This window comes from Daphnia pulex, chromosome 8 (assembly GCF_021134715.1).
Source record: "Daphnia pulex isolate KAP4 chromosome 8, ASM2113471v1".
NCBI classification, from domain to species: domain Eukaryota; kingdom Metazoa; phylum Arthropoda; class Branchiopoda; order Diplostraca; family Daphniidae; genus Daphnia; species Daphnia pulex.
Genome location: NC_060024.1, coordinates 1608777 through 1677168, shown reverse-complemented (window position 1 = coordinate 1677168; position 68392 = coordinate 1608777). Strand labels below are relative to the sequence as shown.

At 39.3% G+C, this 68392-nt stretch overlaps 7 protein-coding genes and 1 long non-coding RNA gene across 15 annotated transcripts in view; 5 read left to right on the top strand and 3 right to left on the bottom strand.

Moving 5' to 3' along the window:
• Positions 1-407, top strand: part of LOC124200731 — a 2167-nt gene extending 1760 nt beyond the window's left edge. Inside the window, exon 3 of the long non-coding RNA XR_006877356.1 lies at positions 1-407. This exon is cut by the window's left edge and continues 359 nt beyond it. This is a non-coding gene — a long non-coding RNA (uncharacterized LOC124200731).
• Positions 408-29567: 29160 nt separating this feature from the next.
• Positions 29568-32945, top strand: LOC124200726 (bifunctional 3'-phosphoadenosine 5'-phosphosulfate synthase 2-like). The gene is made up of 10 exons (XM_046597034.1): positions 29568-29844; positions 29944-30055; positions 30133-30368; positions 30426-30564; positions 30627-30745; positions 30812-31009; positions 31068-31499; positions 31574-31780; positions 31846-32122; positions 32232-32945. The coding sequence occupies exons 1-10, from the start codon at positions 29812-29814 to the stop codon at positions 32327-32329; spliced, it is 1851 nt and encodes a 616-aa protein (XP_046452990.1). The 5' UTR covers positions 29568-29811; the 3' UTR covers positions 32330-32945.
• A 484-nt stretch (positions 32946-33429) lies between these two features.
• On the top strand, positions 33430-36233 carry LOC124200728 (coiled-coil domain-containing protein 6-like). Its single transcript, XM_046597035.1, has 8 exons — positions 33430-34126; positions 34185-34334; positions 34404-34636; positions 34720-34895; positions 35011-35146; positions 35230-35369; positions 35449-35609; positions 35677-36233. Exons 1-8 carry the CDS (start codon positions 33887-33889, stop codon positions 35857-35859), a joined length of 1419 nt encoding a protein of 472 aa, XP_046452991.1. The 5' UTR covers positions 33430-33886; the 3' UTR covers positions 35860-36233.
• Positions 36234-38003: 1770 nt separating this feature from the next.
• On the bottom strand, positions 38004-39597 carry LOC124200730 (ras-related protein Rab-14). Of its 2 annotated transcripts, none has more exons than XM_046597038.1 (7): positions 39445-39597; positions 39178-39325; positions 39018-39105; positions 38890-38951; positions 38733-38827; positions 38427-38614; positions 38004-38335 (listed from the first exon to the last, which is right to left on the bottom strand). In XM_046597038.1, exons 2-7 carry the CDS (start codon positions 39281-39283, stop codon positions 38227-38229), a joined length of 648 nt encoding a protein of 215 aa, XP_046452994.1. In that variant the 5' UTR covers positions 39284-39325; positions 39445-39597; the 3' UTR covers positions 38004-38226. The 2 variants fall into 2 exon arrangements, with proteins under 2 accessions (XP_046452994.1, XP_046452993.1); XM_046597037.1 differs by having other exon boundaries at positions 39178-39321; positions 39443-39596.
• An 81-nt stretch (positions 39598-39678) lies between these two features.
• Positions 39679-40983, top strand: LOC124200729 (zinc finger HIT domain-containing protein 2-like). The gene is made up of 3 exons (XM_046597036.1): positions 39679-39869; positions 39933-40437; positions 40508-40983. The coding sequence occupies exons 1-3, from the start codon at positions 39793-39795 to the stop codon at positions 40946-40948; spliced, it is 1023 nt and encodes a 340-aa protein (XP_046452992.1). The 5' UTR covers positions 39679-39792; the 3' UTR covers positions 40949-40983.
• A 1361-nt stretch (positions 40984-42344) lies between these two features.
• Positions 42345-43854, bottom strand: LOC124200725 (protein archease-like). 3 transcript variants are annotated; one of them, XM_046597033.1, is made up of 6 exons: positions 43836-43854; positions 43080-43193; positions 42972-42996; positions 42858-42915; positions 42631-42777; positions 42345-42568 (listed from the first exon to the last, which is right to left on the bottom strand). In XM_046597033.1, the coding sequence occupies exons 2-6, from the start codon at positions 43129-43131 to the stop codon at positions 42389-42391; spliced, it is 462 nt and encodes a 153-aa protein (XP_046452989.1). In that variant the 5' UTR covers positions 43132-43193; positions 43836-43854; the 3' UTR covers positions 42345-42388. The 3 variants fall into 3 exon arrangements, with proteins under 3 accessions (XP_046452989.1, XP_046452988.1, XP_046452987.1); XM_046597032.1 differs by lacking the exon at positions 43836-43854 and adding an exon at positions 43287-43425; XM_046597031.1 differs by lacking the exon at positions 43836-43854 and adding an exon at positions 43262-43423.
• A 47-nt stretch (positions 43855-43901) lies between these two features.
• Positions 43902-47976, top strand: LOC124200724 (PRL-1 phosphatase-like). 3 transcript variants are annotated; one of them, XM_046597028.1, is made up of 7 exons: positions 43902-44074; positions 44144-44254; positions 45295-45450; positions 45561-46222; positions 46732-46898; positions 47002-47133; positions 47197-47976. In XM_046597028.1, exons 4-7 carry the CDS (start codon positions 45980-45982, stop codon positions 47309-47311), a joined length of 657 nt encoding a protein of 218 aa, XP_046452984.1. In that variant the 5' UTR covers positions 43902-44074; positions 44144-44254; positions 45295-45450; positions 45561-45979; the 3' UTR covers positions 47312-47976. The 3 variants fall into 3 exon arrangements, with proteins under 3 accessions (XP_046452984.1, XP_046452985.1, XP_046452986.1); XM_046597030.1 differs by lacking the exons at positions 43902-44074; positions 44144-44254 and adding an exon at positions 45099-45200; XM_046597029.1 differs by lacking the exons at positions 43902-44074; positions 44144-44254 and adding an exon at positions 44923-45058 and having other exon boundaries at positions 45295-46222.
• A 720-nt stretch (positions 47977-48696) lies between these two features.
• On the bottom strand, positions 48697-56453 carry LOC124200722 (protein mesh-like). 3 transcript variants are annotated; one of them, XM_046597026.1, is made up of 21 exons: positions 56142-56452; positions 54976-55241; positions 54696-54886; positions 54439-54613; positions 54218-54355; positions 53971-54139; positions 53638-53898; positions 53215-53551; positions 52855-53136; positions 52624-52756; positions 52413-52560; positions 52150-52338; positions 51924-52061; positions 51704-51840; positions 51498-51630; positions 51286-51421; positions 51102-51206; positions 50964-51013; positions 50708-50890; positions 49108-49255; positions 48697-49006 (listed from the first exon to the last, which is right to left on the bottom strand). In XM_046597026.1, exons 1-21 carry the CDS (start codon positions 56269-56271, stop codon positions 48913-48915), a joined length of 3543 nt encoding a protein of 1180 aa, XP_046452982.1. In that variant the 5' UTR covers positions 56272-56452; the 3' UTR covers positions 48697-48912. The 3 variants fall into 3 exon arrangements, with proteins under 3 accessions (XP_046452982.1, XP_046452983.1, XP_046452981.1); XM_046597027.1 differs by having other exon boundaries at positions 49111-49255; XM_046597025.1 differs by lacking the exons at positions 48697-49006; positions 49108-49255 and adding an exon at positions 49516-50476 and having other exon boundaries at positions 56142-56453.
• Between the last annotated feature and the right edge of the window lie 11939 nt (positions 56454-68392).

Below are 68392 nucleotides of genomic sequence, written 5' to 3'. Positions count from 1 at the left end.
CAAGTCGCTGCCAACTATTTGGCACCAGAAGAGCTGGCAGAAGCGAGAAAACCTAAGTTTTACGGTGATTTCCGCTAAAAAACTGGAGCTGAAGCCACTACTTCGACAGCAGCTCCAAGTCCAGGTTCAACATCAGGAAGAAAAGTGGTTTTCTCGGAGCCAGCTCCTTTAACAGCGTCTCCCGTGGCTGCCGACTCAAGTTCTGAAGAAGAAGAAGTGCTGCAGGTATTGACAAGTACTGAATCTGACGACGAAATAACGGGAGTGGCAACCGCGTTGGCCAGATCATCGTTACGTGTCAGCCAGTCCAAGCTAGTTGTAAGAACCCCAAGGAATCCCGACGGAATCGGTCACAGCGCCTCCAGTCCCACCGCGAAAGGCGGTAACTTTTCTTCGTATCCGTCAAATAAAACCCGATTTGTATTCTTGGGATGATGGCAGCTAGCCCGAGAATCGAAGGCTCGAGAGATTGTTGGGGTTGTGCGGGGGGTTGGGTGGGTGTTCCGGTCGGGTGTTGTGTTGTTCCTCCTGTGGGTGATGCTCCTCTTGTCGGCTGCGATGGCGCTCCTCCTGTTGGGGGTGGTAGGGTGGGTGTTCTGGTCGGCTGTGGTGTCGACTTGCCTGTTGCTGGTGTCTGCTTTGCTGGTGGTGAACCAGGTATCACACTTCCGTTGCTAGGCGTCGTTTTCAGGAAGCTTATGAGCAAGCCCACTGCTCCTTCTGTGCTGTCTGGATCTTCTTCTGACCCTAATGACAGAAATGTGTATCTGAGTTCGGTTTCTATTTGCTCTGGGTGGAGTCCGGCTGCTCGTTGCGTCCAAAGCCTTACTGGCGTGTAGAGCTCGTCCTCGTCGTCGTCGTTTGCTGTTAGGGATTCTGTGTTTCGTACTGGGGAGAATAGATCTTGGTCGTTGAAGACGTCGTCCTCACCCTCTCTCGTTGGGGTCTGCTGGTGTGGATTTCCTCGTGTGTGTCCTGCGAGGTCTGCCGTGTCCCAAGACAAGGATGGTCTGGATACTTGGCTCGAGCTGTCACCTTCTTCGTGTGTTGGTCTTTTATCGGGTCGTCTCGTCGGTCGTTGGCGACGCGATCACATTCCAGTCCACATTTGCATCAAAGGATTCATATCACGATCTCGTAAAACTAACTTAACGCTAACAGAATCCCTAAATGGCCGTTCTCGATCAAGATCTCGTCAATTGTTGATTATCGGCTCTGTTGCCAATCATTTCCAATCTCGTCAATCATCTAATGACTCTCCGTTTCCGGCTGTGCCAGTTCACGATTTTGTCAATCAAGGAATGACTTCGTTGCCATCGAGCAGGATGACGAGAGCGACGTATATCCTATGATCTCGGGGAACGCGAATCGTTGTTTGATCTACCGAACGTCATGAACCAAAGACACGGGGAAATTTTACACCAGGATGAGATGTTAGAAATTGGGCTTCCAACAAAAGTTATCAATGCTGCCATGAAACTTTTTCAACCAAAATTTCCAGTATTTGGTGGGCTATATAATTGCCAATGGGGATCATTTTTACAGTTTAACACACCTGATTCCGAAAAATGGAACAAAATTCTTCATTGTAATAGGGGTCATTGGGTAGTTGCCTTCGAGGGTTTTCATTTGGCTGGATCAAATCTTGTGTTGGATCAAGTCTTGTGTTGCTGTATCACAGCAATTGCAGCGGTGAATAACCCGACCAGCAATTCATTAATCGTATTGCTCAAATTGAGAAAACTGAAGAAAAAGAGCTCAAAATCTGTTTAATGGACTGCGACAAAAAAAAATGGAAGCTGTTGTTTGTAAAGCTGTTGGTGTAATAGTTCCGTTTCCTACTATTGCATTCGGAATTCGGTCAAATTGCAAACCGAAAAATAAAAAATTCCATTCCCATCTATTGTTCATGTCGAAATGCTGGACTTTGAAAATCACAATGTTCTCCCCTCAAAATATCATGTAATGGTGCAATGTACAACGTGCAAAAAAATTTCCATCCGGAATGTGAAAACGTTTCTCAGTTTGCCATCGAGTCCAACAAGATACCGTGGCATTGTTCTTTATGTGTAAAGGCCGAACCATTATTATGCTTTTCAATTCAGAATTTCAAACAGTAAAAAAGCGTTTGAATTCATACCGTAGGACTATAACTTTTCAGTGAATCAATGTATTAATAAAAACGAGCAAATAAATACCGAGAAATACAGATACAAATTTTCCTAAAATCATATTATTACATTTTGCTCAAATACCAAATGTAATACTTAAAAATCAAAAATAGTTTTTAAAATCATCCGTGTTTTCTGATAAAGTACAAAGTTTCTGCAGTACATATCTTAGGTATCAGCGTCCATGATTTAGGACCTAAGTCCATTTTTAAGCATTGGCAAAACCTCCTGGTAAAGTCAAAAGATTTCTGTGCAAAGTCAATATTTTAGGTACCCAAGTCCATAGTTTCGGAAAGACAACGCCATCTGGTGAACTCCATATTGTCACACGGTAAATTTTCGTCGTCCACCATACTGTACCGTAGAAGTTCTCCTTGTCCACCCTTGCTGAATGTAGAAGTTCTCCTTGTTCACCCCTGATCTTACTTAAAGAAGAAATACATCAACGTAATTCAACCTTTCAATAACCCTTACGCTTTTCGTCGTCAGTACGACACAATAACGTTTTGTAATAATGAAGAGAATAAAAGGATTAACAAGAGAAAGCATAAGGGATGACAGAAATTAGGAGCAAGAATGAACGAACGGATTGACCCCGAGTAATTTTATGTGATCTTGTTGAGAGTTTGTGTCGTGTCTCAAGGCTGTGGTTGTTGGTGCCAACAGTGAAGGTTAGGTTACCGATCCCAACGTGACAATATTTAAAAAATCCATTTTGAACTGTAAGTCTATTTTGGACTTGGCATAGTTTAGTCCATAGTTTAGTAACACACCAAAAATCATCAAGTTAGCAAAGGCAGTAACACTGAAAAGAGTACTGCACGCAGATAAAAAAGACCACAACCTCAAGAGAACTAAACCAAAAAATATGATGTCCAAAAGAAGAAAATCCGGCGCACCATCCGGCCTAGTGAGGTGAAAATGGTAATGTTATTTCCATAAGGAGCAGAAAGCCAATATGTTTGCCGACGTCTACGTGGAAGTAAACAGTGATTTAAACCTATCGAGGAAGTTCCTGAACGATAGAGAGACATTTGAAAAGCAGAATCAAAGCCAAATAGAAGAGGAAAGCCAAGTAAACTCCGATCTCGAAGACTTCTTCTCTCCACAAGAGCTAGCGGAGGCTTTTGAGGCCGCGAAAGATTCAAAACCAGGAGAAGATAAAATCGCAGTCCCAATGATTCGCCACCTATCCAAGACAGTAAAATAGACGCTAATGATAAACACACATTTTGGGTATGTGTCATCTCTCCCGTCTGAATGGAAGCACTTGCTGGTGGTCCGGATTGTCAAACCGGGGAAACCACCTATACAGAGCCGTCCTCTCACCGACTGATGTCCCTGACGTCCCGCGTATGCAAGCTATTGGAAAGAATTGTTTTACAAGTTCTAGTCCCTTTCTCTCCTCCCCCCCCCGTTTCCACCCACGTGGAGTTGTCGCATTCCCATAAGAGTAGGGGAGGAAGGGAGGGTGAAGAAGCGGAAGGGAGGAGGCGGGTGAAAACGGAGGGAAGAAAGGGACTAGAACGGATAAAAATAAAATCTGTTTTCAATTAAGAATTGACTACAATGAACCTGAAGCGAAAAATCTGGAAATCAATACTGATGTAGAGCTTGATAATCTCTTCATTTCGAAGTTGATCGCGCCGTTCTAGCTCAACCCGTTCTATAATTATAACCCTTTAAAGTACCCTAATTTACATAGTACTCTTCGGAGCGTTCCTAAACTTAGGGCTCTTTCAAAACCCTACCCTTCCCTTGAATTGAAAATAAAAAATGGCTAAATCTTACCTCTAATGGCTACATAAAAGAAATCGTTGCATTCCAACGAAAATTGTATGTTTGGGAACGCCGAGAAAAAACGCCTTTTTCCATATGGTTCTCTCGCGCGTTCCTAAATTTAGGTAGATAATATACTACGGTGTGATCGGCTAAAATTTGTGTACGATTCGGCCACCCCACCCCTTTTTTTTCACTGACGCAACAAGAAGACGCGACGGAAGCTGCGGAGTGGCATTCGTAATCCAACGGATGGCAATAAAAGAAGTTTGCCCACTCGGACAAATTGAGTCGACGGAGGAAGGAGAACTGACAGTCTATACTACATCTATATGGCGACAAAGTGGGTGGAGCAAAACGTCACCGAAAGGCCGTAATAATCAATAATGCACGAATCAAGGCCGGCCTTAATAAAAAATCTCGTCAACCACAGTGAGGCCGACCTCGACGTACCTCCACAACCGCAAGATGCATCCAGAGCATATGGAAGTGAACAACAGAAGCAGCCACCTAGCATTCGCATGGATCAAAGGTCACTTCAGCATTAGGAGTAACGAAGAGGCGGACAGGGCAGTCAAACTGCCAGCCAGGTTCCCAGAAATCATGAGCACCAGGCCATCGGTAGCTACACAAAAAAAGCTAGACGAGCACGGAAAGAAAATGTGGCAAAGGCAGTGGTCATCGCCAAAAACCACCACCAGTAAGTTCTATATAAAACACTTCTCAACCGCGCTTCTCTGCCCAGCTTTTTTCGGGGAATCGAGAACCGAGGAAGTGTCTCTCTCCAAAATTTGCCTTGACAAGCTTAACCTTTGCCACAAGTTATTCAATAATGAAACATGTACTGATGGAAAAAAAGAAAGAAAAGACACATACAAGAGTATATTTCAGAAAACGCTAGAAAAAATATCCCTGGCTACCCTCTAAATTTCCAAATCAAAGAAACCCGAAGAGCAGTCCTAGAATTTTTCAAGAAAACGAGCCTGTTGGTCCGGAGCAGCAAAGAATAAATAAAAACTCCCTGTCAAAACCCTGGCGAGAATAGGCTACATAGCCTGATGTTCGCCAGTTAACAAACCAACCCAACCAACCAACCAATCGCCCCTGTGCGAGAGGAAGGTAAGTGTTATGCCTTTTAAAAATTTATCGGAATTTTAAAAGATATTAATCGGAAAATTCCCTTAGGAACTCGAAGTATAGTGTACAATTTTGATTCCCCCCAGTCGCGAAGCCTACATTTGACAGTTAGTACTGTTTGTCTCTATCTAGATGTTAATTAACGATTCTTTTTTATATTTACAGGATAAAATACATGCTACATCAATAGATTTTTGAAGCCTCACCCATATTCCAGCACACTTTTAATCCTTGACCTCTTCCCGTTCCAAATTTTTTCAAGTTACCTTATCCTGGTCTATTTTTTATATCATTTATAAATATAGTTGACAAACAAGATTTTGAAATGGGTGCGTTTTCTATTAATATTGAAGAAGAAAAATTTGATGCTGCACTTTATCTGGATGTACAGGAGACCTCTGTGTCTTTACTCGATGTGTCATCATACATGAAAGAGACCTTCTTAAGAATATCAGTTGCAGGGCCTTCAAATTATTACTAACTGTTTGTATATTTTTATAATGAAACTATTCAACAGCTTTTCGATTTTTTTAAAAATAACGTTATGCCTTTTAAAGCTTTATCGGTCTTGTAATAGATATTAATCGAAATTTTCCTTTGGAACTCGAAGTGTGGTGGACAATTTTGATTCCCACCTGGTCGCTAAGACAGGGGGGCCATATGTTTGTCTCTTTATAAATGTTGATTAATAATACTATTTTATATATTAACAGGATAAAATACATGCCACAGCAATTGATTTTTGAACCCCCACCCAAATTCCAGCACCACTTTCCTCCCTCACCTCTTCCCGCTCCAAATTTTGTTGGGTTTCATAGTCTTCTAAATCGAGCGACAAGATGTAGAAATGCAGCATGTGCAAATATTGAGGTAGAATTACTCGATGCTGCGTTTGATTTGGATGTGTAGGAGACTACTCCTGTGCCTTTACTCGAGGCATCAGCATGCATGGAAGAGGACCTTCTTGAGGGCATCAGGTACAGGGCATTAAAATTATTTTAATATTTCAAAATTATTACTTACTGACTTACTGTGTGTATATTTTTATAGTGAAACTTTTCAACAGCTTATAATGAGTTTAACTCTAATCTCTATCCCTGACACTAAAATAGGTTCTTTGAATTCAGAAAAACTCAATTCTCTTAATCCCAACAATTTCAAGGTTAAAGTAAGTTTTTTTCTTATTCTTAATTCTTGTATAATTCTTTCTATTCACTATTACTGTTTTATAACACTTTTTTCTAATATCTATTTTATTTAGATTGAAGTTTTACCACTCAGCGCGGGTCCATTCTATGTCAGCCTGCCGATAGAGGATTATTGTGAAGTTGGGGAATATCACGTAAACCAACAGGTGTCGGGTATCACACTTGCCACACAATTTGTGTATGATGGTATCACTATTCATTCTGTTATGATAACCGTTGTTGGTTTCGGAATTTAGAGTTAAATATGTAAAAAAATACATGTGCTTTGTCCAGTTCAGGTTCAGTCATTCACTCATTTCAGGGGTTTTCATTTTCATGAGACCATGTTGACAACATGTTCATTTTCATGAGACCATGTTGACAACACAATGAATACAGAGCCAGATCTGTATACTTCTATGTATATGTATATATTTAGGCTAATAATCATTTTAAAAGGCAAATGAAAAAGACAGAGTGCTGCCACATTTTGTGAAAGGTTGTAATTCTTGGAAGAATATTTTTCGTACACTTGGCAGAGCATATATATGCAGACATATATATGCATTAGCCTGCCATTAGCTCATTCCCCATTGAGGTAATTTTTGTCGGTTAGTAGCTATAAGACTAAAGAGCTGCCGGAGAAATTATGCATAATAGAAATTAGAAAACAGAAAACATGTTATTTATTTTCAGTCATTCATTCTGAGCGGCATGCGCTGCTGAACCCAGATTCGCTTAGAACTTGCGTGCTAATAATGATAATTAAGATAATTGAAATTTATACAGAAGATACTAGTTGTGCTAGTGTATCCTAAGAGTGAAGTGCATAGCTCGTAATCATACATTTTGAATTAAACTGTATTATAAACGAAGACGAAAAGGGATGACATTTCTCGTGATAAATGATTTGGTTTATTATTAAGAACGAGTTTCCTGAAGTGCACCAACCCACAATTTTGGAAGAGTATGAAAAACAAATTCAATTTCGGGGTAGACAGGTACTCTTCATAATTTATTTTAATTGTTTGACCGGTGGCCAGTTTTGGTCGGTGGCCTTGTATTGTGCAAAAATTTGATTCTATTTCTTTTTTTAATTGTTTAGGTTGATTTCGAGTTATGGGAGCCTGCCGGCCAAATTGATTATAATCAACTCCGTCCTGTGTTGTACCATGATGTTGATGTGGTTTTCATTTGTTTTTCCATTGACAACCCACAATCACTCCTTAATATTTCTGAAAGATGGATAATGGAAGTTGAAAAGGAGTGTCCTAATGTTCCCATAGTCCTTGTTGGGAATAAAAAGGATATATGGAAGGATATAATAAAAGGATAAATTATACCCGCTGACAAAAGTCATTCCACGCCCAAAGATCGTTTCTGAACCCAAGGAGACTCCGGCTGAAGTCCCTCCGTCTAGCGAAAACGAACTTGAAACGGACGAGAAAAAGCCGGAACCGAAGAGTCTGACCAAAAATGAGCACCAGACGATTGACGACGGCAAAAATATGACAACAAAGATGCGGTGGGGGAAACGGAAGCTGAGGCATTTCAAAAAGTTGAGCAACAGCCAGCATCAGAAGAGGCTCAGTCGCTCCCGCAGCAGAGCACCGACGGCTACCGGCCAACCGAACGAAACTACCAGAATAATTTGTTCGTCAATCCATCCCCATCAGCCCCAAACCAGACGTTCCTTGTTATTCTGGATATGATGCAGACTGATGCAGAGCTCGTAATTTGTAATTTGTAATTTTACATTTCAAATGCTCATTCAATTTGTTTATAGTCTAAATACAGTTACGCCACCCCTCTCGGGTTAGGCCAGCTTATCGAGTGGACGATAACATCAAAAGGTTGGTAAAATGGCAAAAGCAATTGCCCTACTCCCCCCTGAGCGAGCTTGGGATGGCTTCGAGGTATTTTTATTAATTTATAAAAAAAAACGATGCAATGAATGTTTGATTGTTGTACATAGGCGCTGCGGAACTACAGCTTAGAAATCGAAAATGGAATTGACGCAGAAACAAGGGTGCGTGTCCGCCAATTTGTTGATTATACCCGATCCTTCTGGCTCGAGTGAATTGCCCCCCAACGATTCTGTCTATTCATGGACACGAATCGAATAAACATCGTGATGGAGGCGAGGCATGGGGCCTTTAACGACCTTATTGGAGCCGCACATCCTGGCTCGTGGTTCTTTATGGGTAAACATTTTCAAGAAATGCCGACCCACACAAAAAAACCAAGCAAATCTTCAAATTTTTTTAGGTCGGCGTGGCCCTAGCTCGTGTTGCGGATCAGCCGCCTAACCCGGATCGTGTTGTGGATCAGCCTATCCCAATGCCGCCTGGATTTCTGGATTCAGATGATTCTTCCAGCGACGGAGATGTCAGAAATAGATTTCAACGTTTTTTTCGTTGCTCAAGAAGCCAACTTAATGAATCGACGAGCTCGTATCATGGCGAGATTTCAACAAAACCGCCGACTACTCCTAGATGTCGATTCCGAATTTGAAGATTCCGAAGATGAAGAAAATTTGGTGGATGGAGAAGCAGTGGATAGAGACAAGGAAGTTACTATTCAACTATACCCCGAAGTAAATCACGAGGGCCACTGCCCAGTGTGTTGGTTCCAAGTGCCTAACACAATCATCACACCTTGCGGTCAAATTTTCTGCTTGATGTGCATGGAAACATTGGAGAGGTCTAGGGCAACTACATGCCCAGTCTGCCGCTCACGTTTCAATGGGCATAGACCCGTGCCAGAAAATCCCTTTACTAAAAGGTTGTAGTGGAAAGCGCCACGGCGGGTGTGTGGGGAAGTGGGGAATAGGAATTGAGGGAAAAGGGGAGGAGTGGGAAGGGTCGAGATCGATATCTTAGCTTTGATTTTCACTATCGATTCGTAAAGTTGGCTTCAGCCCCAGAGAAAATCCCCTCTTCTGCCATGGAACAGAACTATAGAATACTGGTACCGCCACTCATACGGCGAGCACTTCCATTGCTTTTTTTCTCTGGAAGTGAAGCCTGCTTGCCTGCACTGTCCCGTAGCTATAAGCGCCACGGCGGGTGTGTGGGGAAATACTGGAATAGGATAGGAATGAAGGGAAAAGTGGAGAAGTGGTAAGGGTCGAAATCGATATCTTAGCTACGATTTTCGCTATCGATTGCTAAAATTGGCTTCAATCCAGAGAAAATTTCCGAGTGAAGGAATTAACATGGCAGTGGCGCCACCAGTATTCTAAAGCTCTGCCTATAGAGCAAACTAATGACGCGTACCCCAGCCACGGCCATGGCAACCTCGCGTCGGAAAAATTCACTTTGGACGAAGTAGAGTTCTTATGGGTTTGGCAGGGTCCCTTAGATTTTAGTCTGTAGTTTTACTCTAGTTTATAATGGTAAAACTCTGAATGAAACTTGAATTCCCGTTTATTTTAAAAATGATTTTAAAGTGTTGTTTACGTTTTTTGGAGGGAAGAACGGGGAGAAGACTAGAAGAGGGAGAATGGGACAATACAACAAAGTGGAAGACCGCTTACGCCCTGAAGCGATGCGCGTGTCATGCCGTATGGTGGCGCTGAGTACCATAATAAAATAAGTTCGGGTTTTATTCCTATTCCCTACTGTTCCAATGCTTCCCACACCGTCATTTTCTCGTGTAATCTATCCACGCTATCATTTTCGGATACACATGTAAATTAAGCAAAAAAATTCCGCATATTGTGTGATTTTTTCATATTTTTAATGTTTTTTTAACCTTCCTTAATGAAACAGCTGATTTCCCCCCTATCCCTTTCCTTTTACCATCCTCGGAAAAGAGGGGAAATCAGCTGCCAGCAAATCAGAACCCAAACTTATTATATTTTATTATATTATAGCTTTATTTTCGGACGCCAACACCTACAGAAAGCCATGGATCGGACTCACTTGCCTAATTTAAAAAAATGAAATTTGTTATTGCCACAACCTGAAGAATTATCAGATTTGCGACTAAAAGATGTATTTACTAACCATTGCGAAGTCTCCATTACTTTTTGTAGCGATGTTTGGCATTCCTTTTTCTGAATGGAATGTTCTATTAGCAAAGTTTTTACTTTGTTCCACAAGTCGTCGCTGGGACATTTACTGTCTTCGTGATTTCCTTCCGCACAACGAACAGCTACATTACAACAACGAGGTATTTTACCTTGCGGGGCAACCAAGACATTTTCAACAACACGAGACATGGGAAATGGAGGGATGGACAATTTGGCTAAACAAAGAGATTTGGAAAAAAAGGACACAAACTGTTAAAAATAATAATACATTTGGACTTGTCTGATGGCAACTTACACTGCATGTGTGCGATACATTCAGCTACATCAGTTTCACGGAGAATATCTTGACAATCAATCATCACCGCGGAGACTTCAAATGCGTCGGGTTAACTGTCGTCCTCGTCCTGCGAAATGGAAATGGGCTTAGGGGAATGTAATTTTCATGTAGACATTTTTTAGCAATAACTTGCCTGATTATTTGGTTCACACACGCCCGTAAAGTTGAAGTAAGCATTCAATTTCAACGGAGAAGATTTCTTTGTGAAATTTACACCCAACATCCGAAAGTAGTCAATGTTAGCTACACGGGAATCCTTGCCTGACGGAACGTCGTTGACCAATACGATGGAGTTAGTTGAATTCTCGTTCACCATGTCGTCCAGTGATGGTATTATCCGGCCATTTTCTGCGCTGCGCTGCGCAACATCAGTTGTCTTCGTATCTTGCTCCCTTTTCTCTTCGTTTTTAGATTTAAATCATTTTTTGATAGCAGCATCAAACTGCCATAAAGCGAAATTGAATCGCTTTAGGATTTTGTCAATGCGAGGGAAACGTTTTGGATTACGTTCAAGTATACTTATGGCTTCTGGTCGACCTCGGGCATATTTGTTGCACCTAAAACAAAAATTTTTTGGCTTAGGTTAAAGAAAAGGGAGATAAAAAAACAGAAAAATTAATGAAACTTATGCACAGAAGCATGTATATCTTCTTTTTTCAACCTTCTTATACCCCAAACCCAGCTAGCACAAGTTGTGACCAAGTTGCTACCTGGTTAGGTTTTTTTCCCGGGTCATAACCAGTGGGAATGACTTGGGCGTGCCCTATTTATTCCATATTACCGCCCACAAGACTCCCTGGTCACGACCAGAATAATACTCCCATAAAACGGACGTTGGCCGCAAAATAGACTTTTTTTTTCTTTTATATAGCTTTATTAAATATTATCTACGGAATAAGAAATAAAATAAATGCCATCCATCTAAAATTAGATTGTTTAAAGCACTTTTTTAAATTTATTATTATCATAAGGCAGGGACACGGGTACACCAAACTAATGTGATGACATCATGTAAGAATCAAATGTTTAAGACAATGAAATCTTGATTAAAAAGAAGAAAATATGGTAGTGCACGAGACGTCTCAGAAATAGATTGCGATTCTTCGTTGTCGATTTGCTCTTCGTCGGAGCCAATCTGGTTGTTGTAGTCTTGTTTGCCGCCCATCTCTTTCTCGTAGTATGCTTGATTAATTAAGCACCGGGCTTTTGGCACCAGAATCTGGACGGGCAAAATCAATTAGCTGTTTGAGTATACAAAATGAAGAATGTCCAGCATTACCGTCGGATCCAATTTCAAACATATCGACCTGACTTTCAGGGACTGGTTTGTTTGACGATGCGGTAACAGCAATCGTCTCAAAGTTTCAATAGTAAGGTAAGGCGGGTCATCGGACTTGTTGGACCATGTCTTGCTCAATCTGCGCTGCAGTAAGTTACTTGCTGGCTTCTTCAGTGGTATACCGGAGGCTGGCGGAGAACTGTGCTGCTCTGGCACCTAGCTTTCTCTTTCCTTGATCAAGAGGAACCAGCAATCCAGCATCCGTATTCAGCTCTGAATCTTGGTTCTTTCCGAGCCGATCCTCGTAGCTTTTGGCCACAGCCCAATTTTCTGTGATAAAAAACAAAATAAGTTTAATCGAATTGAAAACTCATCGCAAGAGAGAAACTTGAAGCACTTGAAAAAAGAAAGTGGTATATTACCGCACATACGGATGAGCCTGAACGGATATCGTCTCCAAGTTGTTGGATCTGGCTGCATGTGAAGGTGGCAGCACTTTTGAAGCTTAGCTCCCTTTACTTCATGTAGCGGATAACAAATTTCATCATCGTCCACTGTCCATGTCTCCGATACAATGACCATATCGGTCTCCTCATCCATTAACAGATCCACCAACATCAGCTTGTGCTCCGCCAATTTATCTGTTTTCGTGTGAAAACAGATTAGCAATGAGAAAAGAATTCAGCAATTTAAAAAAGTGTCGAGGGAAAAAATCCAAACCTTGTATCATTAAAACATAACGTTTTAATCGGCCATAGCTTATCAAAATAAAACAGGGAGAATAAGAGCAATCATTTAAACAAAATCTTTCCCCAAAAAGGGAACGACAGGAAAACACAGCAGGCCCACCTGCAACATTATAACCACTGGGTGTAAAAATATAATAAAAATCCATAAATTCAAGAAAAAAATGCTCGTTTTAATAAGGTATGGCTTATCAAAATCACACAGGGGGATTAACGACAGAGGAAAACGGCGTCCGGACGATTCAGCACTGACTTGTAAAAAAAAACATTCGGCACTTTATTGTGACAATTCGGCACCGCCTATATTTAAAACTATCATTTTTTCGCGAGAAACTTTATTAAACTTCAATTATATTTGTTGGGTTTCTCAGACATTTTCTGCTGAAAGAGGATCTAATGTAACTATGTTGGCATTTGTAAATGCCGCTGGTGGCACCACTCCACCCGTATTTGTTTTAAAAGAAGCCTAACACACAGTTGATAAAAGACGGTGCCGATGGTTGCTTGCTTCACGAATCAGGCTGGATGACGGGTGACAATTTCTACGCTTCCATGGTTTTTTTCATGGGATTGTAAGATCAACCAAAGCAAACCCTATTCTGCTGATTATGGACAATCATCAAAATCATATAGACTACAAGGTGGTGAAATTTGCTAAAGACAACGGAATAGTCATCCTCCCTTTCCCGCCACACTGCTCCCACGCACTTCAACCTCTAGACGTTACCGTATTTGGCCCATTCAAGGCAGGGCTAAAGCATTGTTATAATTATTGGATCCAATCACATCCCGGTAGCCGAATATCTATCAAAGAAGTTGCTAGTCTTTGCAGAATCGAGAATACAGGGATATATCCAAATAGAAGTGTCATTCCTGAATCAAGTTACGCTCCAGCTAGTGTCACTGACAGACCAGGTAATGGCCAATTAAGTAGTATGAATTTGTAAAAACATTTTAAAGTAATTTTTATTTATGTTGCAGAATTCATTAACACAACGTTGAATCTACTCCAGTTGAAGCCACTATTATTTCCGCTATAGAAAACCATGTGGATGCACAGGCTTCTTTAATGAATAATGAAACGGACAATGAAGTTGAAGTTGATCAAAATGATGTTATCCAATGGACACCAGAAGAAGAAAATACTTGGCCTACTCCAGTAATTAGCGTCGCTGAAATAAGACCATTTCCCGCAGTCAGCCCGACAACCCCACAAGTTCGCCGTAGTCAAAAACGAAAGAACAGACTTGGTCGTACTCGTATCTTAACTAGTACTCGTCTTACATTAGAAGACCGTCAAAGACAATTGGAAAAGATTGCTAAAGTACGAAAGCGTTTACAGACTACATCGCAACCGAAGAAAACTTCAAAGACTGCTGCCAAGAAGAAAAAGGATTCTGGCAACTCTGATTCAGATAGTTCGTTTGTGGCGCCGTCTTCACGTCGTACGTCTAAAAAGAATGCAAAGAAAAAGAAAGAAGAAATTGAAAAAGAGTCAGAAGACATTGAACCCGAAGATGAAAATACCGAGAATACTGTTGTGATTAAGACAAGAACAGGAAGAATTGTAAATCGTTGAATTCAATAATGACTTCAACGGTATCACACTACCTAAATTTAATTTTACTGGATTGTGATGACATAGTTTTGAAAATTCGGTGCTTCATGTGGTGAAGTAGTCATGCTATTCTATTCATTGAAAATGTTACACAGTTATGAATGGAACGAAATGAATAAAATATCTACGCATCTCGTCTCAATCAGTCGTTTCGTTGAGACAATTGAAAGGAATCCGAATTCTTAGTCTTATATATGATTGATTTGTGTTTTAACGAGGAAAAGCCTTGGTAATTATTCGGTTTACCTTTTAATTATGCATTCGTCTGCTGATAAATTTATTTTGTTCAATTATAAAGTTGTTGGATGATTTTCCAAGACTATGCACTGTGGGCTTCATCTGTAGTGCATGTTGAGCACATTGAAAGCGTTGGTGAGGATTATAATTTGTATGATTCTGTCGTTTTGCTAATTTGAAATTGTTTTCTCACCTAGATATCCACCCTTTCTTGATTCTTTTGATTGAGACCTGCATGTGGCAGGATTGTAAGATTTTGCTCGCCACACTTGGTGAAAGATTGTATGATTTCGAACACAATTCTCTTGCATGGTATTAATCGTGTTTAGCTTTGTGTTTCGTATGGCTGCTAACTGTACATTTTGTTCAATTTGTATAGTTGTTGGATGATTGACCAAGATTGTGGGTTTCATCTGTAGTGCATATTGAGCACATTGAAAGCGTTATTGGTGTTGGTGAGTGAAGATTACAATTGGTATGATTCTGTCATTTTGCTTCTTTTATATTGCTTTCTCACCTAGATATATCCCCCCTTTCTTGATTCTTTTGATTGAGACCTGCATTTGGCAGGATTGTATGAATTTTCTCGGCCACACTTGGTTTAAAATTGTATGATTTCGCACACAAGACTCTTGCATCACAGGTGTGTTTCGTATTGTTGCTATTAAACTGCACATAATCACATTGGGCTATCAATCTCTTTTCTTTTAGAATGAACCCGTCCAAGCTTCTGTAATTTCGATTGAAAATATTATTGAAGATAAGTACGGTTCTGTCTTTATTGTCGGTCACTCATATCACAATGAAAGTGCGTTTTTTGTTCGCCCTTGTAATTCAGATGAAGTGTTGTCAATCAAGTTTTTAGTGTACCCTCTGTGTTTTCATCAAAATGGCCAATTCAAATGATTAAAACAAAAGCAATTGTTATCCCAACATTTCCTGATGATGATGCGTACGATGATACAGAGGCAAGTTATTCTGTGTTCCCCCTCCGTATGAAAAACAAACATGATTTAATGTGATGGCAAAAACTAAGCGTTTCATAAATTTTATCGTTTCATGGTTGTATATTTGTTTTGTAAAAATTAGCAACCTTTGGGATCCAATTGGTCACAATGGGCTAATGTTTTTAATCAAGTACCATTTAGCAACCATTGGGAGCTAATTGGCCACAGTAGCCTCATATCATTACAACCAAATAAATACCATACAGTTCCCAAAATAGCTGGGAGCGAATTCAATGCCAGGTCACGAATGAATTGGGGAATACGTGGCTAGCTGGGAAGCTTCCATGAACCCATACTTTTCCAGGCCGGCATTTGGTCTCCAGTTTACTAGATAAGGTTTAATTTAAACGACGTAGGTAGGTTACTTAAGTTTAGTATTTACCTAGTTTTGGTTGTTTACATATGGGTGGTATGTTCTTTGCCGGCATTTTTTCACGACACACGACGGCCAGAAGATGAAGATGGGGAGCAATGCCATGAAACGAAAATAAAGGGTTTAAGCCTTTTAATTGGCTATAGAAAGAAAAAAAAATCTGTTGTTATTGTTGCTGTAACCCATTGCGATAGCCACACCGTTTTTCTCTTCTCTCTCTCTCAAGAGGAAGAATGATTCGGGGTGGACGGACAGAGGAAGGAGACAAGCGGGCATTATAAATTATTAAGCGTATTAGTAAATAAAACAGACAAAAGGGGCAGCCGTTAGACACCCTGGCAAGTGAGAAAAGAATTCGAGAATAAGAAAAAAAAAGTAAAATCGATCTGCCGCTACACATTTATGGAAATGAACCGGTGTCGATGCGTTTTAATTCATTCGAAATTAGTAGGAGGAAAGATGATGATGAAAACGCTCGTGACGTTCACTCATTTCACACGGGCCTGTATAACACAGTATATTGTCGTGATGTATAGGCACTCAGGGCAATTAAAAAATCAGCGATTACTAATAGCCTCATCCGTCAACGTTTACATCGCCCACGCCATCCCCCATACTTTCATTTGAGACTTGTGTGTATGCGCACCCGGAGGGAAGGACACGGGACTGGAAATTTAATACACGTGTAGTATCCATCAGCGCGCCATTGTTTGTGTGAATGTTTCGGTGCACACGTGCGCCTTTTTGGTCAGTTTTAACCGAAAAGTAAAAAAAAAAAAAACACATGAGCCGACACAAGGCAAAACAAAAATGATCTGTTAAAGTTCGTGCGGTACAACTATTTAAGGGGGGATATCCGGGCGGCAAACAACAACAACAATCGAGAAGATGATGCGGAGATAATATTCATGTGGGCCCAGAATATTATTATACTATTTTCGGGTGAAAAAGTAAATGAGGTGGACAGATGTTTCCAGTTAAAAGGCGGCGTCCTGCGTGAAATAAAAAAAATGGCCGGACATTGGCATGTATGAGACTCATTGATGATCACCCAAGTGCGGGAAAGTCCGTTGATTTATAGGCAATTGACTCTCCGAAAAGCTTCGGGCACCAATCGCATCGGCAGCAGCGCAATCATAACAGCGGGATGATCGACATTGCAATGCAACAACATTTCTCACAGGGTTAGTCTCAGCTATTCTTATCAAGTTAGGGTCCCGCCTCGCAAAACCACACACAAGAAACTGAATGGAAAGAAAAGAAAAATTATATGCGCTATTATATATTATATATATATTATAGAAAAATTATATAACTATTATATGCACAATCAAAGCGTATCGTCCTCATCACACAGCGGCGGATTGACACTGAAAACTAAGTAGTTCAGTGGCCCACGCCACTTTTTTGTAAAAATCCACCTAACAAACCTGCAAAACACTTACTATTTTAAGTATTCACTTACTTGATTACTCCTTTTTATGAAACAAGTATGAAAAATTGCTCTAAGTATGTAATTTGCGTCAAGGAGTATAAGTGTAGCTGCACTTAAACAACCAGTAGTTGGGGTTATGGTATTTCCAATCCTTTCAACCGGATTGCGCGCTTTTGTATTGTCGGTGAAAACGTGGATTACATGTGCATAGTACGTACGCTTGATAACCACAGTAACGTAGAGAAATGAGCAACTGAAATGTAATGTAATGTACGTATTTATATGGCGCCTTTCCATTATATGCTCAAAGCGCATTCAGTTTAGATGTGATTGAACACACCACAGTATATTTAACGTCATATCCTTGAAAGCAATCAAGAATCCTGTCTCAAGGGCGCTACTTACAGTTTTATGACGGGTTCAGCTGGGGTTCAAAACCAGAGCCTCATTCCTTTTTCCAATGCGTTGACGCTCTCTGCGTCCACTACTTCCCCAAATATGGGTTTAAATACCGTTGAAATAGTTTTAAGGTAATGTCATGTTTATTAGTTCACTTCATTGAAAACATACACCTACAACATGTTGTAATAGTTAGGTGTAACGTGAATATTATTTTGCAATACAAAAGACTGCAGTCGACAATTGAATAACAAAGAAGAAAAATGAGAAATAGCAAAAAAAGTTTCACTTGGTTTTACAATAAATGAGTGGTCATCGGAAAAAAAGAGAGTCATCAAATTTTCGAAGATGAATACTTTATCGTTGTCTTGAATCAACACAGTTGATAATCTCCAAAAGACAGGCATGGAATTTTCTATTGCTTTAAGAAACACAAATCCTTTCTGACAGGGTATGCCAGATACTTTCAAGGTCTTTACAGAGGAAATAACAAATTTATTTCGACTAAGCAAGGCAGGGGGAAATAAAGCGAACCACCGACAACCTTGAACTGTTTGCTTTTTATATTTATAAAAAGCCAAAAATTGGAAATCTTTTCCGCCACAGAAAAATTCCGCCTCTCCCTCAGATTTTATTGCAAGGCCAAGGAGTTGTTGGTGGTTGAAGGCCAACAAAAAATCAACATTCTTATAATTACAAATCAGTCGTATAATTTTTTTTAGTGGAGAATTTTTGGATTCGTATCGATAACAAGACGAGTATTGCGGTGGCCCCTGCAATCTAATCTGGGAAATAAAATGGAGCAAATAATGAAGTTTTGGGATAATTGAATAGCCCGAAATCTTGGGGAACAGTACAACAAAAGCGGAATTTTGACTTTCTTTGTCTAACTGAGTGAGCTTAAGCTGATACTCGGTAAAGGTGTAATACTAAAAAGATGCACATATGCGCAATAGAAAGATATAGTTTGTATAATGTGGGCTTTCATCGCAGGTCACATATTGAGCAAGAGATAGGGGTATCATAATTGACAGTGAAAACATTTCAGAAGCGGAAAATGATAATTTTCCGTCGCCCATTACTTCATCATATTTGATTTTAGGGAGAGTAGTAAATTGCCTTCGCGATTTCAATAGAGATAAATCGCAGTTTACTTGGTTAAGATCTATCCTCTTTTCCGCAATCAAAACTCTCAGTAAGAATTTCAGTTCCAAGTTTAGGAATCCCTCGTCGGAAAGGTGCATGTAATCACTAGGAATAGCTTTGGTTGCATCGAAGATATCTAAAGACGACAGACACGATTGTTCGTTAATGCTATATACTTAGAAGAGCTCTTCTATGTCTTTTACGTTTTCAGCCACTTCGATTTCCTCCACTTTAGTTGTATAGCTTAGTATATCTCGCAATCTACAGTCATGTTCATGATGGACCAAGTCAATCTGTTCCCTTTTTATATGACACATTCGGCAAGGACTTTCAGCACCACTGACACTCTCTTTAAATCCGGCCATTTTATTACTTGCTGGCATATCTCCGGCGCAGTTTGTAAGAAACCCATGCCATTCCCGCTCTTCATTTCTAATTGACAGTTTAACGCCCATTTGCAAACCTGCGAGGTCTTTCAATACCGGTCTCAAAAATTCCATCATGCCAATTTTTTAAAGAAGAGAACTGTTTACTTTGCCGAGTAGTTGTATACTACGCAAGGTCGACCTAGAAGTAGGAGGAAGATTCATCAAACTCCAGTAAAAAATGACAACTTTGTGCTCCCCTTTCTTGCTTCCGACCAGATTGGCAGGTTCAACCTCGTCCCAATACAATTGAAAGCCCAATACTACCCCATTCAATCGTATAAAAAGTTTGTAGGTTTTTACGTATCTCCCATCCCATACATCAGAGTAGACTCCTGTGTCTCCAGTCACTTTAATACGTTCAAAGCTGTTGAGGGTGGCATCGTACACAGACTTAACGGACAACAATTGTTGGAGTAATTTAAAAAATGGAATGATGTAACCTTTATCTTTATTCTGTCCAATTTGTAATGTGCCATCTGCGATGCGCTTCCAGTGATACTCCGCGAAACAGGAACCGTGCGAAACAAAAAACTGAAGAGTTGTAGGAAAGTTTCGTGCCCAGCATCGCTCCATTTGGTTGCGTGTTTGGTAGATTGGAGCCTTGATTTCCGCCATGGCCTGTTTATATTCAGGTTTACTTCTCGTTGACGAAGGTATCAACAAAGCCTATTTATGCTGAATAAGTAGACAAAAAAAGTTTACAAATGCGTCGTCAGTAGTAAATGTGGCACAAAGGTAGTGCAAGACTATATAAGTTACTTCAAATTCTATTAACCACATCGCGAAAATCTCGTCAATATTTCTGGACGAAGGCAAGAGTTTCAAAGCTTAGGAAATGCTGATGTCTGAGGGCAAGAAGAAAACCAGCCGTGAAGATATCTTTTGAAATAGCCGGTCGAGTTATAGTTGCATCTGTCACGGAAACTTCATCATCTTCATTTGCTGGTTGTAGTGCAACAGCCTCATTCTCACCGGAATCAGTTTCACAGTTCAAATCTACGTCCAGCAGTTCTATAAGAAAAAAATATTCAAGTCATACGATGCATAATAATCACATAATCACCGTATTAAAGTGTCAGGCAATATAGCTTCGTAGTAGATGTATTAAACTAAATATACCATGATTTTGGACAGGTGGATTTCGTCCTCGATTATGATGACACAAATACCAATGACGAAGAAAGGTAGAATACACGGTGAATGCTCGATTGTTGCATGGAGCAACAGAACACAGAGTAAAAAAAGATTTTGTTTCACTATGATATTCTACAATGTGCCTGAAAAACAATTTTGGCATCTCAGTTTGATTATCGCATATGGAACACTAAATTGCCCTTTGAGACGTCATTGCACTGTACGGTGTGGGTGTTATACGACGACGCCTGCTACGAGTGCGAGGAAGAAAACTTTCCCCATTCACAACCATACATGTGCCTCACCAATATGAAATATTTTTTTCTTATCAACAAAACAATACAAAGTCTACTGCAAAATAAAATATTTTACAGCCATAACATAAATCGTGCAAGATAAAAATTAAGTAGTTAAGTACTTACAGAAACTGTGGCTAAAACTTGTCTGCTAGAAATATTCTGCGCGTTACAACCGTAAAATTTAGAGTGCTGCTAGGGATAAACAAAATTAACACTGAAATGATTGAGGTAATTTTTTTTGCCCTATGCTGTTGACAGAGAAACTTTACGCACATTAAACGAAGAGGCCAAATCAAGAGGGATGCGGGTCTCATCTACGTTCAGGTAAATAATGAAGGGATTAAATGTGTACTAAAAAATTTACTTACGTCTTTGACTAATAAGCAGTAAAAAAGTGGACATCGTCATCGTCGTTACCAAGGAACTCCATTTCAAATATGAAGTACTCTCATATTTGAAGAGAGAGTTAGGGCTGAAAGGATATTGGGGTGGAAAATGTCTAAACATGAGATGGTATTTGGACTCCTTCAGGTTGGTTCACTTATACTTAGTCATAAATTTTGGCATTTATACGTGTAACAATTTTTGATTTTAGCAATGGAGGATTACACTGGGTTTCGCCTTATCCCTACTTGCTATGCCACATACATCCGTCTTGTCTCTTGGGGTCCTGTCCACCAAGAGTTACTCTGCTGAAAGAGGGGGTTTGGCAAGAGACGCCGTACATAGCGGAAGAACACAAAAAATGAAACGCATAATTTGATCTACCTCACGATGTTATTCATTTGTAACCTAAACTGCCATTTGTTTCAATACACACACTGAAATACCTTACACGCACAACTATATTACAGTGACAAGAGAAGCCTTACAACTTTTTGGCAATTTTATTTCTAGAATTAAATACGCCACCTTTCTCCCCCCCCTGAAAACTTTTCAGAAAACTTTTTCCTTTAATAATAGTAATACTGTGAAGGACAAGTCTGGCAGGGTAAAGAAAATGTGCAAGAATTACGGCTTTTTTTACATTAGAAAAAAAATATAGAAAAATCTCGGGAAATGTAGATAGGGTGGAGGTAATGGTCACCTTTTTTTCGAACAAAGAATGCTTGCAAAAGCGACGGAGAGACATCTGGTAAGCTTCAAAGCTTTACATATTACATCGTTTTCCGCCTCATTCTCCCACAGTTGGTTTTTGTTCCGGATATTCTTGATTTCACTTTGGATTTTCATAGAAAAGTCAAAGTAAGTTATAGCGAGGGAAATAGGAGAAATAAAGGTATTCAACTACCTCTTATTTCAACGCAATCGTATTCAGATATTCCATATCTGAGAAAGAAATTACTGCATAAAATGCTGAAAGACAAGTCAATTGAGGATTTGGGAGGAGATAGTAATACCAAAGTTTCAGATATTCTCACTTATTACAATGATTTTTAGTTTGGAAGTGATGTGGAATACGGGTCGGACGTGATTTTGAAGAACAAGGAAAAAAACATAATCGCTTAGCTGAAGAAAAACTCTACACCTAGAGGCAAGTACAATATATTCGGAAAAATTATTTCTATTGTGTTACAAGGTATTAGATACATTTGCTTAATGGTCTTCCCAAAATATTTTTAGAGGCCGCTCGTCATCGTACTCTCGAGACGACAATTCCCACAAAGGCACTCCAACGGTCGGAGACAGTTTGTCCGTGATGTTTGCGTCATGTCCAGCGCACGAAGAAAAAACTCGGAAGACGAAGACGCTTCGAATAACGTCACACCAGACATCGTTATCATCGACCCTCTGTTGGCCCCCGAATGTCTTCTGTTAACTGAACTGTTGGCCACCGTAGAAGCGCCTCTCTTGCCTTACGAAAAAGCCACTGTCTTGCCTTCCGAGGAATCTACTGTGTTGCCCTCCAATAAAGATGTTCCACTGCTGCGTTTGACTCTGCCTAAACTCGATGTGACTCCAGGACGCTAAAGAACAAAAACGCTTAGTCTCGAAGATGGTGCGCCTGGTGAACTATTTCGGCAGACATATGTATGAAATATGTCCCAATCCGACCCCTACAATGTTCGAAGAATATTGCCGCATGATAGTTGAGGATCATCCAGAGGTAGCTGACCGCAGCTATGACGTGAAGATTCCATCAAAAAATGGGTAAGCTACAATTCGGTTAATATATAGAGAGGATCTTTCTTGGAAAATAAAGATTTTGTATGTTTTGATTTATAGTATGGCATCAAGCAGAAGATTATGCAAAATCTTCAAAATAAGCGCAACTACAGTAAGAATTCTTCCTCTTTAGCTCAACGCCGCCGCGCGTCTAACGCTATAGGGCTACAAGGTCATTTAAATGGAGATGGGCAAAATTCTTTATGAACAATGAGAAGAAATCCGACAAATGTAACAACTTTTAAGTGCCTTTCGAAAACCGAGCTCTTAAGTAAATGATTAAGTGAAACGCTGAACAGGAGTTCTACCTTTTAGAGGAGGTAGGTGAAATTTATGGAATTTTTTAAAGTTTTTACAAAAAATGGTTTGACCCGATTTTTACCCGGGCCGTGGCCCGGACGGTATTTTTTTTATGACCCATGGTGACCCTAAATTTCTTAATTATCTTCTTCTTCTAACAGTGACACGTTAATGATGTTTTTTGAACACCCCTGAACGCCATTTTCTACCACTTATACTACTTTTTATGCTACGAAATTCTCGTAGAGCATTTGGCGGCAATATTTCTAGGTCTTTCTTGAGGTCGCAGGCATTTGAATAACGAGCTTCTCTATGTCACTACTAGATGGCGCCACCGTTCGGGTTGGCCCGCCTACCCGGAGGTTCAACCCGTCGCCCGCCCCGTAAAAAAATGCCTCGATGGGTTGATATTTTATGGGATTTTTTTCTTTAGCCCAGGCCACAGCCCTATTCCAGCGACTACTTTTACCGATTACATTCCCGTACACGAGTTGCTAATAATCGGCACCATCTAATAGCATTCGACATTTAACCGTTTGACGTAATTTCAAAGTTTTGCCGTTGGACAAAATGTGACTCACTTTGAGTTTGACTTTTGATTTTCACGATAATTTTTTCATTTTCCTAATTAAAAATAAATTTAATTTCTTTTGAAATATACATGCGAATAAATCTAATGCACTAGAAAACACTATAAAGATGCTATCATAAAATAAAAAAATACAGTTTCTAGTTTTAACAAGAATGAGTGGATCGGCCCTTGCAACAGACTTGTAAGCTATCGGTGGACCAATAAGTTAGTATGTAAGCAGAATCATTTTCCAAAAGAGAAGTGCTACGTAGATGAACTTTGTTTGCTACTCAATTTTTCCGAAGTGAAGAAAAGTTATCCAATTTTTTCTTACCATTTACTTACGTGTTTCACCGAGTTTGTTCAATAAACTGATTAGCCTACCATGGGATTTGGTAAGATACCCGGGTAAGACTTTTATTTTTTTTTTTAATTTTAAGGAAGTTTTATGAAATTGGAAAATATTATATACATGATTTTGTAAATTTAATAAAAAAATTTCTGTTCTAAACGCATTTTATTTCTGTGCGAGTTTTAACAGATCCATTTAAGTGATTTAACTATTGTTTGTTTTCCTCGTTATTTATTAAGATGAACAGTTGGCCGAGTGGCTGGAGCCTTATGCCTTGTGCCTTGTGCTTCGGTGCCGTAAGCCAGCTGTTCAATACCCGGGTAAGATTTTTTTTTTTTTAAGGCAGTTTTATGAAGTTGTAAAATACTATATACATGATTTTGTAAATTTAATAAAAAAATTTCTTTTCTAAACGCAATTTTTTTTTCTGTGCGAGTTTTAACAGATCCATTTAAGTGATTTAACTATTATTTGTTTTCCTCATTATTCAGCGGATTACTTGCTGTAATTCGCACATACAGTCATTCAAGACAGGGCAAGTCCATCTTGATTGACTTTGCATAGGGAGATTTCCTGGGAAAGGAAGAAGAGAGAAAAGTGCGTAGTAAGAGTAACGATATATTTTTCATTATGGACTAAACTGATAAAATACGCATACATAATAACCAAAAATTCGCTTATCTAAGAGGAACAGTTGCGCCAGTGGTTGGAGCCTTGTGCTACGGTACCGTGTGCCAGCTGTTCAATACCCGGGGAAAGACTTGTTCTTTCAAATGTTCTTCCTAACCTTCTTTTAACAACCGAGATCAAACCGAGATCAATATTCGCTGAAAAGTCATTTTTCAGATTGGGAAATTAACAAAAAATCACTGTCAAATGATTGGGAAATTTAAAAAAGTCACTTTTTGATAGGGAAATTTAAAAAAGTCACCTTTTGATTGGAAAATCCTCGAAAATCACAAAAAGGCACATTGTGACTGGATAATCACTTGTGATTTTTGCATCCCGTACACTTTGCCAGGAGTGTTCAACCCCTCGGGGTTATGAGCGTGGCTTGGGGTGATTGAAGGAGATGTAGACAGATTTGCCGTTTTTTCTTCGGGGTGGTTTGGTGGTTTCTAAAGATTCGTGGTGGGGGTTGAAATTTCTACCTAGCAGGAAGTGGTTGTCCCGGTCGATCAGCGTGCTGATTTCGTCCTTCGATCAGTCTCCTTTGTCCTTTGGATGCGGAGATAATGTCGATGGTGCCGAGGTCTGGGGTTTGGTGTCCAGACGTTTCGGCACTAAAATGTCTATTTATTACAAAACGAGTGATTCGGCACTAAATTAAACAAATTCGGCACCAAGTAGTTTGACAGATTCGGCACCGTTGCATTGGGTGTTGCACTTTTAGGCTCTGTCAAAACGGTAGTTTGGGATACTGGGGCTCAACTAAAATTACTAACAACAACGAAGAAGTGGTATCTTGATGGTACCTTTAGTATTTTTAGGCGAATTGTTCTTGCAGTTGTGGACCATTCATGAGATGATGCGAAGTGGTACACAACACAAGCAAGTCCCATTAGCTTACGTTCTGTTGTCGCGAAAAAACGCAAAGAATACGAAAAGGTCCTCCAATTGCTATTTAAAGATATTCTAAAAAAGCAAACACGAGAAGTTGAATTCATTTGAGATTTCGTTAAGGCCGTTTGGCAGAGTGTTCTTATAGTTTTCGGTGAATGCAAAGTTTTTTTAATTGTGGAATGACCACAGCAGAAAAGAAAATATCGTCTAAGTCTCTAAAACCAAAAATGCCAAAAATTTAAAGCCCTACTAGATCTCTGTTGTAAACTTGATGATTTATTAATACATTTATTTTTCAAATAAAATTCTTCTTCTTTTGATAAAAAAATTTATTCTCTGATTCGTTAAGTGCCGAATGTGCATACCCAGTACATTACGGTATGTCCTTCAAAACTGTTGACAGTGTCGAATTGGTTTTACATAGTGCCGAATGTGAAAAAAATCAACCCTAGTGTTGAAAGTGTAGGCAATCGGGGTTTTGATGGAGACTTCGACGGCTTCAATTGTTTCCGTGATGATGAAGTTAAGCTGGGCGTATGGCATGGATAATTTTTTTATACTCCGCCTCCATGTCCTAAATTTGATAGCTTAATTGTTATTCCAGAAGTTTTTGTTGATTAGTACTATTGAGGGTTGGTTGATTAGAGGAAGTCGACGAAATTATTCTAAGCGGGCCTTGGTTGGATCTTGAAACAGATCCAGAAGTTTTATCTTCAGTAGAGCTAAAATTTTTTAAAGCGATAGAAAAAAATTCGGATTCTAATTCACATAAGATGTTCAAATGTCATTATCCACACCTAGCGAAAAATATGATCTTACTCTTAGTCTACCCCCATCCCTTTCTCTCGCCGTCTCAGATTATATTAATGTTTTAGAAGAGGCTACAAAAATATGTTGCTGAAATACTCGTTATCAGACATTAAAATTGTAAAAGATCCCGTGTTGTTAGCAATGGCAGAAGGAATGTGATTTATGTTAAGTCAGAAATGATTGTTCGGAACAGTAGGTCGTGTCTACTTACGTTCCGAGATTATGAGTAGTTGAGATGAGTTGAATGACACGCAAAGATAAATGTGTGCCCTAATCTATTGTATTAAGACTGAGCGTGAAGTATTCTACATCATTACAATGGCTAATGTTGAAAAATTTAGTTGAACGACATTTAAGAAAAAGCAAGCATTACGTGAACAGTTAACTTTTTCTAAAACCAAGTCTAAAACTTAGATTACACTACCCTCGTCTATCAATTTATCAAAATAAACGTATTCCACAAATTTTACATTCACTATAAATCTTAAATTTACTACATAGTAAAATCACAGGAGCGGCATTAAACCCTTACCTTTATTGTCGTCGGAAAGGCAAACCTCATCTTAGAAATAAATTATGTCTTGAACACAGTCGCTGTTAATAATAACGATTTTTACTCTGGTTGTGATTATGTTACTCTCTAGATACTCTATGCGAACGCTTTTGAAACAAAAGCAGAAAGGAGATTTCAGTTTTGGAATTAATTGGATGTTATGCACTTTTTATCTTAGGGCTTCGAATCGGACAAATCAGAATCGGTGTTGCCGAATTATCAATTCGGTTCGGCAACTTTTGCCGAATCGACAAATACCGATTTCCCGAATTGGTTTTGCCGAATCGACATGGATTCTGATTCTTTGAAACTTTTACTAACATACTGCTAGAGTTTCTAACACACACACACACTGCCGCCCCAATGCCTCTCGATACATGAAGTAGGGTAAGAGAGGGGGGAAGCACAAAGGGTTTTGGGGTTAAAGGCGGTTGTGCAATGGGGCCACCTGTCGGGCCCTTAAAATATATACATTTTGTATCGCGAAAAAAATTACGTCGGTATCAAACGGCCATCTATACATAGTATATAGAACCGTAAATTGTATGTGTTTCCCTCATTCGCACGGTGTTGGCTCTGTGATCGGATGCTCGGTTATATAAAGCCACCCGCTTATGGAGCCACTGCACCAAGTGGGCCCGATGAGTGGACCGCCACTACTGCAAAGCTGAGGGCGATTATGATTATCACTCTGGTGGGTAGTGGCCTGTCAAACGTGATGAAAACTGTTCCGGTTGGTTCTTTTGATCCGTCGGTCAACCTGTGGAAGCGTTCGACTTTTATTGCACCTCGGAGGAGGAGTGTGTCGAGAAGATCTTCGTCTGTTCCTTAGAGGAGCACGCCGTATATGATTCCTTTTTTATCGATGGAGGATTTTTGGAGGCTTGCGTTCAGAGGTCTATTGGCTGCACTCGTTATTTGTAGGAAAGCACTTTGTTGTGGGTAATCGATTGGAAAGATGAAGAGGTCTCCGCCACGGGGAGTTTCGGAGTGTTTTGGGGCACCAGCTTTATTAGTAATATCTTGAACTATGGCTTTTAGCTCTGCCATGTCCATTTATCTGAAGTTAACTTTGCCACTTTTAGGATGCTGGAGGGGGCAAGATTACTGGTGGGTGGTGATGATGGTTTCTGTCCAGTGTTGGTGGCCATTCTTCGGCTCTGCTATTCCTCTGGGTTCTGGTGGTCGGTCCGGTGGGATGTTGGTGATATTCGGTATTTCTTGAGTGAGCACTGTTGGGCAAGCGTGGTGTGTGGTTGCCGAACCCGCTTGGGTCGGTTTTCACGGGAAGGGGTTTACGCCAGTTCGTCACTGTGGGCGGGAATGGGAGTCCGGAGTGGCGAGGGGCGTATTTTATGGATTTTTAATTTGTAGAGTTTCGTTAGGACACGTCTGTATCGTACGGTAGTTGAAAGATTAATCCAGGCAATTGAATTTACTTCTGTCATTTTCAAGTTTTAATCGCATTTTGGCGCTAAAAATTCAGCTGAAGTGTCTGATTGAAGTGTCTGATTGAAGTGTCTGATTGAAGTGTGATGAATTGAAAGTGAAAGTGACCATTTATTGGGAATTTTAATTCACTTCAGCTCAATTTTGTAATTCATCTTTTCCTAGTACTTTTTTTTACTTCAGCTAATTGGAGGTCGAGATCTCCATTGAGCCATTCAGCTCCCTTAATTCACTATTTAGTATTTATACCTTTAGTTTTTTACACCTCCCCTTTTTATTTGGCAACGTTGTATGCAAAAAGCAGACAGAAAAAACAGACAAATTAAAATTTAATTTAAGCTGAATTTGAGGTGAATTGTCTACTTGGTCTCCGATGAACCAGAGCTATAGAATACTGGTAGCGCCACTGCCATGTTAACTCCTCCTCTCGGAAATTTTCTCTGGAGCTGAAGCCAACTTTAGCAATCGATAGTGAAAATCGGAGCTAACATATCGATCTCGCTCCTTGCCACTCCTCCACTTTTCCCTCCATTCCTATTACCATGCCTATACCCTACTTCCCCACACACCCGCCGTGGCGCTTATGGCTAAGGAGCAGGGCAGGAAAGCATGCTTCACTTCCAGAGAAAAAAAGCAATGGAAGAGCTCACCATATGAGTGGCGGTACCAGTATTCTATGGCTCTGCTATAGGACTATAGCAAGCTTGACGTTGGAGCTTGGAGGAGTCCAGATAATAGATATGATAATAGACCTCCAATAGAATTTTCCATATTTTTAATTTCTCTCACTCCAGCCTGCCACAACTGCCCACAAGCCACAAAGGCACAAGCCCACTGGCTGGAAGTTCAAATTGTATGAACTTATTCGACGCAATGCAAAATTACTCGGGAAAAATGTTTTTGGTCACAATTTGGCTATTCTTACCGACTTCCGGTCTTAAAAACCACTAATTTCCCAGAGAATCAGCAGATCCGTTCTTTTATTGCTTGATGATTCCGCGCGTTTGTATGACTCAGCTTGTTGAGTTTCAAGAATTTAAAAAAAGTGCCAGTCTCAGCAGTCAAGCCTGAGGCAAGAGCTGCCACTTAGTAGAGCAGACGAATTTCATACAATTGTTTTCTTCCTGTTTCTTCCACGTCATCTCAATTCCGAAGTTTTACAGTTTGACTTCTTGTGAGGCTACACTCTACAGTCCATGTTGAGCTGTTGGGCTTGAACTCTGAAAATTCGTGTAGCTGGTGTGTCAGTAACAATAAGAGTACAATTATATTCCTCTAGACAACAAACTCCTAACAGAAATGGCCGAGAATAGCGGGAAAAAATTAAGTATTGTAAGTTGACAATCTATATTGTGAAACTATTTCCAGTTTCGTCGGTTATTAATTATATACACCTTTTCTGTTAAGAGTTAATAAATCACTTTTTTTAAGTCTCTTCAAAAGGCAACCAATGTTACATACCATCGGCATTTGGTTGATAGAAATACACGAGGTCAAGTAATGGGCCAAGGCAGGTTTCGTGGATGCACAGTGTGGTTTACAGGTATGTTATTAATATGATTTATTACTAGTATCAGTATTAATGTAAAGTAATTTATGAAATAACTATTGAAAATGCAGGATTTTCTGGTTCTGGAAAGACCACTCTGTCGTTTGCTCTGGAAGATTACTTGGTGATGAGGGGTATTCCTGCCTTCAGCTTAGATGGTGACAACATGAGATTTGGTTTGAATTCAGATCTCGGTTTTTCCGACGAAGACCGCCAAGAAAATATTAGACGGGTCGCTGAAGTAGCCAAATTATTTGCTGAATCAGGAGTGGTAACTCTCTGCTCTTTCGTGTCACCGTTTCGTGAGGTAATAGCTATAATGCTTTGAAATCCATTTATCACCAAATTTCACAATGTCATGTAGGACAGAGATCGTGCTAGGAAAATACATGCTGATGCCGGACTCCCATTTTTTGAAATTTTTGTGGACGCTCCGCTCAATGTTTGTGAAGAACGTGATGTCAAGGGCCTTTACAAAAAAGCACGTCAAGGGACCATCAAGAGTAATTTATTGCAGTTTCATTAATTAAATCTTCTTCTTGATTTGAACCCAATTTACTTTTAGATTTCACCGGAATTGATTCACCGTATGAGCCGCCTTTAAATCCCCATGAAACTATGCAAACAAGCGAGAAATCTGTAATTGAATGTACGCAACAACTTGTTGATTTGCTTGTTAGCCAAGTAGGTTTCCAAAAATGAAATTTTTGTTCAAGTTTGATTGATTGTTACTGATAATTTATCAAAAAGAATGTTCTGCCAAAAGCCGCCCAGGCAACAGTTGTGGAATTGTTTGTATCTGATGAACGAAGACCCGATGCCACGGCCGAATCAGCTACTCTTCCGTCAATAACTATCAGTGACATTGACCTTCAATGGGTGCAGATTCTCTCTGAAGGGTGGGCCTCGCCCCTCACTGGGTTTATGAGAGAAAGAGAATATCTGCAGGTATGAATACCAATTTCCATTAGTAATTAAAATGGTTGATATCCTGTTATGTCAACAGGTTCTTCATTTCAATTGCATCTACGACGGCGGAGTTTCGAATCAAAGTGTGCCGATTGTATTAGCTATAAGCACAGAAGATAAAGAAAAACTGGACGGCTGCCTAGCCATCACTTTACTCCACAACAACGAGCCAGTAGCCATACTCCGAGCCCCCGAATTCTTTGAGCATCGCAAAGAAGAACGATGTGCCAGGCAGTTTGGAACAACTCACCCTTCCCATCCTTACATCCAAATGATAATGGCGAGCGGTGACTGGTTGGTTGGTGGTGAACTGGAAGTGCTGAATCGGATTCGTTGGAATGACGGTTTGGATGAATATCGCCTTACGCCTACCGAATTGAAGAAAACCTTCCATGACATGGGTGCTGATGCGGTGTTTGCATTCCAATTGAGAAACCCTGTCCACAATGGGCATGCGCTTCTGATGCAGGTGAGATTTATCTAAAACACTTTGCTTTTACGGCTGTTAAACAAATTTTTATTTTCTATTTCGGTTGAAATTAGTTTACTCGACAAACCTTGCTGGAACGGGGCTACAAAAAACCGGTGTTGCTGCTTCATCCACTAGGAGGTTGGACAAAGGATGATGACGTTCCGCTAGCCGTGCGGATGGAACAACACAAAGCGATTCTTGAAGAAAGGGTTCTAGATCCGGAGCACACTATTCTAGCTATTTTCCCATCTCCGATGCTCTATGCTGGTCCTACGGAGGTATTACCTTTCATGCGTTTTTTCTTGTTGAATTATGACTACTGTATTAATGATATTATTTGTAGGTTCAATGGCATGCGCGATCGCGTTTAATGGCTGGTGCCAAGTTCTACATCGTTGGTAGAGACCCGGCTGGAATGGCCCATCCTAATCCAGCACTGAAACAAGATCTTTACGAACCCACTCATGGTGGAAAAGTTCTCTCTATGGCGCCGGGGCTTGTTGGAATGGAAATTATTCCCTTTCGAGTTGCAGCTTATGACAAACGAGCCAAATGTATGAGTTTCTTCGATCCGGAACGGAAACAGGATTTTGAATTTATTTCTGGAACGCGAATGAGAGGTGGCCCTTCATTTCATTATTATTTTAGTTTGTTATTGGAGAGCAATAGCAATGCATCATTTTGAATCGCTGAAGAAGTAATTAAGTTGTGTTTTTACCAATTTTGTAGGTCTTGCACGAGCGGGAGAATCACCACCTCCTGGTTTCATGGCTGAAAAAGCCTGGGATGTTCTTGCCCGCTATTATCGTGCTCTAAACAACAATTAAGTGGTTTTCAACCATTTTCGAGCTAACATATCGCAATTACAATGTGCAACTATTGAGCTGAACTTAAGTTAACTTTTGTCAGCGTGTTATTTTGCATTTAGTTCCCCGATTCTATTTAAACACAACTTTATTGTTGCCTTGTTAGTGCTATAGGCCTACTGCCAGTCTATTTCAGCGGATTGTGTTTTTGCTGAGCTGTGTACCCACTGCAAGCATCGTTTCTGCCCACCAAAAACCTTCTTTATTATTTCTGGAAATCAGTATAGTTTACTTTGTTAAGTTTCTCTTTGTTTACTGTTAATCGTTCTATTCTAAAGTTATTAACCGTTTTCTTTTTCTCATTTAACGCACATCACTGAATTGTAAAAAGAAGTGGTTTTTGGCACTCTTTGCTGGTGGTTATTCATTCCCTGAGTAAAACTTTTAAAGTTGGCTTAATCGTTATGCATATCTAATATTATTACATCAAATTAACCCAAATTTCTAAGATTTCGTGTTGAACGGGAAATGCGTTGCGTACGTGTTCATATTTACCTCCCAATGGTCCAATCTTGAAGTTTTTTAAAGTTATCATTGTAGGCTAGTCTTGAAAGTTTCAATACATTTAATACATTTACTTCCTAGATGTTATGTGAATTCCTTCAACAAAATGATTGTCTTTGTTATTTCATTTAGAATTTTTAATGAGTGACAAATGAAAATAATTTTTTAAGGATTAAAAAAATATTACGATTATTTTATATAAAAAATTTCGAAAATTACTGTTCATCATTTTCAAGGGGTGTAAAGGGACTATCAAATTGGATTTGCCGTATTTGTTATTAAACACTCTAAAATACGCTAGCGCTATTTCTACGTTTGAATTTCAACTAATTGGCACTGCGAAAGATTGTCCAGTAATGAAATTACCAAATAAGTCGTCATCATGCACTAAGTCCGAGCTGCTCAAGTCATTTTGTTAACAAATCTTAAAAAAGATACAACAGAAAGCTTACCGATTCATCTGGGTTTTGGCTATTTATAATATGGACCCCTCTTTCTTTATTGTCTAAAGAGCGTAATCAATCGAGTTTGAGTCAGATCAATAATTTGTATTTCCGCAAACCAGAGATTTCAAAAGGCAATTTTGTTTTGCATGGTGTGTAAATTGTATATGCAGTTTTCTTGATCTGGTATTTTTCTTTTTGTTGTGAAAAATAGGGAAAAAAAATTCTTTTCCCAAATTCTAAGTCTCTGATCTAAAAATAGTCATTAAAAGTCGAAATTAGAAATTTTGATTAATATTATTTGGCAAAATGTATTTCCGAGTTCTTTGGCAACTCTGTTTGATTAAGAAAAGTTGAACTCATCCTCTCATCTCTTGGCTAGACTGAACGTGAAACTAGCTGGATAGAAAGTTAAATGTCTAACCGATTGTAGATGTTTGACTGCAAACGTCTTTGTTTCTCCAGAAACTGAATCAAGGTTTTAGAGAAATTCGATTTAGTTAAGGCTGTTTCTCTGAATCTTTGAATGGAGAAATTGGTTACTGTATAACATTTTTTTACCCAACGTATAATGGAAAGCGGCCGGAACAGCGTTAATATGGCTGATAGTGCTAGTGAAAGTGATTGCAGCGTGGATGGCGGACCTCATATGATGCCTCCATCGCCAGTTTCGAGAGAACAACTCCACAAACGTATTGAAAGTTTACAACAGCAGAATAAAGTTCTCAAAGTTGAGTTGGATACGTATAAACTAAGAGTCAAACAGTTACAAGAAGAGAATCGGTCACTAAGACAAGCTTCAGTCAACATTGTATTGAAATTAATATTTTAATTATTGTTCTTTTAATTGACATGTATTTATTTTTTAGCAAGCCAGAGCAGAACAAGAAGAAGAATTTATCAGTAACACACTATTGAAGAAAATACAGGCACTCAAAAAGGAAAAGGAAACTTTGGCATTGAATTATGAACAGGAAGAAGAGTGCCTTACAAATGATTTGTCACGGAAACTTAACCAGGTTCATTTAACTTTCAAATGGCATTTCCTAATGAAGTTTATTCTATAATATGAAATTCTATTTATCTAGCTGAGACAGGAGAAGGTTCAACTTGAACAAACACTTGAACAAGAACAGGAATGTTTAGTTAATAAGTTGATGCGAAAGATTGAGAAATTAGAAGCTGAAACTCATACAAAGCAAAATAATTTGGAGCAGTTAAGAAGAGAAAAAGTTGAACTTGAAAACACTCTTGAGCAGGAGCAAGAAGCACTTGTAAATAAATTGTGGAAACGAATGGATAAACTAGAAACCGAAAAAAGGTATTGAAAAACAGTATGTTAGATGCCTCCTTGTTTGACAAGTCAACACAATTTTTTTTTTTCAATTCTGGTAAATTTTCTAGGAATCTACAAATCAAGCTTGATCAACCGGTATCTGCTCCTGCTTCCCCTCGGGATGCGAACAACGGTGAAGGTGCCCCGGCAAATTCAACACCTGAGCAGCTAACTTCCCACATACAGTGGTTGCGTAATGAAGTTGCCCGTTTGAAACATCAGCTTACCTTGTCACTTCAAGAGCGTAAGCTTTTTTGTTTTTTCCTCATTTTATTTTTTTTTTTTAAATTTAATTTAAATTTAAGCTTGAAATGTGTTTCTGTATTTGGAATTAAAGCTTATTTTAATTCGTGTTATAGAAGAGGAAAAAATGGCTCATTATGTCCAGGAAGAAAAACATATACGAGACGAAAATCTACGTCTTCAACGTCGGCTTCAGATGGAAATGGAGCGACGTGAAGCTCTTTGTCGACATTTGTCGGAATCAGAGTCTAGGTAACCTTAGCAATCCCACTTAGCAAACTTTAAATTATATCAAATTTTATTCTATTGCTTTAATGTATTGTTTCTTACGACAGTTTGGAAATGGAAGAAGAACGTCATTATAATGAACTAACCGGATACGGACACGTGGGTTCTTTAGGGGTTTCGGTAACACCTGTTAACCGTTCACGTACAACTTCAAGTCCAGTTCCAACCAATCGACCCCTAAGCCCTAGTACATCAAATTAAACCATCATTAATTCATTTATTCAAATAGAATATCAACGATTTTTCTATATTTTTCAACCGTGCAGGTTTGTTGACCTACAACAGGGACGGTTTGGTGGGTGTGCCGACTGCACCGTCATCGATAATGAACACTGGGCGAGATCCGTTTAGTCCGCCCAGCCCAATGGGCAGATGCCCAACTTGCGCTCATGCAATCAGTGCTCCGTCGTCATCTCCACCCCATGCGGTTGGTTTGAAATTTGCTTTTCTCTTTTGGTCTTTTCGTGCGAATAACAATGCTTTTCTGATTGCAGGGTTTGTCCACTGGTATCCCACGCTCGCTTATCCGGATATCACAAGAGAGATTTGTCAAGCCAGCCGTTCCACCACAGACCGTATCTTCACAAAATCCTACTTCGCCAGCTGCTTCAGTCTCTCATCCTCGTAGTAGCTCTGGCACGTCTTCTCCTATGGATACATCATCTGGGCGCATATAATAACTCAGTACGTTTTGGATACTTCCGATCCATTTACCAGTTTACATCATCAAATTGGCACATTGTGCGAAGAATTAAAACTTACTCTTCAATTCCAAAACTATCCCTTCAGTCATACACCTTTTTGGTGAAGCAGTTAAGGTTTTTCTACGTTTTTTTTCCTCGGTCTTTCTGTATTTCTGTTTATTTCCAAGTGTGGCTTTCGAGTTTCTATTCTGGAGTTATTTTGGATTTTGCAGATTTACTAAGTGCAACCTTTTGAGCATCTTGAAGTTCGGGTGTTTCAATTTCTCTCAATATTCTTGGAATTATGCTTATGCTTATTACGTCTTTTCTCGTGAATCAATACGAAAATATTGTAACGGGTCGATTAAGACTGAATTCGCGTTGATTTCATCTTTGGTTACTTTTCTCTAGCCAGCCAGCTTGTTTGATTTTTTAATTTTCCAAATGGCCATTCAAGAAAGGTTACCGAGTTCGTTCAGAACTTGATGCTCGTGCGATTTCGTAGGCTATCAAAAGAAAAGTGTTCGTACCGTTGCGTGCGATTTTCCCTCTACGGTGTGGTCGTGTGGTTTTCAAAACATTTTAGATTTTCTCGGGGTTAGTGTGCGAGAAATGTACGCAGATCAATCTATACACACAACTAAACAAGGCTTATTATTGATTTAATATTGTCATGGTATCAATAAAAGAATTGTTCGTGTGGTTTCCGACACGTTAAAATATTTATTGGCGTTCCAATTCTCGTGGCTTCCGCTAGTAATGGCCTAATGGGTAGTTAATATGGTCTTTGTTTTGAAATCGTTTTGTTAACGTCACTTTACAAATAATACTATAATAGTAGTGTAAACGCTATAATAACGATGACGTGTCGTTAATTTTGCGTCAACGTCAATTTGTATTTCAAGAAAGATGTTTAAATTTAAATAACCATGTTTTTTGGATATGGCAAGCACCCTAATCATACGAATTTTCTTAGTAGATTTATATTGGCCCTGAAGATAATGTGCTTATTTTTCAACGGTTTGATCATTTACATTTCTTTCTTTAATAACGGATTTGAATGATTTTACTGAATTTTTATCTAATGAGCAATTAGTTCAAAGTTAACTGTTCTATGATTTCGAATTTTTCTTTAAAAAAAATTAATTCGATTTAAACTCGAAAGTATTTAAACAGATAGTTTCTAGAGCTCATGAGATTCAAAGTAGTTACATAAACCGTGCTAGAGTTGCCGATGTAGCGATTTCAATATTCGTTCCGTTCTGGCATTTTCACATAATCGTAGTCTTACCTCTCACTTAATATTCTTATAATTGATTTCTGTAGCTCGACAGAGGACCGGTTGCCTATTTCCTAGAGAAAAAAAATTGTGTAATAACGAAAGGATTTTTAAATGATTTCGTTATCCGCTAATTTAACGGGCTCAAAAAGACTAGCAGTGTACGTCAACGAACTTTCCCGTTATTTTGTCAAGTCAACGGGCATAACGGCCCATCATTAGCTTATAACCTGAGATGACGGAATTGTAAAATTCAGAAGATTCATTTATTAAAAGTTGAGTTTGGTTATGTAGTAGCTGTACGGAAAAAAAAATCAATAGCGTAGGCTTTTGTATGACGTCACATCTGAAAAAACTTTTCTCTTCCAAGGATGGAAAGGATCCATTTTTTTAATTGAATCAATTTACAGTTTGCGATGTCATGGGACGACCTTATGAAAATATGGTACTTGTATGAAATTGTGATCAAATGGTGTTCAAAATAAATAAAATAATCAATCAACCTAATCAGCTCATAGAAGATTAGAAGAGCAGATTAAATCCCTTAGGTTTTCTTTGAAAATTTCCAACGTTGAATTCTGCAATTTAAAAAGTTGAACTAAAGATCTTCAACAAATTCCACGAGAAAGACCATCGTAGTCAGATTTTCATGGATTTACCTCCAGTTCGTGTTTGAACGAAAGGTTAAAACTTAGGAGCTTGTATTCGCATGACAAAATCAATACACATCGGATCTACGAATATGCTCAAAGTATTCCTAAATTTTTCCATTGCAAGCTTCATAAAAAATTACACAGTTGTGATGAAACTAATTACTTATTTAGCTGATGAAACTTCGAATAGCCGTAGGAATGTCAAAAACGATTCTAATTTTTATTCATCTTTTCATTTTAATCCCAAAAAAAACATCCAAGTTTAGTATATTTCAATTTAGATATACACTAACACTTTTCCTTGATTGAACCAACCATATTTATCTTATCCTTCTGTCTCTCAGGTATTGAAAGATTTGTAATACATAGGATTTAGTAACTTCTCTTGCTGATTGGGGCAACCGTATAAGCAGAAATTCTCTCGATGCTCTAGCACGCACAACCTTCTTTGGTTGGGTTCGGTGTATTTTGAGGTTGACTTCTCCCAGGTTGAAGTGGTTTATGCTGGACACCAGATTCGGCTGCATTCAAATCCAAACTATTTTTCATAGAAAAACAAACATGTAATCAGTTATGGTAAGGCAGAGCATAGAAGGCTAGCGTGCGAAAACGCCAAGAAGAACTCTAACCTGCCATCCTGAATGTTTTGGTAAATCTTTTTCGCGGTTTCAAGAAAGGCGTCTTCAACGTTATCACCAGTTTTTGCGCTAGCTTCGATAAAAAGAAGTTCATTTTCCTCAGCAAACTGTTTCGCCTCTTCGTAGGTTACATCTCGTTGGGCTTCAAGGTCAGATTTGTTGCCAATCAAAAAAATAACCTATGAATAAAAGAATTTGTTAAAAGTATGTACATAATCAAATTGGAAAATGTTATTTCAAAACCAGCTATTTACAACACAATCTATCCTTTTCTAAAGAATGTAAAATAAAACTTACTGTATTGGGATTTGTTAAATTTCTGGCATCTGATAGCCAACTGCTGAGATGATTGTATGTAGATCGTCTTGTTATATCATAGACCAACAAAGCACCTAAAATATTTATATAAATTAGGGAACCAACTTCTTTTCAAGTTATATTACTCTAATAATACCTGCTGCTCCTCTGTAGTAGGAACGTGTGACAGCACGAAAACGTTCTTGGCCTGCTGTGTCCCTACAAATTTAAAATCCATTAAATACTTATGGCTGAAATATACTTACAAAATAAACAAAGGCTTACCAAATTTGAAGTTTGATTTTCTGGCCAGCCACTTCAATTATTCTGGTACCAAATTCAACACCAATAGTATGAGGACAATCAGCCATGACTAGCAGAAAGAGAAAACAAAAAAAGAAGCATTAGGCAATCTTATCATCAACATGAGTCAAATGTCTTATACATTTCTTTTCAGTGAACTGATGAAGTAAACAGGATTTTCCAACTCCCATGTCACCAATAATGATGTATTTGAAGATGTAAGAATAATTGTATGGACCAGCTGACATTTTTGTTTTCTTTGTGGCTTTCCCTTTCAGGTATCTTACTGTATAATCAAATTAGATGGTAAGACACTATATACGCAACGATACGAAATGTAGGACAACAGATTTTATAAGTGAAAACCAAGTCATTCACAAGACTTATAACATAAAATAATAATTTGCCTGTTTGTTTGTTTGTTTTTATGAAATACGGAAACTGGGCGTGAGCAAAAAAGCAAAGTTGACTGTAAACTGTAACTCGATCACTACTTGTGAAAACTCCCTGTTAAAGAACTGTCATTATTTCCAGTCAGTCCAGCCAGACGACACAACGGCATGTACTGTTGCCAGTTTTTGCTAAAATTTATTTACATTGATCTTAATTTTTCCAGGCAGAATTTTTAAATGTTGCAAGTCAGCATTGTATTGTGTGTCCCAAGCAGACGAGGGTAAACAAATGTTATGATCTGTCTGTGTTCCGTGAGACCGTGACCCGTGTGAGCTAGAGCTACACATTTGAAAAATACTGGAAAATGAACACAAATTCAGAAAGCTTTGAACGTGAGATGAAAACACTATTTCTTACAGATACTGTAAAGAAATGTGGATTGTAAGTCAAAATTGTAAATTTTCAACAAAAAATTCAGCAAATTTATTTCAATTTATCATTTAGGTGTAATGAACAAAAATCAAAGTACACTTGTCCAAAATGTAGTGTTCTTTACTGTTCACTGACGTGTTACAGGTCTTATGGACATGCACAATGTTCAGAGAATTTCTTCAAGGAGCTTGTCCTTAAAGAGCTAGAAAATCAAAATCAATCACAATCTCTTCAGGAAATGAAAGAAAATATGGAATCTTTGTTAAGGAAAAACAGAGAGATGCATGAAAATGATCTTGATTCAGATGATTCTGAACATGACAACCAGGAAGATTTATTGGATCGAATGGAAAATGTTGACTTGAATGACTCAGATATAGTCTGGGACCGTCTAAATGAGGAAGAAAAAACAGATTTTAAAAATAAAATATCCACTGGAGAAATTATTGAATATTTACCGAATTGGGATCCTTGGTGGATAAAAACAACAAAAAACCTGATAGAAGACCTTGACATTCCACAATCATCAGATATTCCACCTATCAAAAATGGAATTTCACTACTCTCTACAATGATGGTACTAGTTTTCTTATCTTCTAGTCTCTTTATAACTAGCATTCATTTATAGCAATTTTTATATTTTTTAGAAGAAAAAACCTAATGAAGCAGTAGTCAATGGATTGGCGAATATTCTGTATGGTTATGCATGCATTTCCCGTCTGTTCATGCAAGATTGGACAGGCAACGTAAACTCCATCATAGAAATTCTCTTGACAGTATCTGAAATTCTTTGTACCAATTTGTTTTTTAATTCAGCTCAAGAAGCTGTAGACCACGCATACTCTTCGGCTTTTAAGCTGGATGGGATATCACACGAATTAAGCTTATTAGTCAAAAATGATATTGTGCAGATTCTTAAGCAAAAAAAATTCGTTCTAGCTTCCCTGTCTGATATTACTGAATTACTTCGTAGTGGGATCGAGACCAATTTTGTTCCTAAAAAACGGTTGCTTCTTGCTATGAAGAAGGTCGAATTCTTTTTGAGTTTTGTCAACGAGTATGGAGTTCACACATTAAGATTTCGTTGAATATTACTTTGAAATAAATTCATGTACCCATTGTACCAATTATTGTATTGTATTATTTTATTGTACCAAACCAATTATTCATTCTCGATTCGTCCTATCATCTATCTTTCAGTCTTTCACCATGCTGCCTGACCGACTTCCCGTCGGCCGTCACTCAGTATGAGCATCCTTGAAGTTGAAACACATGACTACACGATTGAAAATAAATATTAACTGCCGAGTACTGTGCGTGTGTGGATTTCGAAATGTGATTGGGTTTTTTTATATGATAAGGGGGTTTACCCCAACTATTAATAGATTTTTTCATGAGCTTTTTTCACATTTCTAATTTTTTAAGATAGCGTTTTTTTTAACCCCTTCCGCAAAAATAACCACATCATAAAATAAACCTTAGTTAACAATTTCATTTTGCTACAAATGGTTCTTCTATTTTTAACTTTCATGTAACACACACACGATTTAAAAAATACATACAGTCTTTTATTTAACAATTATACACAACAATTTTTCGTGTGAATTATTTAGTATTTAAAAAAATTCAACTGATTTACTGATGTGCAAAATCGTAGTTCGCGGCTTCGCGCGATCATTTTTAGCAAACTTTACCATGGCAACCCCCGAAATCTTATAATCACTCCCATTCAAACACCTTAACGCCCCAAAACGGCAAAATCACCCCTCTTAAAAGCTAGTTATGACTATTTTATGAAACAATAATTATTGTTCAATAGGGAATTAATTTCTACATGTTAATGACGTTTTCCTAGACCTAGACCTCACAAAAATCAAATTTTATAGTTATAAACGCGCCCGCTTGGTGCGTTCATCCACCAAAGTCCACAACACGTCAACACCACAACCCCGAGATTTGAGAATGTTGTCTGCTTTGAACTTTGTTTTAAGTTCTGAAAACTGTGATTTTCACTATTAATTGAATTACGTATAATCTAAAAACGTTCTGAATTTGTGTTATTACAAATTATAGTGACTATAGCAGGGTAAAATATTGTAACATAAAACAATGTTTCAATGGAAGCCAACTTTTTTACAAAGGCCCAGTCCTCCAACTGCAGAGCAACAGGAAAAAGACATGATGAATTGTGTTAACAACTCAGATGTAGTCCAGGCTCTGGATATGCAAGGTAAACTTTGAAGTTCTGTTTTTGAATTTCATCATGAATTCTTAAATAACATATTTTAATGCAGATAATGTATGTTCAGTAAATGCAGGAACAAATGAATGGACCCAAAAATTAAATGACCTACTTATGTATAAGAAAAATTTAGACACCAGCATTCAAGATCTGAATACCAGATTCCCAGAACTTACAAAGATATCAAATGAATTGCAAAATATGTCTGATAATGTAAAATTAAAGGCTTACCAATCAATAAATTAAGATAAGGCAACTGATCCAGATGTATTTCACATTTTCCCACTTAAATATCAATGATAACATAGACTTGATGCAAATTTGGTTCATCATGAACTTGCATGTTAGAGTAAGTGATAGCCTTAACTTCTGTTCCCTGAGGGTGCTTCTTCAAATCAAAAGTTTCTCCATAGCCAGTTGCCACAATTTTGAAGTTGACGCGATCAAATTCTGTGATTTTCACTTTCTACACAGAAAATTTTGAATAGAATAAATCAATAGTTTAATCATGTGGAAGGTTGACTTTACCCTAGCAATAAAGAATGGCTCTGCACTAAAAAGGAAAAGGAACTCATCAAGTAGATGAAACAACAATGATTGAATATCCTCTCCTTGAGCTTCAATTTCATGCTTCTCCAAGATTTCCACTTTATCAATTTCAGTCATGTACCCAAACTAAAAATAAAATCAGTGAAAAGGAGCAAATATACAATAATGGTAGTAGGTAATATGGATATGTGGCAATCTAGTATTACCATGGCCTGAGTACATTGTTCAAAGGCTTCTTCCAAGGAATCCCCCCAAGCATGAAGCCTATTAAAAGTAAAACATTTAGCCAACAGAAAAAAAGAATAATTGAACAATCTTACTGAACATCAGCGGTATGATCCAAATCTGAGGCAAATAAAGATTACAATTCAATTTTTTTTTTAAATCACTGTTCAAAATTAATCACTTTAAATCATGATTTTACTTACATTCATATTTCTCAACAGGAATCTTTTTTTCCTCTTCAGTTAGATCTGTCATTTCCAAAGGGAAGGGAGCAATCTTTTCAAATGTTTATCAAGTATAACTGCAAAAGTTGATGCCTGGATATTTTAGAAATTGAACAGAATATATTTAAGGAATCTAAATCATTTATCAAATTTCAACCAACTTCTTTAATCCTTTTACTTATATACATTAGTTTTGTAGTTAGGAAAGTGATTGTACTCTTTCATAAACACGTTTTTTTTTTTAAATTGAATGAACGTTAGCAGAAAGCAGACGTGATCAAAGTAGGTAAATAAAGCCACGGCCCACGAGTCAGTAAAAACTCGATTATAACGACATCTTCCTTCTGTCTGTGACAATAATGAAGGTTTTCTCTTATGCAACATTGACAGCCTTGTAGTGGAAATCTACTAGCACAACCATTCAAAAATGGTCATTTAAAATTTAAATTAGGTCACTGTTTAGTTAGGTCGGTTAAGGAGTTTAAACGTTTTTAAGGGAATGTCGTGGCAATACTGATATTTGAATTCAATCCACGATAGATGCCGCTGTAAAAGAAAGTTTTTTCACCGTCTTGCTAAGGTAGTTTAACCAAGAATGTACGTTTACTTTATGGTTTAACATCAGAAATACGTACAACGTAAAAAAAATGATTTCGCTTTATATTTAATTTAACATGAACTTCCGCTGACCATCGCTACTTCGCTAGTTCCGGCCTTCCGGGTACAGAATCTTACTTGCTTTACCGCTAGATGTCTTCCTGTCAGTGAGTCCACTGGCACAGAGCTCGAACTTTTCCCAGTATTATATCTTCTCGACTCGTTCACTATCGGTGAACTACGGTAGCGACAGTCACCTACTAGTATAGTTGACTAGTTGGACTTGTGAATTAACGTCAGAGATAAAGGCGAATCTATTTGGTTGTCATTTCCACATATAACCAACGGTTGGTGGTCGTCATTGATGCATATTTTAGGTATGAGTGCTACAGTTAATAATCGTTAGTTAAAATGTTACAAGTTTTTCTGTTTTTCTCCTAATCAAGTCTTAACGGAGAGGACGTATTTTCGTCTTATTTCTCTTTACATCCGCCATTGACTGTTTGTATCCATTCGCCGTTGGTTTTTCTACTTCAATGTGCTCAGGCATCATTCAGGTAACAAATTTGATTGGGGATGTATTTTATTTTACCAGTTATTTATAAGTACTTTTTTTTACCAACCTAAATTATGTTCAAGTTCAAGAAGCCTTTGTAGTTCTAGTTGTTAGGTAACGTTTTGTGTGTCTTTGAAACGTATGAAATGGTGAACTCCACCCTTGCTTTAAACTTGCATTTGTCTTCAACATCAGAATAGCGTGAACTACTTGGGGAAATAGATTTTAGAAATTTGACACTTAGACATCTTCTACTTTTATCAATGAGAATCACATATTTCTCATGGTCCATATTCAACTAGGTTTCCTTTGTATTTGTGTTTCGGTCTATAACTATGCACTTTGGTTAATTCTAAAAGTGTGTAGTCTAAAAAGTAGACTACTTCATTTTTCATTACATGCAGAATAAGATTAAAGCTCCAATGCAAAACTTTTCTAGTTTGACCCAAGTAAAATATTATTTATAATTGGCTCTTGGGAAATTTGCCAAAACGTTCCAATCGTTTCCAGGCGAGCCGCAGTATTGCGCGTTGGCCAGCAAGTGGCCAAAATAAGTACGCACTTCATTCTCGTGACTTTTCGCCTGCGAAAGACGAGTTATTTTTAGTTGACGTGTCTTTCAACTGAAAAATAAGCTTCACGAAAAATTTGCTTCCCCGATTCTGGGCCAGCCTTTGACTGTTTACAAAACACTTGTGTGTACGTTACGGCAATCGGCAAACAAGGAAATCCAGTTTTCTTTTTTAGTTAAACTTGAAACGGTGAATAGGTGACATTGAAGCTAATACGTGTAGAATTATTCGAGGTTAGTAGGTCAAGCTCTATACCCCAGTTTGAAGCACTGAAGGTTTCCCTTCATTTAGTTCGAAGATGCGAGCTCTAGTGGAAAGGGCGATTGAACAGACTTAGTTATTTTCCCTAGTAATTATTTTGCCGTTTTCGTAGAGGTTGGTTGTTCACTTGTTATCATATAGATTTCGTGTGATCTAATAAGAAGTTTCGTTACCAACATTTCTAAATCATTTTTGTCTCTCCATTTAGCGTTGCCAGGAGTGGCGGCACCGATACCTGGTAGCTCATTTGGGCAGCGAAGATTATTGCCAAGCTCAGCATGAAATGCAACTCGTCATGAACCGATAAATAGTTTCAACCAATTGCAATCGCCATCAGAACATTGTGTGAATCAATCAGGAGACGGTAGTGTGTGGAATTATAATTGTGAGGTTGTTGTCAGCGACAAGACTCACCGAGGAGAGAGTCTTGAGTGCATTCGAGTACACTTCTTTTTCCTTTCCCCACCACTACAGCAATCTGGCGTCACTGGGCCGATTCGAAAGATTCTTCCGGTCCGGTTTCCGGTTCCTCCGACGACGACCATCAGCAGCCTTGAGGGCTGAAGGCTGGTGCACCAAGGGGCAACCACCATAACAACCATCATAATCGTTTGGATCCTGTCGACACATCATCCACACTTGTCCGGAGGAATCTCTAGTGACAGCAGCCCTCCCACAAGTTAGCACCGCATTAGCAGTTTCCATTTTTTTTTTTTTTTGGGCCGACTTGATTGATCGACCTTAGTGCCATCAACCAATTGTGAAACGTTGAGCAATTCTTTTTGCATATTAAAGAAAGAAAAGAAACAGATTTATCTATTTTTCTACGAAAATATTTTTGTCGAATAAGTGTCCGTGTAATATCAGCTATTCAGTGGTTTTTGTGCGACGGAATGCATCCAGAGCCCTGTTCTGTCGATTCAGTGTACCCAATCCAATCTGGCTCGCGTTCTCACTATCCCAACAAAAGGAGGGTGAATGAAATTTTGACCGACAAAGAAGGCGATTGCAAGCCAGCGATGAACACCATGAGGCAGAAGATTATCCGACCAGCTCCTTCTGAAATCTCCTACAAGGAAATGCGCTTCCTCATCACCGACCGTCCCACCGACCAGACTATAACGAATTTTATTGAAGTATGTCCGACTTACGTTTCTTTTTACACGCGACTAATGCGACTTTTAGTTATTATGAGAAAAAGGAGCTTAAAATTCCACAAAAATTATTTAATCAATGTGTATGAAGTCATCTTTTGATGTGAGTCAGTAATGGGATTTCACAATCAATAGGTGATATCGAGATATTTAAGTCGATAGGAAAAGTTTGTCAATAACTGACTTATCAATAACGACTAAGGAATGTAGGAATTCAGCATGACGCAAAATTATGGCTTCCACAATGTTAGATTTCATCATTCTATTGCAACTCAAATTTCATCATTTGCAAGTGATGTGCTGATCAAGTAATCAGCGGATAAGGAACCATTAAAATTTATTTGCATCGTAAAAATGACGTAAAACGCAATTAGCGCTTATAATTAATTACTCTTTGTCGAAGGGGAATCTTTGCTAGTTTCGAATGTATTTTAGATTGCTAGGATAGCTGCAATTTTAATAAAGTGTTTATTTTATTGCACATTTCCAAGGAATTAAAAAAGCACAATGTCATGGATGTAGTGCGAGTATGCGAACCGACATACAAAATCGAAGAACTGCGTAAGGAAGGCATCGAGGTAACGGATTTGGTTTTCGATGACGGCACTTTTCCTCCGTCAGAAATTGTTGACCACTGGTTCGACCTTCTCCGGAGAAGGTGAGTAGAACAAATATTTTTCATTAGCCTACTATTGTTTTGTTTTGTTTTTGCCTTTTTTTAATCCAATGGCCAATTCGGTTGTCGTTTTGTTCTCTCAAAGATTTGGTAGTGATCCATCATCGTGTGTGGCCGTCCATTGCGTGGCCGGTTTAGGAAGAGCGCCCGTTTTGGTGGCTTTAGCCCTAATCGAACTTGGGATGAAGTACGAGGATGCCGTCGAACTAATCCGAGAGTACGTCTTTTCTTAAATTACCAGCAAGACAAAATGTAATCTGAACTTGTAAAACAAAAATAGGAAACGTCGCGGTGCCATCAATTCTAAGCAACTAGCCTACCTAGAAAAGTATCGTCCCAAATCGCGTCTGAAATTTCGCAATGGACACGCAAAGAACGGTTGCTGCATACAGTGATCTGCCAATGAACATGAGTGACGTTAACGCTGGAAATCGGTTTCTATATTTTATGGCAAAGCCCAGTCAATATATCGATAATCTTACTCGACACCATGAAATAATGAATGCGGTGTATGCTATACCCCCTTGCTTCTCTCCCCTCCCTCCCCCCTTAAATTTATGAACACTTACCTTTGCTTACTGTACGACAATTAGTTAATCTTCAGAGATTCCCGGTTGTATTTGTTTCAAAATTCACGTTCGTGGATTAGCACCTTTCAGTTTTGAAAATGCACGAAAGGCTCTGCACGGGGTCTTTTGTCCTTATTTTTGGGTGTAATTCAACTTGATTTTCTCTGTTTCTTCTAATCGGGCTTTTTTTTTCTCTCTTTTCGTCTACACTCCCCCCAAAACGGTTGGCTCCGGCTGGCTCTTTTTTGGTCTGACTCTTCTTGTAATGCTATCTCTTTATTCTTGCTCGACTTTTCTCCCTCCCCGATGTAATTTTTACATTAGATTTGTGGATCTCTCGTCTCCATTTTACGTTATTTTCACACACTATCATTTCTTCTTCACACAATGCTTACCATCTTGAGTGATCTAATTGTTTTGCTTAGTATCACTCTGTTTGGATGTTCCCATGAAATATAATGAGTTGGAAGGCGCACGCCAGGCCGCGAAAATTCTTTGGTCATCGGTTTCTCATCATGTCTTCGTGGAAACCTTTACTCGAAATGAGTACAGCGGCGTGTGCCGTGTGTGCTGCGCTGTCCAATGTGGGATGGCAAAATACACTCGCTTCAAGCGTCAGAAAAAAAAAATCTCTCTCTCGTTACATTCATTTGAATTCGAGCAAACTCGAGTTTCCGCAATGGTTATTCAGATTTCATAGCAGAATTTTGAGTTGTTGACGACCAGAAACCACGTGAAATGTGAGCTAACACTAGGCTAGTACTTTGACATTCGTAATCTTGCATTCTAAACCAAGTCATTCAAGTACAATGTAACTTTTTTGGGTGTACTCTTAAAATTGTTCGATTATACTAGCACAGAACAGACGATTTGGCGTAATATTATACAAGTTCCAAAGCTTTTATTAGGATGGAGCATATGGACTTTATTGGCTTCGAAGCTTCATTCTAATTTCTAAGGGTTAGTAGTCTATATAATACGTCTGACTGGAATTATTTAAGATAGTCAATCGTTTGGCATGGTGTTTATGGTTTATTTATTCGCTTAGTATTTGGTTATCTCTCTTTGTCGCTGTGTCAGTAAGGCTTACACTTAAACTTTAGGTTTATAACTCGCTCTTCTTATAAACTTTTTTTTTAAACGTAACTCAATTTGCATCCGCTTAAGCACCCGGTAGAGCATTTTTTTTTCTAAATAATGACAAGATTCTATTAAGATTAGTTGTTTATTTTTGGATCATGGATTTTTAGTTGAGGTTCACAATGTCAAACTATTGAAAACTGGAATTACTAGGGGATGAAGGAAAGGTATTTCCGCTTCATGAATAAGTATTGGCCTCGATGAAGTGATTAAGGGTTGTGCGAACAAATAAGTGGATAACATTTTCATATTCAGTTCCGTCGACACGCTCCCCCCCCCCCTACGACTTACGCTTGGGTCTCTATCGGCGAATTGGAAGGTGATGAACGCGGGGAAATCCTTGCCTCCTGTGTCGTGGCTATCGGGACACTACGCGGTTTTCTAAAAAAATGTGTCAGGCAAAGATTTCCAATTTTGTAGTAGGTGTATGTGGAAGACTTTCGAAATGAACCGAACTAGAGAGAGAGAGAGAGTTTATTTACTTGTTGTCGTATCCGAAGTCATGACGACGAGCCCGCCTTTCTCGCAAACACTGGCACACATAATACAGGATGATGGCCACCGGAACGGCCACGGCCAAAATAGATCCGATGATGATGCCCGCTTGGAGAGCCTTGTACTCCGCTTCCGCTATTGACGGATTTTCAAAATGTGTCAAATTTCCGACTTATTCAGAAATGAAAATTTTAACTGAACTAGCATATTAAATATTCACTAAAATTGTCTTAAAATATTTGTTAGATGATCTAATTTCTAGAGGCGGGTGAATTTATGATTTACTAAACTTTCAATTTTTTTACTCATTTCGAGAGTAATTCACTTAACATAGCAAAGTTCTAATGCAACTTAAGCGCCAAGGTTAAGCTTTGGGTTTAAATTATTTCACTTGCTTTCTTAAATGATCAATGTATTTTGCCATTCGGTAAGATGAAGATGAGGAATTATTAATACATACTGAAAAGGGAGGGCTATTGCAAATAAACGACTGTCAATCAATATGCATGGGCGATCCGTATTTTAAGTAATAAGTACTTTTAAACGTGATGGGTCAGGTATACTTATCCATAATCTGTTTTTTTTTCTTCACTAGCTATCATTTTTGTTTTTTAATTGATTTTTAGAAAAATACGCATCTGTATTTCTTTGGTTTAGAAGTGTGGCATTATAAGGGGAGTGATTGCTGCGGCTGAGTTTGATTCGTGGTTTTTTTTTACACCTCGGTATTTCGGTGGTTAATTTCGACATCGGTGTCGTCGTCTATGAAATCTATGACCGGGGCGCCTCTGATGGGCTCGTGCGTGTAATAAATGCCGTCGTAGCGCTGACGGTTCTTTGACCCGTTGCTGGCGATGCTGGCCGGAGCGTGTACTGATGCTGCCCGGTCCCGGCTTCCGTGGCTGCTGTTGGACGTGCTTTCGGTGGGGCTGGCCTTACTGCCGCTCAGATTGCTACTCACGGGACTGTGGGTGCTGGCCCGGTCGAACGTCGAAGACCCCGTCGAATCGGATTTGATTCCCTGATCGGGCGGCGAAGATCGAACCAAATCCATGTGAGTCACAGAGCCGATTCCCGAGCTGAACGGACTACTGCTCACGTCCGCTTTCTTCCAATCAGGTTCTACGTGAGCGTGGGCGCTTTTAGCGGAAGTCGGGCCGGGACCGTGGCTGGCAGACTCGTTCAGCGAATGGCGAGAGGTGGTCAACATTTTGAGAGTCTTGTTCTCCAAGCCTTTCTTGTGATTACGGCGCTGTCGTTGGCAGCAGCAGTAGGCCAGGATCATTAGCGGAACCAGCACAGCCAGCACAATACCGGCGATGATGCCGGCCTTTTCGGCCGCATACTCCTTTTCGGCTAATCACACACACAGTAGGAAAGGATCGGACTTAAGCGAGGTGGCAAACAGCAAAAATAACAGGATTCCTATTCGTTCCCTAACTATTAGCTGCTATTATGGGCTATTGGGCAATTTTTGTCAGACGAATCTTAATCTTAAATTACGGACGACTTATTAAAAAAGATAATGTTGTAACCCTAGAGCTGCAGTATCCACTAGAAAGTTAACTAACAACAAAGAAAACTTACGTATGCATTGGGCGTCTCCCCATAGGGCCCAGTTCCATTCGGCCGAAGCGTAACACCAGCGACGATCCTCTCCAGTCAAAACGTAGCCGGGATCGCAGTCGAACTTGACAAAAGTACCAGGGGTGTAGGCAAAAGTGCTTTTGCGGCCGTTTTTAGGAGCCGGCAATGCACCACAGGAAATGACTACAAACCAAAACGATTATTTCTTAAAGCCTGTTAAATTCACAATAAATAAATTTAAAAGAAAAACCATTACCTATCTTCAGGTTATTAGACTTGATGTTAACGATTTCGTCCAGGTAGTATCTAACAAGGAAAATGATTGAAAGTTAGAAAAATGAAATCATCACACCTCGACAGAATTGAACTGCTTAAAAGCTATAGTTAAACTTACTTGGCATAAGTGGCATACTGTCGGTTCAGTGAGACTGCGTAATCGTAATAACATTGATAGGAGGTACCGCAGGTTTGCTCGATTTGTGTTGAATTGAGGCTAGTGCTATACAATGAAATGGAGAAAAAATAAACATTAGAAAGTGCTAAAAAGAAATAACTCAGCGGTTTAATTGTTTACTTACTAGTTAACTGGTAAAAGAGGCTTGACATCATAAATGGGCTGGAATGTAGCATCGTAGAAAAAGTTAGACGAGCGACCGTTTTCGTGGTAAAACAAACTTTTGCCCTTGTACGGATCGGATTTGTCATCCACAGCCCCTGAAGACATTTATTAAAATTAGAATTTCTGATCATCGCAAATAAAATGTAAATTTTAATTTTTAAAATGACTTACATTTCATTCCAAATGAATTGTGAAGACTTTCCAGATTGTTGATGTCAAGCGATGGGCCGGGAGTCCCGTCTGGTAGCGTGAAATCATCGTAAAGATCGGTGGACCAATTGCCAAAAAGTCCTCTAGTTTGGTTCTGAATCATTTTCAAATTGTTATTTTTGAATCTAAATTTCACACATTTATGTTTGACATGACAAACTACTTACCATGTAACTGAGTGGAAGGTAGACGCGGGCCGACATATGGCGGTTGTTTTCGACAACTTCAAGTCCGGCACCTGACTGGAACATGATGATCACGTGACTTTGGTTCAAGATCGACGTAGGAGTATAGACCGTAACACCTATACAGATTGTATGGAAATTCTAACCGTTAGGCACACTCTACAACACTACCGTCTGTCGTAAAACTCTATTCGCTTTATACCTTTGAAGTTCTGGACGTGTCGGCTGAACGTATCGAAGTAGACGTAACGCTGATCGACAATCACATCTAAACGATACCGCCATTGAGCGTAAGAAGGACGAATACGAACTTCTACGACCACTGAGGTGTTCTCCTGAGCTGCATACAAAAATTGAAAAGTCCACCATTAAAACTAAATCAAATTTCAAATGTATTTTATTTTGTGTGTGTGTTTTATTCTGCTTACCGGCAACTGCTGTCAGAACTGTGGCACGCGCAGTGCCGTAAATGTTATTGGGAATGGCTTCAAAACGGGCCTGAATATCGAGCTTGTGACGGACAGTGTCAGCGCGGACTAGTACGAATTCGCCTTTCCCGTTAAAAGTGTAGGTCATGTTGTCAAACGTGTAGAAGTGAGGATCTCCAAAAACGGCAGCTGTTGGAGTGAAAATTTAAGAAATTTGTTTTGACCATATTCTTCTAACTCATTCAAATAATCTTGAAACAAACCTGCGCCAGGTGGTTGATAGCCGACGCAATCTTGCGAGGCTCGGCGTTCGAATCGGAAGATTTCACAGTCCTCGCTACTTTCATCTTGCCAGAGACAGCAGGTGTAAAATGGTACAACGTCCATTTGCCAATGCGAAAGACTGGGGACCTTCATTTAAAAAAATTAATGACAACGGTTTTGGGTTGATTGTTTAACACTCAAAATTCGTACTTTTCCGGCTTCATTCCAAGGCATCAAACCCAAGTTGTGTGACCTGCCGGGATTTCCACCCCACTTGTTGTCGGACGTCATCATGAGCAGACCATCTTTGTCGTAACAACACTGCTGGCCGGCACCATCGCGACTTTAATTAAAACGATAATTACACAGTTAAATCAAACCGTAAAATAAAATAAATCAAACCATAAAATTGCTATATGTACGGGGTTTTCATCATATTACCTGGAGAGCCCTGATCGGTAGCACATAATGGCGCCGTGATGGTACTCGCACTTGGCGTTGCCGTAACGATCACACTCGAAATCGGGGACGTAACGCCCTTTGTCAGAGGCGGCCTGATGCATCATGCAGGGGCAGATGGGCAATTCGTAAGTGAACGGCCGCATCTGCCGGTCGTAATCGATCCAGTTGTTGCACTTTTCGTGAGCCCATTTGTCTCCGTCGAATCGCTTCCATTGAGGACTCATGTACCAGCCAAGAGGAATCGGTCGGCTCCACAAGATTCTGCATCAACATCAAAATGTATTATTAGGTGAAAACATTTGATGGTATGTCGTATTGAGTGAATGCGTCAATACTTACGGACTCATTCCAACTTTGGGGTCGTATGTAGTCAAATTGATTTGAATGAAGCCGAAAGTGTACTGACGGTGACTAGGGCCGTTGTCGCGATTCAAATAGTCGGAATGGTAAAGTTTGGTGTCGCCGTTGTTGACCACGCCGTCTAGCAGCATGTCGATGTACTCCAGTTTGGGGGTAACCGTGTCTTCGCGGTAACCCCAGACGGAGATGCGGACCTTGGCGCTTTCGTCGACCGTCAAGTTGGTCTTGTCCCAGCGCAGTCGAAGCTCAGATGGACTCAATTCCTGGAAGTTTTCCGTTTGAAACCAGACCATCTCCGGGGCCGTTTGAGGAGATTCTATCAAACGAAATGTATAAAATATAATTTTTTCGTTTGAATGATGAAATCGATGAAATAAGAAAAATTGAATTTGAGTTCCGTACCGACATAGAAACGTCCTTTCCAGTTGAAGTTGCCTCCGTCGATGGAGATGGTCAAATCGACATAGCCGGTGGCATAGACGCGGGGCATAATACAAACGGCTCGATTCTGATCGATGTACTTTCCAACGACATCTTGCGTATCAAAACGACAGATGATTCGTCGATCGGGGCTGAAACATGGTCCTGTCACGTTGACCATCATACCGCCCATCATGTTGCCACTTTCAGGGGCAAACACAAGAGGCTGTGACGTGTAGACAGCTGGAAAAAAAAATTAATGAATAAAGATGAATACAAATCAATTTAGAAGCAGATTATAATTAAAAAACGCACTTTCATCATCAAAGCAGTTGCCACTGATGACACGTTCGTCGATACGAAAGACGTGACGGCCAGGTATTTGATTAGCGTAACCCTTGTACGTCAGATCACGAATTCTCATGTCTTGCGAGTAAGGCCTATATTCGTAAGCTCTGGTGCCGTTTCCTGCGTTGAAGCCAACCTGTATAAATAATGGTTATTAATTAGATAATACCGGAAAAATTGAGTCACGCAAACTGCCACGAAAGAAAGGTCTTACAAATGCTGGAACTCCTCCCTGTCCACTATTGGTATCTCCTCCAGCTTCGGCGTGCGTTGTCCAGCCCAGATGAGCGTAATTAAACATGGCATAAGTACGGACTTCATCAGTCACTATGACGATCTGGAAGGTGTTTGTCTGTAAAAGGTTTAGCATCCAAAAATTGCGAAATAAGTACAAATGAATCAAAATACATTTAAATGAGAAATGAATATACGTACAGTTTCCAATGCGTTAAATCCACCCACGAAACTGACGTTTTTCCACGTTGCAATTATGGCGTGTTTTGGGAAGAAGTTTTCTGCCCCGACGATGGCTTCGCGAATGTCCCATTTGATTCTCTCTCGCATTTTGACACCTGCTTCATCGTATCGAGCCGGCAAGTCACGCTCAAGTCTACAATTTAATTGAATTATTGAGTTACTATTTCATTTTCTGGCGTTTGTTCAAACAAATGTCATAAGTAGCCGGTTCATACCGGAAATATACACCAGTTGCCCTTTTATCTTGGTCACTCTCCTTCATTCTACCAATACGGCAGCGGCTGTAAAATGGACTGATAAACGACGGATCGTTATCGGCTGGCCAAGTTTGAACTGGGAACTGCAATGGTGGCAACGGAGACGACCCCATGGAGTCGCTGAAACCGAGGAAACCGTGTATGGAAAGCTAAACGACCAACAAAACATAATTAGTTTGACATTTTGATCACCACAACTATTCCTGCAAAGCTTTGAACCAATGAACGAATAACCTACCCATGTGTAATTAAAACCGAAACCAAAGAAAGGCAGCAAGAAGTTGAGTTGTTTCTGAACTTGAGCGCTGTTGTCGTTGATTTCGGTGACGAGATCTCCGTTTTTCCTCTCCGCATCCTTGTCGTAAAACGGATACATTTTCTCTTTGCGGATTTCATCCAATTCCTCTTTTTTCAAATCGTACGACTGTCGCGGTTGATAGGCGGGGTCATTCATCTGGAGCTGCCTCTCGACGCGGGGAGGAGCCACTCTGGAGTTGACGGGATCTTCATAATTCAAAACGGATTCATTTTATCATTGCATTTTGAACCGGTAGAGCATTAGTGATAACAGTCGGCCAGTAATTTCCAAATTGTAAATGGTAAACAAAATACGGTACAAAACATTTGATGATCGCAGGAAGTAGGACGCAATCTCTTATTACACCCGAAGAAAACGCGTAGGTTCACGCGCTTGCGTTATCTATGAGCAACAATTATCAGTTGGACGTGTGTGTATATTACGACGTGACACGGTCAGAGCTGTAAACCGTTTCCATGCCAACATTATCTGTTGATATCTCTGAGTCAATGGCGTTGTTGGTCAATGTGTCGGTTGAACTGAGGCAGTTTGAACTATGCAAATACATGACTGTATCTATCATCCAACACCTATTTCCCAAGTTTAAACACCCCTCACTTGCTTGGATGATGCAATCACTGAAACAAAAGCAACGTTCTTTTGTCGTATGAAAATTATTCGTAAAATTCTTATTACGCTTGTATAATTGAACACTTAATTCAAATATATTACTTCGATAATTGACTGAAAGCAATTTCAAATAACCGCAAAAACAATGAACCTAACTATTTTTCGACCTCAAAATATTTTAGAGATTGTCCATTTTTATCTATATCTGTTACTAGGTTTGGGTGTGGTCAAACGTGTTTCTTAATTTCTGTAGCTTGAGATTGAATAAGTTTTGACTAAAGAAATTGAGTTGAAACCAGCAGTAAAGCAAAATATCACCAATTAAAAATTCTATGCAATTTAGCCATAAAAATGTAATTGAATTTTTCCAATGTAAGAAAATATTTTTGCGTTCTTCAATTGCCCATTTCATTTTTTGGGCGTGAAATGTCCAAAAAAATAAATAAATAGAAAAACATATATGAACGTCGATTTACCGTAATGATTAATTGCGTCGTTGATGTCGAAATCGTCATCTTGAAGAAGTTCCGTTGTGCCTCCTGCCTCTATCGTCGTGAAGAATACGACAATGAACACCAAAGCCCCGAAAAGCTTTAGATGTTTCATGGTGTTTTTCAAAATGATTTAAAAAAATTTCACCACACTCCTTTTCTCTTCAGTGTTTTTAGTCTTTAGCGGGCCAAATAACTACTTAAAATTACACTCAATTCCAGTGTTAAATATATAAAAACGGATCCACCTCTTTACTCAAGAAAGGTTGATTTACCTATGCCGTTGGCGTCCTTGCTGTGCGCGTTTTAAAATGACCGTTAACTTGTCTTATCAATTATCACTGATGTGCTTATCAGTATCTTCCGCTTTCACTCTTCTATAATAGCTTTCTACTCCCATCTTCCTTTAAAACAGCTCGAAATGCTGCAGGTCCAAAAGCAGGCTATGGATGGGGTGTCGTTTTTGCTTTCTATCCTCATATAAAGGAATAAATGAACAATTATTTGAACATAAATCAAACATGGATTAAATAAATTTACACAGCAGCGACTGAATACTTAACTTAAAATACTACAAAAGGGCCAGGACTTTAATGCACCGTTTATTTTTAAGTATTTTCTGAAATTTCAGTAGGCACAAATTTCATTTTATTAATCAAGTGTTTGAAATATGAACAGGAATTTTAAAAAATCACTATTTTAACTGCGATCAAACACATCTAACACAGATAAAACGCAAATTAATCGATTAAGAATTGATGAAATATAGCCTATGGACGTAAATGACAAGCTAGGCATAAAATATGAAATAGCAATTGTTGAATAAATTTTTAACAACATTACAAACAATTATAAAAAAAAGGTGAATCCAACAGGAATGCGGAAATCAAGTCGGATCTCCATCTCTGATGTTCTGGAGCCCTATTTACTATGCTTAATCAGTGCATAATTTGCGTCATCATTTCCCCTTTCCCCGCAACGATTGTAAACGAAACAAAATCATCGTGTATTTGCCGATACGAATTGCAGACCAGACTTTCGTCGACCTACACTGGATGCTCCTTGTGCATTTAAATTGGCATTCCGGATAGTTAGCCGTATAGTCACCGGAGTGCTTCCAGTTTGCCTCCAGCACTGTTTGTATTCCACTCGTCCGACCATTAGACCCAATTATTGTTTTCCTTCACTGATATGATTTAGCCACGCATATGGCGTTTCGGCAGGCTGAATTCTACCGGCGAGCAGGTGCGGTAGGACTGCTTGCCGACCTTTCATCCGATCCGTCTCCGCTAGTTATTGTGGTCACTCGTCCAGCAGTTGCAGTGGATGCAGCGGCCGTTGCCACATTGCAAGTGTCCATGATGTATGATTTATTAGGTTCAAATATTTTTTAATTCCTTTATACGTATACCGATAGAAAGCAAAACCATGCAGCACCCCATACATAGCAGGCCCTGCAATAGTAATGCACAGTGTATAAATTGGGGATTACGTCGTTATTTATTCGGCATTGGGGCGCGTTCGTATACAGTACCTACCAACGAAATTGGTACACTGTACCAATTTCGGCCGCTTTTAACTCGGTGTCTTATGGCGCTACGAGTCTTTAGTTTTTATTTTTTAATTAGCAACCTAGATGCTGTAATCTTAAGATTTTTGGAGGGGGTTCGAAACAACAAAAAATACGCCACACCTTTATGTACATTTCCCTACCCCCTGGAACTGGCGTCATGTGTACCATGTTATTAGTTATGAGGTTATCGTTCGTGGTACACTCACTTCCAAAAATAACTGGGCCAGGGAAAGCGCAAAACAACGCACCAATGTTGGCTTTAACCAAACTTCTCTTTTCTTACATTGAGAAAAATGTAACCCTTCTCTCTCGATTACAAACAACAAAGGCTGTACACCACTGTGGCCAACTTAGGTGCGTTGTTTTGCGCTTTCCCTGGCCCAGTTATTTTTGGAAGTGAGTGTACATCCGTTTCTGAATCCTGTCTGGAATATTGGTAGTAGGGGAGACCGGGGCTATGTGGGACATTTTTTTTCTTTTGGCTGCCATTTTAATAAAACTAAGAATTATGAAAAAAATAAAAGTATAGGGGTGATTCCCTGGCATTTATTAACATTAGGTTATTTTTTTAATTTTTTTCGTTGAATCATTCAATAGTTATATGATGAAATGCCAACATGAAAAAATGCCGAAAAACAAAAAATTTAGGGTTAAACGGAACAGAGCCGGGGGAAAAATGGAACATCAATTTTCTCTGCAATGGCTTAATTATATTTATTAAATAATGCACTGCTGAAAAGGAAATTCATTTCCCTTTCAGAAGTGCTGTCTTTTTATTTATTTTGTAAAGTAGAAGTGGAGATACTATCAAAAAAGTCTTTTTGATAATTTTTCCTTTGTTGTTGTTGCCAGGGGGCGTTTTTCTGGAAATAACGTTGATCTGGCAATACCTGTTTTACCCCGTTTTCCATGTCCCGTTTAACCCGAACCGAAACAACATCAAATAAACTAAAATATATCATACTTAGGAACTCATTTTTTATAAAATATTAATATTATCTTAAACTAGGAAAAAACCCTATCAAACAGCTATCTGGGTTCTATAAAAATATAAAAAAAAATATTACGAAAATGAAAAACAAAACGTCGGAAATTTTTTTCCGATTCCCATTTTTTGGTTTTTCCCATACAACTCGACAAAAAATCAGAAATTCAGAAAAAAAACTTAATATCATAAATAAAACATCATTTAACATACGCTGTATGTATTTCGTAATTTTAAGACAAATTTTACATATAAAAATTGCCGTGTACATTTTAGCCCCGTGTCCCACATAGCCCCGGTCTCCCCTAGTTGATGTACCATTTTAGTCTATTGTTGATTATTCTTTCCATCAGTTTGCCCAGGCAAGACGAGGGATATTGGTCTGTAGGACTCTGGTAGGTTTGCTGGTTTATTTGGTTCGAGTATGGGGACTACAGCGGCGTTTTTCCAGTCCGGGGGTAGGTATACAGTGTTGAGTGAGATGTTCAGCAGTTTTAGTTGGGTGGTGCGATTGTTTTGATTCAGGTTTTTAAGCATTTCGTTGTGTATCCTGTCTCTACCCATGGCTTTGTTTCGTAGTCCTGTGAGGTTGGTCTCCAGTTCCGTGATTGATATTGGGGTGTTGAGTGGATGGCTTTCTTTATTTTACATTGCGTCTTGTATTTTTTGTTCGTACAGTTTGGTGCGGTCGTCTTTTCTGCCCTCTCGTTCAGTCGGGCAAAATTGCTCAAGCAGGATTTTTGATTTTTCTGATGGGTCCGTTGTCTGGTCTCCATTTGGTTTCGTTATTGGTGCGGTTGTTCGGGGGGGGGGGGGTTGATGGTTTGTTTGTCATTTGTTCGTCAAATCTCCAAAAAGCTGTAGTGTTTTTGTCCATTGATGCGATGTGGTTGCTCCACGCCTGGTTTTTTGCTGCCATAATTGTTCTTTTTTTGATTGCTTCTAATTTGTTAAGGTTGTTTTTCTCTGATGGGAGGAGGGTGGAGCGCCATAACTTGTAGGCCTTTCTTGCTTCTTTTTTCGTTTTCTTGCAGAGGGGTGTCTACCATGGTTTTCGGGTTCTTTGTTTATTCTTTTTGGTTTGAAGTGTTTGTTCGAGGCTTCAATGATTGCGTTGTAGAGTGATTGGTATGCTTCATTGGAGGTTTCTGCTGCTGTTAGGATTCCGGGTGTGGTTTTGCTCTCGATGTCTTCGTTCCATTCTTCCCATCGGTTCATGTTGAATTTCCAGTGTACGTTGGGTGTTTTGATTGGGGAGGAGCCGATGCTAAGACTGGTGATGACAGGGAGGTCGTCACTTTCCCATTATAGTCCTACGTTGATGTTGGTTAAATTTGCTAGGTCTGGGGAACTGAAGGTTAGGTCTATGGTGTAGCTCTCTTTTCCGTTTGGGTTTGGGCGTGTCCCGAGGTTTTTCGGGGTGCATAGGGTAATTCTTTCGTCGTCTAGAAGTATTTCTGCTATCTGCTTCCCGCAGCGGTTTTGTTCGTGGTCATCTTCCCATATTGCAGAGTGGGCGTTCAGATCACCTCCGATCACGTAGCTGTTGGTTGGTGTTGAGAATGTCTGTGATGTCTTGTTTGGTGTTCGCGTTCCCGTCTGGGCAGTATACCGATATGATGTCGATTGATTTGTTGTTTTTTAATTTTATAGTTGTTCCTACTGCTTCTACGTTTGGTGTCTGGGGGAGTATCATCGGAGCTCCTTGGATGGATTTCTTCACTAGGATCGCTACTCCTCCGCCGTGGGTATTTCGGTTTAGGTAAAAGGTGTTAAATAAATTAAAATAATAAAAGGGGGTCAATTTTCTCTTGGATGTCCTGGACGGTGATTTCCAGGGTTTCGAGTCTAGCGGTAGTTTGAGGGTGGTGTACTGAGATGGCTTCAATTTGTGATCTCAGTTTCGCGACTTCCTTCTTTAGGTCATCCATTTCTTGATCGGGGTTGGCGGTAGAGTGCATTCTGGGTAGTTGGGGTGGCCTCGCCGGTTCAGGGTTGCTTAGTAGTTTGCTCGTTTCTGCAATTGAGATTCTGTTTTCGTATGCGAATTTTATTATTTGTTGTCTGTTGTTGTACTTTGGGCAATCGAGGGTTCCAGCTGCATGTCCTGGTTTGACGCATGTAGGGCATTTTGGTGGAGTTTTGCAGGGGTCTGATGGTGGGTGGGTTTGTGAGCATTGTTTGCAGATGGGGGGGGGGGGGGGTTTGTGCAGGTTTCTTCTGGGTGTCCAAACGTCCAGCATTTACGGCACAGTGCTGGTCTTGGGATGAACTGTTTGACGGGGAAGATTTCGTGGGCCATGATGACTTCTCTGGGGAGTTGCGGGGTTGTAAAGAAGAGCGTGACTGTTTTCAGTGGGGTTCTGCTGCCATCTAGTGCTGGGGCCGTAAAACGTTGTACCTTCGGGACTCCTTAGTCAGCCAGTAGCCATAGGATGTCTTCTTCTGAATCTTGGGTGGGGACATTCCGGATCACTCCTCTGAGCGAGGCTTCAGACATGGCGAGATTGCATTTGATTTCAAATTGTTTCAGTACCTTAAGCTCCAGAAGTTTTCTTTTTTGTGATGATGAAGTTGGGTATACGTTAAGGTATCCTTGATGTGTCCACTTTGTGCCCGCTTTGACTTGACCGATGGTGTCTGTTAGGGCGTTCATGAAGGCCAGTTTTTCGGTGATGCCTAGTAGTAGGAAGGATTTTTGCTTGCTGATGAGGTGGATGACGGTCGTTGCACCGCTGCATGGCTGGTCGCAGAGGTCTGAGTATCGGGGAATTCCAGGTCGTGGGCTGTGGTTGTCTTTGTTGGTTTTGCGTTTCACGGATGTTTCTTCAAATCCATTTGTGTAGTAACGTCGATGGTACTTGATTTTTCTGATTCACGCACTGGGTTGATTAGATTCATGATGCAGTGTTTAGCGTGGTAGGTTTGGGGGTTGGGATGGGTAGTATGAGATAGGGGGTATGGCACGGACCTGAGGTGAATTGTTTTGCGCACTATTTGGCACGACTTGTCACTATGAGATCTCAAAAGCGACTCCGTGCTTTAATTTGTTATTTTGTTAACGTTTAAGGGTATAAGAAAATTAAAAGACAAAAACGGCAAAATTTTCCGTCTCTGAACAAGTTTCTATGCCTGCCACTAGAGAGACTCTTCATTCGGGGAAAATTTTGCAGTTTTTTTTCTTTTTCTTTTTTTACACCCCTAAACTTAAACAAAAAAACAAATTGAATTACTGGTGTCTGTTTTAGATGACTGTCAAAAATGAAGAGAGAACGAGCAACCCCTGGTCCTCATCTGTCCGTTATGGCCGGCCCACACTTGGTTTCCGTTGCTCTTGGAAATGTCAGTGGATCTCAATCGCATATTTCGATCCCACCCTCTTCCTCTTCATTCCAGGAAGTTAGTGCCGCATCAGCTTCTGAAATCAGGCAAATTCTTTCTATCCGCCTGGATATTGTCTGGCATCGCTACGAAGAGCGAGGCTTTTCACCGCAAGTTGTCGAGTTGTTATTGACCAGCTCCCGTTCCGCTACAACAACTGCCTACCAGTCCACCTGGAACAATTGGATACGTTGGAACATGGAACGGGGTCACGATCCCTTGCAAAACTTTGACTGTTATTTTACAGTATCTCAATGACCAATTTCGGTCCGATTTGGCTTCCCAAATCATTAATTCTTTGCGTTCCATGTTGTCCATGACATTAAATCCTATTGATGGTCACCGAATTGGTGAACATCCTCTGATGGTACGGCTCTTAAAAGGCTGTTTTAATTCCAAACCCCCACGTCCACGCTATCAAACAATGTTGGATCCCGATTTAGTTCTTACTTATTTTTCCACTCTGCCGGATAATGAAGATTTGACCTTCAAAGTCCACTCTAATAAACTTGCCACTTTGATTGCTTTGTCCTGCCTCCTTCGTGTGTCGAAGATGGCAGCTATTTCTCTTGCGTCCGTTAATTTTTCCACTTCGGCCGCAACATTCTCTATTTTTCGTCCACGGAAAACTCAGCATTTGTGCCCATTACTCTCGTTCACTTTGCCTCGTCTCGGTGGCTATTCTTGTCCGGTGTTATATTTACCTACCTTTATAGAACGTTCTGTCTCCTTGTAGCAACCGGATTCTGATGATATGTTCATTTCTTTAAACTGTCCGCACGCACCTGTTGGTTCGTCCACAATTGGTCGGTGGATAAATCAGCACTTGTTTGATTTCTGCTGGAGTAGATCCCGCTTTTGGTGCACATTCCACTATGGGTTCAGCTGCTTCTAAAGCTGTTTGCACTGGGGTTCCGATCGAAAAAATCCTAAAGGCCGCTAGTTGGTCAGCAGAATCAACTTTTAATCGTTTTTACCATCGTTCGTTGCCATCGAACGATGGAGCTCAGTCTGTCCTCACCCGATCAAGACCACATCTTTAAATTCACCGTTAAGGCAGAGCGCAATATGATTATAATGAGGGATTATTCGAGGGTCGCGTAGCGACCTGATAAATAATCGAGATTATATAATATATGTAGCGAGATCTTAACGGTCTCGTCTATCCCTCCCATGCCTCCCCTTTTTTCCTTCATGTATATTCTTATTTTTTATTTTTTTTTCAGGAAGCGCTTTCAGAAGTTTTGAGCGGCTCATCGAGATCTCCCCACTTTTTTCGTCATTCAATCTCCAGCCATTTTTTCCTGAACGGAAAATAATTAAGATTCCCCTAACTTTGATTTCATATTTTGTGTTCTTGGATCGTGTTCGTTTTTTTTTATGTACTTTGCTTAAAGGATCTGAAGAAAAGGGAGAGGGGCCTTGCCGCCCTCTAATGGGGGCGACATTGCCAGTTTTTTCTTTCTTTTGAGGAGCTAAATAAATAAGAGTCAACACCGTTAAGGTCTCGCTACATATATTATATAATCTCTATTATTCATCAGGTCGCTACGCGACCCTCGAATAATCCCTGATTTAAACCTCCCAAATGGTTCTCCCATCCCGAAGGCCTCTCAGATAGCGATATGAATTACTATGAAGGGAACGGGAAGTGAATAATTTTAAACATACACTTACCTCACAAAGTTTGAAAAATAGGGCCTTTAGTGATTTATTTGCACGTTTATCTACGAAAAATATAATGCACATTACATTTTCTTATCCTTTCAATTTTTTTTCTAAACACGCGGCTCATGACTTTAGCATGGGGAAATAGGAAAACTCCCCAATTTTCAACTGTTTTAGAGCCTGAAAAATTCGAGGGACAGTCTTCAGGACATGGGGGTGGCGAAGGGGGAGTAAATCCTTTGTTGGAGAATCCTTCCCTTTTTCCCCCATACCCTAAGGCCATGCCGTGGGTAGGGACAGGCCATGCGACCTATTTTTGGGTGATTCAATAGTTCGAAACGATGAATGCTATAGAACCCAAACACTTTCGAAAATTATAAATCAGAAAGATGAAAACTACTTCTTTATCTTTCTGATAAAAAAATAAACCTCGTACGAGCAATTTAAGTATAAAAAATATCCCGCGCGAGACACCGTTGGGCCTATCTCGCGCGAGGGTAAAACACCATTTTTTGACTGGAGTGATCCAATACCTGGCGTGGGTACTGTAGCTGTCTGGTTATTTCACCATAAAACATAAATCGTTGAGGTCAATTTTACAACGCATTTAAGGACTCTTATCCATTTCTTAAGGTTTAGTTAGTAGCATCTGTACTGTAGCTACAGACATAAGTCCTACTAGCTGACTTTGATGAAACAGTGAAATTTAATATACGGAGTTCAGTTATTCAACGCTAGCTGTAGATTAAAATTGGGTCAAAACAACCAAATTAATTCATAGAATTTTAAGCAATTTTTTTTAATTGTAGAAGAAAAGGGATAACCAAAACAAGCTTCTGGAATATTATTAAAAAAAGAAACTTCAAACTAATCTTATCAACCTATTATTACAACTTTTTTTCAAAAGTAACAGATCATATACTGATAAGGCCGCAGTGAAATCATCAGCACGATAATACACTGCGCAACGTATACGTCAGTGACGTTTACAGTTAAGTATGTTTGTTCCTTTTGTTGGAAATATTTCAAGTAACACGTACATAATAGGTAGCCTACGTCAATGAAAATAGATTTTTTTTCAGCGTAAATAAAAAAAATACGCGAAACATCTCTTTGCTGCTACTTCAGGTACTGTATGTTTTAAGAAAACCTGAAACTGCTTACAAAGAAGGAAATCAAAAAGTCGAATTTGAGCGTTAGATGGCTTGAACTAGTGAAAAAAAACATGGTCTGCAGCTTCCCGGTCTTTTCACTCTTTTCTTCATTATTAGTATAAATTCTAAAGGTAATAATTTATTATCTAAATAATATTAGCTAAAGGTAATAATTTATTAACTTTAGAATTTATAAAGATATCGAAGATTTTTTAAATTTTTCGTTGATTATATTTTCGTTTGAAAGCTGACCTCGTCTTGCCTAGCAAAAAAAAATCACTTTACCTCTTTCTTATAAAATGACAATCACGCCAGCGGCTGGCGCGCTAAATTTTTTTCCCTAACACTACAAGCAAACCCCATTTTAATTTTTTCCTAGCGACAACTGAGCTCCGCCCTACAGTGATATAGTCGTTTTTGATTACCAAACCTATTCTGCAAAATGTTTTATTAATTTTCGAGCAAAACAATGTAAAAAGTTTATTGTTCTTTAACCTTAGACCTATTATTACCACTACTATTATACCGCAAAAATTTGCTTTAAAGGTTGTCTCGTTGTCATAACAATTAAGCCTTTGACAATCTTGAGAACTACCCCCACCCACTGTTTGGTTACATAATTTAGTTCCACCGCGAAACGATAGGCGGCATTTCCTTTTGAAAAGGGTGGTCGGATATTTATGGTAGATACTGTACTTTTATTTTTTCTTAATTCTTCGTTTAAAAAAATTACAGCGTGAAAAAGTGTCCTACATAGCCTCGGTATATCCTACTGGGTACAGAGTGATAATCTACAACAAATAAAATTTATAAACTAAAATCCAAGGAGAAACAATGGCAATCCTAAAGAGTCAGTCCATGTGGATTAAAATAATCCTTCGTGTGGTCACTTTTTTACACTTAGTTACGTAATTAAGATTTACTAATGAAACACTATAAAATCTGAAATTTCGCCGAATTTGGTGTAATAGTTATTATTACGGCTAAATCAAAACAGTTTTTATTTCAATTTGCAGTCGAACATTTTTAAAATTAAAATTAGTTTTATGATTTTTGCAAGACATATTTTTTTAGTTTTCAAATAAAGTAGGTACCCAAAGTTTGGAAACACGCGAGAGAAGCTTATGTAAAAAGCCGATTTTCGCCGCGTTCCCAAAAATCGGGTTTTTTACGGAGGGCATTGACATTTTTTAAAGTAGCCATAATGCTTGGCTACTTCCTCAATTTTTTTCAGATTTTTAAAACTAAGGGTAAGACAGCTACAAATGGATGTACAAGCTTGTCAAGCTGTCTGCTTGACTACAAAGGTGACAGCTGGATCTGCGCTGGAACTCAGCCGGACGCGAACGGCACCCCCACGGTGTGGCGGACGGCATAATCAGCCACCTCTACACTCACCACAATGAATTCAACGAATGAATTCAACCCAAAGAATATATCAAATTCAACCGAATGAATAGATCCCCAGCTTATAAAATTTGTCCTATCGTGATTGGATTCTCATGGTCTTACCTCCGTATTTCTGTTAAAAAATCGTAATTATTTTTTAGTTAATGTGAACATTTGCATTCTGAGATCCATACTGCTTTGTTAATTCGTCGGCAATTTCGGTTTTCTCATCGTAATCGGATTTTTTGCCTCCCGGGTTTTCTCTCTTCGTTCAATCCAGTTGGATTCCGAAAAGTTGTCTCTTTTCCGGGACTGTCATCTGTAGCGATTTGGGTTCCATTTTTGCCAGCTCTTCAAAAAAAAGAAGCAAAGTTTTCACTCTCTTTTTTCCAATCGAGACCAAGCCGTTTGGCATTGCCCGATTCCACTGACTTGTAGATGACGTAGTTGTTGAAGCTCTTGTTACAAGGCAATCCATTGGCATCCAGTTTGCAGGGAATTTTAAGTTAATGTTCTTTAAAGTTAATGTTGGAAATATTCTAACATTAACTTTAAAGTTAATGTTAGGAAATATCCGACAGTTAAAACTTAAGAATTTCTGAGACAGCTGTATTCTGCAACCTTCTTTTTCCACGAATAATAAGCTACTGACAACACTTTAGACCTTAAGAAAAATCAAAAAGAGGGGTAAGGGGAAAACATGGTGCGCGAAATAACCCGAGGGGTCTAACACGCACAGACTTGTCTAGGCCTAACAGTTGGGCTTCGACTTGTCTTTACATGATTCGAATGGACAAAACAATTCAATTTATTCTTGATGGGTCGGAATTTTCCGACATACACCCGGCCGGAATTACTCCTCTTCTTCTTCTTTCTCCGTCTCCATCCGTGCCATTATTTTATTGTTTTCCGTTGCTTGTCGGTTGACTTGGTGGCAATGTTGAAATCTGTCCCGCCTCCATGACTCGTATTTCTCCCTTTAGAACGTTTCTCAATTGGTCCAGCATAAATTCGTCTTTGTCGTGCTGGCGAGGTACGTTCTTCCGTACATCGGCTGGGAGCTTATCTAGAAGAATGCACACCAACAGGTCGCCGTAGGTATCTGGGGTTTTTTCCAGAGACTCTAGGCCACGGACATACGACTCGACCTGGTCGTAGAAGCCACGGAATCCTTTTAGATTAGCTTCCGGTTTCTACAGGCTATATAAGGCTATCATATAAGCTGCGACCACCTTCGATTTTATTCCATATCGCTCTTTAAGAAGGTCCACTATGACTGCATAATTTTCGTTGGATGGAGTCAAACCTGCTACTGAAGAAATAACGTTTGGGTCTAGTTGGCCCAACAGATAGTTAAACTTGTTGATGCCTGCTAGTGAATCGTCGCTTTCAATCTCCGCAACAAACGCTTGCCAGAACTGCTGCCACTGAAGAATATCGCCATTAAAGCGCGGCAAGGCGATTTTTGGGCGGCTCGTCGCTCGAGAAGGAACACTTGGTGCTGGAGGGTGATGATCAATATCTGGATTTGCGCGACGCAATGTATTGATTCTATAACGACAAAGATCTCCAGCGTCTTGAATTATGGCATTTTATGCATCAGTTGCTTCCATTTCTTGTTGCACATCTTCTTCGTTAATGACAATCTGAATCTGTTGATCCATGTCTTCCAGCATATCATAACGGGCTTTTACTCAACCAACTTGCTCTCAAGTTCGTGAATCTTTCGAGCTGGTTCCATGTCTGCATCTACAAATATAGCTTCGAGTCTTTTAATCAATCGCGCTGCGACAACCCTTCCACAATTCCTCGCGGCTTGCAATCATGATAGGTCCGCCATTTTAGACTTACAATTTTTCAGAATGATGGTTCCAATTAAAGATGACTACCGATGATGCGTAGGGAAGTAGATAAATGCAGATACGAACGAATGATGATTGATGATCCTACGCTGTGTTTCTTTGATACCTGCTGCTGCAGAGGGTGTCTGGACCGCCACGTGGTGATGACGCCAACACACGAAGATTTGAGATTTGCCTGTCTCAATCAGGTCGTGTGGAACCGCTACTTCCGTAACGCCAACGTG

What these genes read in the sequence shown, in the direction of transcription:
- LOC124200726 (XM_046597034.1), top strand. Translation starts at nt 29,812, where the DNA reads ATGGCCGAGAATAGCGGGAAAAAATTAAGTATT. An exon ending in ATGCACAGTGTGGTTTACAG is followed by an intron (nt 30,056 to 30,132) that starts GTATGTTATTAA and finishes TTGAAAATGCAG; the next exon opens with GATTTTCTGGTTCTGGAAAG. An exon ending in GAGAAAGAGAATATCTGCAG is followed by an intron (nt 31,010 to 31,067) that starts GTATGAATACCA and finishes TTATGTCAACAG; the next exon opens with GTTCTTCATTTCAATTGCAT.
- LOC124200728 (XM_046597035.1), top strand. Translation starts at nt 33,887, where the DNA reads ATGGAAAGCGGCCGGAACAGCGTTAATATGGCTGATAGTGCTAGTGAA. An exon ending in CAATCGACCCCTAAGCCCTA is followed by an intron (nt 35,370 to 35,448) that starts GTACATCAAATT and finishes TCAACCGTGCAG; the next exon opens with GTTTGTTGACCTACAACAGG. An exon ending in CGTCATCTCCACCCCATGCG is followed by an intron (nt 35,610 to 35,676) that starts GTTGGTTTGAAA and finishes TTCTGATTGCAG; the next exon opens with GGTTTGTCCACTGGTATCCC.
- LOC124200730 (XM_046597038.1), bottom strand. Translation starts at nt 39,283, where the DNA reads ATGTCAGCTGGTCCATACAATTATTCTTACATCTTCAAATACATCATT. An exon ending in TCAGTTCACTGAAAAGAAAT is followed by an intron (nt 39,106 to 39,177) that starts GTATAAGACATT and finishes TCTTTCTGCTAG; the next exon opens with TCATGGCTGATTGTCCTCAT. An exon ending in ATTTAACAAATCCCAATACA is followed by an intron (nt 38,615 to 38,732) that starts GTAAGTTTTATT and finishes TTTTATTCATAG; the next exon opens with GTTATTTTTTTGATTGGCAA.
- LOC124200729 (XM_046597036.1), top strand. Translation starts at nt 39,793, where the DNA reads ATGAACACAAATTCAGAAAGCTTTGAACGTGAGATGAAAACACTATTT. An exon ending in ACTGTAAAGAAATGTGGATT is followed by an intron (nt 39,870 to 39,932) that starts GTAAGTCAAAAT and finishes TTTATCATTTAG; the next exon opens with GTGTAATGAACAAAAATCAA. An exon ending in CACTACTCTCTACAATGATG is followed by an intron (nt 40,438 to 40,507) that starts GTACTAGTTTTC and finishes TATATTTTTTAG; the next exon opens with AAGAAAAAACCTAATGAAGC.
- LOC124200725 (XM_046597033.1), bottom strand. Translation starts at nt 43,131, where the DNA reads ATGACAGATCTAACTGAAGAGGAAAAAAAGATTCCTGTTGAGAAATAT. An exon ending in TCCTGTTGAGAAATATGAAT is followed by an intron (nt 42,997 to 43,079) that starts GTAAGTAAAATC and finishes TATTTGCCTCAG; the next exon opens with ATTTGGATCATACCGCTGAT. An exon ending in GATCATACCGCTGATGTTCA is followed by an intron (nt 42,916 to 42,971) that starts GTAAGATTGTTC and finishes TACTTTTAATAG; the next exon opens with GCTTCATGCTTGGGGGGATT.
- LOC124200724 (XM_046597028.1), top strand. Translation starts at nt 45,980, where the DNA reads ATGCATCCAGAGCCCTGTTCTGTCGATTCAGTGTACCCAATCCAATCT. An exon ending in CTATAACGAATTTTATTGAA is followed by an intron (nt 46,223 to 46,731) that starts GTATGTCCGACT and finishes CACATTTCCAAG; the next exon opens with GAATTAAAAAAGCACAATGT. An exon ending in TTCGACCTTCTCCGGAGAAG is followed by an intron (nt 46,899 to 47,001) that starts GTGAGTAGAACA and finishes GTTCTCTCAAAG; the next exon opens with ATTTGGTAGTGATCCATCAT.
- LOC124200722 (XM_046597025.1), bottom strand. Translation starts at nt 56,271, where the DNA reads ATGAAACATCTAAAGCTTTTCGGGGCTTTGGTGTTCATTGTCGTATTC. An exon ending in GCAACTGGTGTATATTTCCG is followed by an intron (nt 54,614 to 54,695) that starts GTATGAACCGGC and finishes ATTAAATTGTAG; the next exon opens with ACTTGAGCGTGACTTGCCGG. An exon ending in CAGTATGCCACTTATGCCAA is followed by an intron (nt 51,014 to 51,101) that starts GTAAGTTTAACT and finishes TTTCCTTGTTAG; the next exon opens with ATACTACCTGGACGAAATCG.